Source organism: Sapajus apella, unplaced genomic scaffold (genome assembly GCF_009761245.1).
Source record: "Sapajus apella isolate SASKATOON/1434 unplaced genomic scaffold, GSC_monkey_1.0 scaffold35, whole genome shotgun sequence".
Classification (NCBI taxonomy): domain Eukaryota; kingdom Metazoa; phylum Chordata; class Mammalia; order Primates; family Cebidae; genus Sapajus; species Sapajus apella.
This window is the reverse complement of record NW_022436975.1, coordinates 6,157,109-6,229,197: the sequence shown is the minus strand read 5'-3', so window position 1 is coordinate 6,229,197 and position 72,089 is coordinate 6,157,109. Positions and strand designations below refer to the sequence as shown.

General features: G+C 40.1%; 2 protein-coding genes across 7 annotated transcripts in view; both read left to right on the top strand.

The window, feature by feature from the left end:
* LYPLA1 (lysophospholipase 1) overlaps nucleotides 1-1,530 on the top strand; it is a 29,752-nt gene extending 28,222 nt beyond the window's left edge. For 3 of the 4 annotated variants that reach the window (XR_004274406.1, XR_004274407.1, XR_004274408.1), the window contains 2 exons: nucleotides 1-105; nucleotides 810-1,530. The exon at nucleotides 1-105 is cut by the window's left edge and continues 499 nt beyond it. The gene's annotated coding sequence lies outside the window, so the exon portion shown is untranslated. Of the gene's footprint in view, nucleotides 197-809 lie in introns of those variants that run through there. The other variant, XM_032296092.1, reaches the window with a different exon arrangement.
* Nucleotides 1,531-15,975: 14,445 nt separating this feature from the next.
* Nucleotides 15,976-67,522, top strand: TCEA1 (transcription elongation factor A1). Of its 3 annotated transcripts, none has more exons than XM_032296089.1 (10): nucleotides 15,976-16,423; nucleotides 27,905-27,967; nucleotides 39,443-39,548; nucleotides 44,832-44,919; nucleotides 50,432-50,577; nucleotides 51,824-51,880; nucleotides 53,192-53,346; nucleotides 58,313-58,459; nucleotides 65,083-65,154; nucleotides 67,190-67,522. In XM_032296089.1, exons 1-10 carry the CDS (start codon nucleotides 16,361-16,363, stop codon nucleotides 67,196-67,198), a joined length of 906 nt encoding a protein of 301 aa, XP_032151980.1. In that variant the 5' UTR covers nucleotides 15,976-16,360; the 3' UTR covers nucleotides 67,199-67,522. The 3 variants fall into 3 exon arrangements, with proteins under 3 accessions (XP_032151980.1, XP_032151981.1, XP_032151982.1); XM_032296091.1 differs by lacking the exon at nucleotides 15,976-16,423 and adding an exon at nucleotides 16,567-16,964; XM_032296090.1 differs by lacking the exon at nucleotides 27,905-27,967 and having other exon boundaries at nucleotides 16,031-16,423.
* The last annotated feature ends 4,567 nt before the right edge of the window (nucleotides 67,523-72,089 follow it).

Genomic DNA, 72,089 nt, shown 5'->3' with positions numbered 1-72,089 from the left:
TTTATATATGTATTCATATATACATCATGATTGTAATACATAAGAATGAGGTGGTATTATGTTATTCCTAATAATAGGGATAATGCTGTTCATTGTCAAGAAAGAGTAAATTGTTCTCTTCAATAAATGGCCCTTTTATTTTGGGACCAGGTTTTTCTTTTCCCTGATATTATTTCTATTTAATATTCTTTACTCTTCAGAAAAAAAAAATTCATTCTTTCTTTATTATCCTTCATAGCAGACCAAATACAGCCTCTCTGCCATAGACAGCTACTGTCAATACATACTGTAATTTGACATTTTGAGTCACAGATATAAGGTATTTAAAATCTATTTATGCTTTATAGAGAAACCAGACATTAAAACTTCATGCACTACTTATTTCAAATTATTATACCTTATCCAAATTTATACCTATTTAGTTATTAGGATCTTCAACCCAGGTAACAGGAATAATTCTGTGGATTTATTTTTCTGTAAACAACTGAAAGAATTAGATCATATTCTAGTATGTTCTGAAATTTTTTTTTGAGACGGAATCTTGCTCTGTAACCCAGGCTTGAGTGCAGTGGCATGATCTCGGCTCACTGCAACTTCTGCCTCCCCCGTCTTGGTTCAAGCAATTCTCCTGCCTCAGCCTCCCAACCAGCTGAGATTACAGGCATGCACCACCATGCCCAGCTAATTTTTGTATTTTTAGTAGAGATGGGGTTTCACCATGTTGGCCAGGCTGGTCTTGAACTCCTGACCTCGTGATCTGCCCAAGAACCTTGGCTTCCCAACTTGCTGGGATTACAGATGTGAGCCAGCGCACCTGGCTATGTTCTGAAATATGTTTAAGACTGATCTTGAAAACTAATTTCTAAGATGATTTCATCTCCTCATAGCATAGAGTTTACTTTATACACATGTTTGAAACCAACTGCTGTAGAAGATGAGGAGTCTATTGTAATTTTGCTTTATTTTCATCTGCCAGTGGGCTTATTTGAAATTTTCACTTTAGTCAAATTATTTTTTGTCCAAACATAAAAATAGCAATCATTTTAAATTGTCAAAATTTCCAGATTACTGGTAAAAAGTATTTGAAAACAAACTTAATGAGTAATAAAGGCTAGTCAGAGCCCTATGCATAAAGTGTAGTTACCAGATTAATATGTAGCAAAAATGTATGCTTGATATTTCTGAACTCTGTTAATTTTTCTGCTGTATCCCAGCTGACCAAAACAATGTTAAGAATGCATCTTTATAAATGGGTGCTAATCAATAATGGAAATAATTTAGTAATGGACTATATAGGATGTTAATAATGAAGCCATATGTTTATGTCTGGATTTAAACATTTTAAACAATCATTTACTATGTCATTTTTCTTTACCTTGAAGAACATAAACGGTTGTTTCAATTCTAAATATCAGCAAGATTTTATTTATGGCAAGAAATATTTTGTTGAATTGTTGTGCTGTAACATGGGAAAATGTAAATGTTTTTCATGGTTTCTATCAATGTGAAATAAAATTTAATTCTGACTTTTCTCTGACTTTTTTGAGTATTTTAACATTTGGAATGTTAACATTTGGAATATATGTATCTGATGAAAAGGAGTAAAATAACAATGTCCTTAAAATATATATTTATTCAGAGAGAGAAATTTTGATGATGGTATGGTTGGCTTAGAATGGAACCAGGCATAAGAAATAATCTCATGTTATTGTTTTAATCAGCTAAAAAAAAAAAATCCCCAAATTTGGTTTTCAGTGTTTCTACCTATTTAAGAAGTTTCTTTTGGTGTTTATCTTTTATAACCTTTTTTTTTTTTTGAGATGGAGTCCTGCCCTGTTGCCCTGGCTGGAGTACAGTGGCGCAATCTCAGCTCACTGCAACTTCTGCCTCCTGGGTTCAAGTGATTCTGCCTCAGCCTCCTGAGTAGCTGGGATTACAGGAGCCCACCACCAAACCTGGTTAATTTTTCTTTTTTAGATGAAGTTTTGCTCTTGTTGCCCAGGCTGGTGTGCAATGGTGCAATCTTGGCTCACCGCAACCTCCACCTCCCAGGTTCAAGCGAGTCTCCTCCCTCAGCCTCCTGAGAAGCTGGAATTATAGGCACGCACCACCATGCCTGGCTAATTTTGTATTTTTAGTAGAGATGGGGTTTCTCCATGTTAATCAGGCTGGTCTTGAACTCCTAACCTCAGGTGATCTGCCCACCTCAGCCTCCCAAAGTACTGGGATTACAGCCATGAGCCACTGCGCCCGGCCTAATTTTTCTATTTTTAGTAGATACGGGGTTTCACCATGTTGGCCAGGCTGGTCTCGAACTCCTGACCTCAGGTGATCCACCCGCTTTAGCCTCCCAAAGTGCTGGGATTATAGGCGTGAGCCACTGCATCTGCTCTGTCTTTTTCTTTAATGTAGGAGTCACTGGGATTATAAAATTAGTGTCGATAATCAGTTATCCAATTAGTTTTTCTCCTTATTTCAACATTGACTTCTGACTTTTCCAAATAAGAAATCCCTCTGATCTGTTAAGCAGTCCTTACTTTCTGGTTTTGGATACTTAGTGACCACCTCCCTTTTCTGTGAGGCAGCTTGTTCTATTTTTGGGTAATCCTCATGGCAAGAAAAGTCTGTACTAAATATGTTGTTTCTAACTTCAACTTGTTTTATAAAAGGTTTATCTTTCACATCAGCACTTTATTTCATATGATAATCTTTAATGCATGCTTCTTTTAAAAGTAAGTTTGTTCGCTATTAAATATGGTCAGAGTTTGGTACTGTTATGATCTAATTACCAATGGGAAACAATAGTTGTACGTATATGTAAATAGTTGGGAAATTTGCCTACTATTGCAGCCACTCTTATTTAATATATGTTGGGCACTGTACTAAGCATTTTATATCCTTTAAGCATATAGTCCTCTGATCAACTTTATCTTGATTTTACAGAAGAAACTCTAGATAGAGAAACTACTTAGGATTCCAGAGCTATTAATGTGCGAGAGCCAGGATTCAAATTCATGTGCCTAACTCCATGGTCTTTACCACCTTGCTCTGTGCCCCAGTGGGGTAATTTAAATGCTATGCAACACACAAATGATGTGTATTTTATATAATGCAGGACATGTGGAAACGCTGAGTCTACCTATGATAATAATAAGTTCACCAGCCTGGCGCAGTGGCTCATGCCTATAATCCCAGCACTTTGAAAGGCCAAGTTGGGCAGATCATGAGATCAGGAGTTCAAGACCAGCCTGACCAATATGGTGAAACCCCGACTCTACCAAAAACACAAAAATGAGCCGGGTGTGGTGGCACATGCCTGTAATACTAGCTACTCGGGAAGCTGAGGCAGGAGAAGCACTTGTATCTGGGAGGCAAAGGTTGCAGTGGCAACTGTGTAACCTCTGCCTCCGGAGCAACAGAGTGAGACTCCATCTCAAAAAAATAATAATAAGTAAAATCAGCTCACCATAAAGTACATTCTCCAGTGGCCAGAGAGAACTAAAAGGAAACTCAAAACCCACATGGCACAGTTAACTTTGGGGCTTAAGATTAGATAAGGTGTGTAAATAATTCACCCTTATTTATTTTATCTTAAAATATTTTTGTAGAGATGGGGTCTTGCTATGTTGCCCAGGCTGGTCTCAAACTCCTGGGCACAAGCAGTCTTACCACTTCAGCTTCCCAAAGTGCTGGAATTGCAGATGTGAGCCAACACGCCCAGCCAAGCCAGGATCCTTTTAAGGGCTATGCATGTAGGTGTACTGGAAAAATAAAAAACCTGCACCCCCACCCCCAGCATAGGGAAGTGAAGGGAAAATTGTCTGTTTTGGTCTGGGCTCTCCATTGGGAGAGACGGAACGGAATCATCCCTTGAAATTTTTTGACCAGGAGTTTTTGTTCATGTGCATTTTGATTTTCAAGGTATATACCATTTATGTGGTCTGTCAACACATGAAGTTATATATTAACATCAGGAATCTCCCTGGACTGGCTTTACTCTTAGGCACCTGTGCCTAATACTTTATGAGGAGTGACATTCTGAAAATTTAAATTCTGAGGTTGCATTTTTTTTTTTTTTTTTTTTTTGAGATGGAGTCTCGCTCTGTCACCCAGGCTGGAGTGCAGTGGTGCAATCTCAGCTCACTGCAACCTCTGCCTCCCAGGTTCAAGCAGTTCTGCCTCAGCCTCCTGAGTAGCTGGGACTACAGGTGAATGCCGCTATGCCCGGCTAATTTTTTTTTTTTTTTTTTTTTTTGGTAGAGACGGGGGTTTCACAGTGTTGCCCAGGCTGGTCCCAAACCCCTGAGCTCAGGCAATCTGCCCGCCTCGGCCTCCCAAAGAGCTGGGATTACAGGCATGAGCCACTGCCCCTGGCCGAGGTTACATAAAATTAGCCTTGTCAAAAAATGAGCTCAGAGCCCCCACATTTCAAATCATAAGAGAAAATGGTTTACCTACAACTGAATACCAGGTGACCCAAAAGTTAAAAGGAAGGCTGGGCACGGTGGCTCACACCTGTAATACCAGCATTTTGGAAGGCCGAGGTGAGTGGATCACTTGAGGCCAGGAGTTTGAGACCAGCCTGGTCAACATGCTGAAACGTCATCTCTACTAAAAATGCAAAAATTAGTTGGGCGTGGTGACATACACCTATAATCCCAGCTACTCAGGAGGCTGAGGCAGGAGAATCACTTGAACCTGGGAGGCAGAGGTTGTGGTGAGCAGAATAACTGTAAAATGTAGATTTGAGGCTAGGCGCAGTGGCTCACGCCTGTAATCCCAGCACTTTGGGAGGCTGAGTTGGGCAGATCACGAGATCAGGAGTTAAAGACCAGCCTGGGCCAATATGTTGAAACCCTGTCTCTACTAAAAATACAAAAATTAGCTGGGTGTGGTGGCATGTGCCTGTAGTCCCAGCTACTCAGGAGGCTGAGGCAGGAAAATTGCTTGAACCCGGGAGGTGGAAGGGTTGCAGTGAGCCGAGATCTCACCACTGACTCCAGCCCAGGTGACATCGAGGCTGTCTCAAAAATAAAATTAAAGTGCAGATTTGAAAAAAGGTTCAAAGGCTGGACGTGGTGGCTCACACCTGTAATCCCAGTGCTTTTGGAGGCTGAGGCAGGTGGATCACCTGAGGTCAGGAGTTTGAGACCAGCCTGGCCAACATGGTGAAACCTCGTTTCTACTAAAAATACCAAAAATTAGCCAGGTGTAGGGGCAGGCCTCTGTCATCCCAGATACTCAGTAGGCTGAGATAGGAGAATCGCTTGAACCCGGGAGGCAAAAGTTACAGTGAGTCGAGATCGCATCATTACACTCTAGCCTGGGCAACAAGAGCAAAACTCTGTCTCAAATAAAGAAAAGAAAAAGGAAAGAAAGAAAGCCTTCAAATAAAAAAATTCAACTGGGAGTGATGGTGCTTGCCTGTAATCCCAGCTATTCCAGAGGCTGAGCTGGAAGGATCCCTTGAGCCCAGGAGTTCGAGGCTGCATTGAACTATTACCACGCCATTGCACTCCAGCCTGGGCAACATCCACAGGCACCTGTCCACATCTCTGGACAAGTGTTAGTTGTGACAGTACAATGTTTGATACAACCAAATGTGAATGAAGGTGGACCAGCTAAGTAAACAATTGAACATCTACGCAATGGAAAGTGAGGCAGCTATTTAAAAGGAGGCCGGGCACGGTGGCTCAAGCCTGTAATCCCAGCACTTTGGGATGCCGAGGCGGGCGGATCACAAGGTCAAGAGATCAAGACCATCCTGGCCAACATGGTGAAACCCCGTCTCTACTAAAAATAAAATACAAAAATTAGCTGGGCGTGGTGGCACGCGCCTGTAGTCCCAGCTACTCGGGAGGCTGAGGCAGGAGAAATGCTTGAACCCGGGAAGCGGAAGTTGCAGTGAGCCGAGATTGTGCCACTACACTCCAGCCTGGCACCTGGCGACAGAGTGAGACTCTGTCTCAAAAAAAATAAGGTGCACTGTATTCATTAGGAAGGGATTTGGGGTACATTATCAGATGAAAAAAATGTAAAAAACTGAAAGGTGGAGGAAATAAGACCACATACCTGATATGGCTAGAATTTGCATTTAAAAAAAAAAACACTAGGCCGGGCGCGGTGGCTCAAGCCTGTAATCCCAGCACTTTGGAAGGCCGAGGCAGGTGGATCACGAGGTCAAGAGATCGAGACCATCCTGGTCAACATGGTAAAACCCCGTCTCTACTAAAAATACAAAACATTAGCTGGGCGTGGTGGCGCGTGCCTGTAATCTCAGCTACTCAGGAGGTTGAGGCAAGAGAATTGCCTGAACCCAGGAGGTGGAGGTTGCGGTGAGCCAAGATCGCGCCATTGGACTCCAGCCTGGGTAACAAGAGTGAAACTCTGTCTCAAACAAACAAACAAACAAACAAAAAACACTAGAAGGATATTGAAGAGTAGTAAAAGTAGTCATATCTATAGAGCATGAATGGGGAAGAAATGAGGTGAATAAGGATAGGAGTTAGAGGAATCCTGCCTTTGGGATACACTGTTTATTTTAACATAGTTATAAAAATCTGAATACATAACAAACTTTACCATATTAACCATTTTTACGTGTACACTTCAGTATCATTAAGTACATTCACACTGTGCAACCGTCGCCACCATTCTCAAGAATTTCATCTTTCCAAACTGAAACCCTGTACTCAGTCTTTAGATTCTGAATTGCATTAACCTGTGACCTATAAAAATGAATGGCCAGGTGTGGTGGCTCATGCCTTTAATCCCAGCACTTTGGGAGGCCAAGGCGGGCAAATCACCTGAGGTCAGGAGTTCGAAACCAGCCTGGTCAACATGGCGAAACCCTGTCTCTTAAAAAAAAAAAAAAAATGAGATGGGTATGGTGGCATGCGTCTGTAATCTCAGCTACTTGGGAGGCTGGGGCAGGAGAATCACATGAACCTGGGAGGCAGAGGTTGCAGTGAGCCAAGATAGCACCACTGCACTTTAGCCTGGGTGACCGAATGAGACTCTGTCTCAAATAAAAAAAAAAAAAAAAAAAAAAAATCAGTGGATGAGTTAAACTATTAGAGACAACAGATTTGAAAGGTAGTTCTGAGGAATTGACTCAGAAGGAAGACCAGGAAGCAGAAGGGAGGGTAAGAGACTACAAAAACAAAGTAAAAAGGTCCAATACAGGATTTAATAGAAGTTGCAGAAGGAGAGAACAGAATGGAGAGAACTATAAAATGACTGACATTTTTCCAGACTTCAGGAAAGGTAAGAAACCCCAAATTCAGGAAGTAAAAAAATAAGTTACTAACAGGCTAAGTGAAATCTCCACTGAGACACATCATGGTGGAAAGCAAAACAGAACATCATAGAAAAAGAACTTTTGTTTTCTTTAGAGATGGGGGTCTTGCTCTGTTGCCCAGGCTAGAGTGCAATGGTGTGATCATAGCTCACCATAGTCTTGAATTTTGGGGGCTCAAGGAATCCTCCCACCTCAGCCTTCCAAGTAGCTGGGACTACAGGCATGCACTACATTCCCAGCTCATTTTTTAATTTTTATAGAGACATGGTTGGGGGGGGAAGGGAGGGTCTCACTATGTTGCCCAGGCTGTTCTTGAACTCCTGGCTCTGGCTTCAAACCATCCTCCTGTCTTGGCCTCCTAAAACCCTGGTCTTAGAGGCATGAGCCACCACTCCTGGCCAGAAAAAGATCTTAATAGCAACCAGAGAAAAGGAAATTACTTAAACTGTCACATTTTTTTAGAAAATGGCAAAAACTTCAATTACTTTAGCACCAACCTAATATAAAAGTGGAGATGTCAATGTGGAATTTTCTGACTGAAGGCAAAAGAAAACCATTTTTAAATAGTTCATAGGAAAATGACTATTGGCAGAACTTTTTAAAGATGTTTGTTCTATCAGAAGAAAAGTGAATGGGAGGAAAGGAAAGATTCAGAGAATTGGGAACAAAGAGTGATAATCATCTGGGTAACTAAACAAGCACTGATGATGCGTAAAACTAATAATGCTAATTTGGGGACTAAAATACTAGATAAAAATAAAACACATGCAAAAATCAAGTGCATTTTGTATACTAGCAGTGAGCACATGGAAATAAAAATTTTGAAGACCATTTTCTCTTGCTAAAAAATAGTACTTTAGGGCCAGGTGTGGTGGCTCATGCCTGTAATCACAGCACTGTAGAGGCCGAGATGGGCGGATCACCTGAGGTCAGGAGTTTGAGACCAGCCTGGCCAACATGGTGAAACCCCGTCTGCTAAAAGTACAAAAATTAGGGCTGGGTGCAGCGGCTCACACCTGTAATCTCAGCACTTTGGGAGGCCGAGACGGGCAGATCACCTGAGGTTGAGAGTTCAGGACCAACCTGACCAACATGGAGAAACCCCATCTCTACTAAAAATACAAAATAAGCCAGGCGTGGTGGCACATGCCTGTAATCCCAGCTACTCGGGAGGCTCAGGCAAGAAAATCCCTTGAATCCAGGAGGCAGAGGTTGCAGTGGGCTGAGATTGTGCCATTGTACTCCAGCCTGGGCAACAAGAGCAAAACTCCATCTCAAAAAAATAAATAAATAAAAATCACAATAAAATATCACTACATATTAGAATATATAAAATAAGAGGCAGTGTCAATGCCAAATGCTGGTGAAGATGCAGAGAAATGGAATCTTTCATCCTTGCTGGTGGGAATGTAAAATGGTACGGCCACTTTGAAAAAACGCGGCAATTTATTTAAAATCTGACATACACTAATATAACCATGCAATTGCACTCTTGAGTATTTATTCTAGAGAAACAAAAATGTGTCCACAGAAAAACCTGTACAGGATTATTTGTAACAATTTTATTCATCATAGCCAAAAACTAGAAACAAGCAAAAGGTCCTATGGCTGAAGAATGGTTAAACAAACTGGTGCATCGATACTACGGAATAGTACTTAGGAATAAACAAGAAGGATGTACATAATGATTTGGATGATCTCAAGGGCATTATTATGTTTTTTTCCTTCTTTTTTTTTTTTTTTTTAAGAGATGCGGTCTCACTCTGTCGTCCAGGCTGGAGCGAGCACAGTGGCATGGTCATAGCCCAATGAAGCCTCGAACTCCTGGGCTCAAGTGATCCTCCCACCTCATCTTTCAGAGTAGCTGGGCCTGCCACGTGCCTGGCTAATTTTTTTCTTTTTTTGAGACAATCCTGCTCTGTTGCCAGGCTACAGTGCAGTGGCAACCTCCACCTCCCAGGTTCAAGTGATTCTCCTGCCTCAGCCTTCTGAGGAGCTGTGACTACAGGCGTGCACCACCACATCCAGCTAACTTTTATATTTTTAGTAGAGATGTGGTTCCACCATGTTGGCCAGGATGGTCTTGATCTCTTGACCTCATGATCCACCTGCCTTGGCCTCCCAAGCTGCTGGGATTACAGGCATAAGCCACCACGGCCGGCCATGCCTGGCTAATTTTTAAATTATTTTGTGTAGCCGGGCGCGGTGGCTCACACCTGTAATCCCAGCACTAAAACTAAATGTTCACAGTGTAAGGCTAACTAACAAAATGAACATAAATAGAAGTAAATTCCAAAGTAGTGGGGATAGGGATGAAATTTTTAAGGCTCCATTAAAAAAAAAGGTGAAAAAGAAGAAATAAAGCATATAAAACATAGAAGGAGACACTTCATACTATGAGACATACAAATCCAAAATTAACAGTGATTTCCACTGATGGACTATATTTGTCAGTAAATGACAGAAGTCAGGCTGAACAAAAGAAAGATATAAAGCTACACACACACACATTTTGGTTTTTGAGACAGGGTCTTGCTTTGTTACCAGCCTGGAGTGTAGTGATGTGATCACAGCTCACTGCTGCCTTGAACTGGGCCGAAGCCATCCTCCCACCTCAGCCTCCCAAGTGCTGAGATTACAGGTGTGAGCCACTACACCTGGCCAAAAGCTGTATTTTCATTACAAGCAATATCAAACACATAAGGGCACAGAAAGTTGAAAAGGGATGGGAAATTATAACAAGCAAATACTACCCAAAGTAAGCTGGCTTAGCTATATTTTTAAGAGGTAAAATAGACTTTAAGGCAACAAACATATGTCCACACAAAAACTTGTATATGAATGTTCATGGAAGCTTATTTATAGGAGCCACAATGCAGAAATCACCCAGATATCCATAATCAACAAGTGGATAAATAAGACGTGGCATAACAATAAAATAATATTCAGTAACAAAAAAGAATGCTGGCTGGGTGCAGTGGCTCACACCTGAAATCCCAGCATTTTGGGAGGCTTTGAGGCAGATGGATCACCTGAGGTCAGGAGTTCGAGACCAGCCAGGCCAACATGGTGAAACCCTGTCTGCACTAATAATCCAAAAATTAGCCAGGCGTGGTGGTGCATGCATGCCTGTAATCCCAGCTATTTGGGAAGCTGAGGCAGGAGAATCACTTGAACCCGGGAGGTGGAGGTTGCAGTGAGCTGAGATTGCACCATTGCACCCCAGCCTGGGCGACAAGAGTGAAACTGACTTCAAAATAAAATAAAATAAAAAAGCTACAAGATGTATGAACGATAAACCTAATTTTATCTAAATAAAGCTGTTAAAAAAAAACCTTTAATGCCTGGTAGGAATGCTTTGTGTCATTTTTACTTATGCTTAATTATCCCTCCCAGTCATGGTGATGCTCTTGAAAATAGCAGTTCACATTCCTGTGGATTCCACATATTGGAGGAACCAAAGTCAATCTTGTTTCCAAAAAATTGTGGTTGTCTCTCAGGTGGCTTCTTGAAGGACTTATACAAAGACTGCCTTTATTTGCTCTAACTCAGAACTCTCTCAGGGTGAAGAAGTAGCTCACAACTCTCTGAGGGTGGAGAAGTGACCAGCACAGAGGGTGTTGGACAAAAATATTTAAAGGCAAATGAACCAGTCACTACCACTTAGGGCAAATGATATACAGATATTGATCGACTTACGACCTATGCAACTTACGACCATTCGACTTTACGACCACAATCGCTAGCCACAACTGCTCCGCGTCTGGCAGCGCAAACGTTGCCCAGCTGGGCGGACGACAGTGCGGACCAGCTTCCGGCAGCACTACCATCTCCGCGTGCACCATTTCAACTGTTATCCCAGACTCGGTACAGCAATTTGTGTTTTGTGTCTTGGATATTTCTCATCAAACCCCTCCCAATAAACTTCTTATACATTTCGAAGCAATGGACCCAAACATCGAACGATTTGCAAGGATTGAATGGATGACGCACGATGTGTTTCGTCTGTATCGTGAAATTTATGAAGAAAAAAAACATACAATTCAGAGAAAGCTCACCATGTTTATGAAAAAACCAACTCCGGTAACCCCAACTGCTGCCTCAGATGACGACATCAACGATCCGCAGCCAAGCACCAGCGGCCAATCAAACGTTTCGTACGTTTATATATTTTGATATGTTTTGCAATTGAGAAAATGTTTCCTATGGTATTTTTTACACCTGTATTTTGTATTTTTGTATGCACCTGTATTTTGTAATTTTGTATGTTTTACAAATATTAAACCAGTTGTACTGGTAATGCAGTGTTTTACTTAAACCTGATGAATGTAAAAATAAGAAACAAAATGGTGTAGAGATGATACAAATGGCATAAAATGAACAAAGAAAATTATGATATATAACAATAATGAAAGAAAATTATGATAAAATATGACTTAAAGATTTTTATAACATCATTTCACAGTACTGTACATATAGCCTACTCAACTTACGACCAAATCATGTTACGACCAGTCTGTCGGAACCAATTGTGGTCGTAAGTCGAGCACTAGCTGTATAAGTTGGAGCAAACAATAGACACAGCAAAAAGCCTGGGAGGAAAGGCTCAAGAGGGAGATGTTTTGGGGAAATAAAAGTTTTCAAATGCTTTCACAGGTTTCTGGAAATCCAGACCATGTATATTAACAGTTCAGGATGCAGGTTCAGAAAAGTGGCTGAGTGCTTGGTCATGGTGGCTCACATCTGTAATCCCAGTATTTTGGGAGGCTCAGGTGGGTGGACCACTTGAGGTCAGGAGTTTAAGACCAGCTTGACCAACGTGGTGAAAACCTGTCTCTACTAAAAATACAAAAATTAGCTGAGCATGGTGGTGGGTGCCTGTAATCCCAGCTACTTGGGAGGCTGAGGCAGGAGAACTGCTTGAACCCAGGAAGTGGAGTTTGCAGTGAACTGAGATTGCACTCCAGTCTGGGAGACAAGAGTGAAACTTTGCCTCAAAGGAAAAGAAAAAAAGGGCCGGGCATGGTGGCTGATGCCTGTAATCCCAGCACTTTGGGAGGGCGAGGCAGGTGGATCACCTGAGGCTGGGAATTTGGGAGTTTGAGACCAGCCTGACCAACATGGAGAAACCCTGTCTCTACTAAAAATACAAAATTAGCCAGACATGGTGGCTCAAGCCTGTAATCCCAGCTACTCCGGAGGCTGAGGCAGGAGAATTGATAATCACTTGAAACCAGGAGGCAGAGGTTGCGGAGAGCCAAGATAGCGCCATTGCACTCCAGCCTGGGCAACAAGAATGAAACTCCATCTCAAAAAAAAAAAAAAAAAATTGGGAGGTTGAGGTGGGTGGATCACGAGGTCAGGAGATTGATACCAACCTGGCCAACACCGTGAAACCCCATCTCTACTAAAAATACAAAAATTAGCTGGGTTTGGTGGCAGGTGCCTATAATCCCAGCCACTCCGGAGGCTGAGGCGAGAGATTCACTTGAACCCGGGAGGTGGAGGTTGCAGTGAGCTGAGATTGTGCCACTGCATTCCAGCCTGCCGACAGAGCAAGGCACCATCTCAAGAAAGAAAAAAGAAAGAAAAAGACATCTGAGAAATTCCTAAGCTCTCATCTCTGGCTGAGCTTGAAGTCCTGGGCCAGCAGGACATGAAGGTGAAGGCAGAATTGGAAACTGACCAGTTGAATATTACAGGTGTGCCCAACACAAAGAGCCCAACTGCAAAGACTAGGAGATTTTTTTTTCTTGCTCCAGGTGTTTAAGAAAATGAAATATCTGTCAAAACATTAGGTGGACACTAAGCTAACAATACAGATACTTTAGTGACTACACATGACAGAGTTTAGAAATGTCATTAAACATATAAACTAAAAAACTCACACAACTGTAACAACAAGCAGAAACAATTCTGATTTTCAGAGTTACATTATAATCTTCAAAATGTCCATTTCTCACCAAAATTATGAGACATACAAAGAAACAAAGCCTGGCTTGTTCCCAGGGAGAAAAAAAGAAATGAACAGAAACGCTGTCCTTGAAGAAGCTCAGATATAGGACTTACTATTCAGCTGTCTTAAATATACCTCAAAAAGCTAAAGGAAACCATAGAGAAAAAAGTTAAAGCAGGTGGACAATATCTCAATAACCAGAGAACATCAATCAATCAATAAAAATTATAAAAAGGAACCACATAGATATCTAGAACTGAAGATAATAATTAAAATTAAAAATTCACTAGAGTTCAACAGCAGGTTTGACGAGGCAGAAGAATCAGCAGACTTAAAGACAGTACAATTGATATTATCTAGTCTGAGGAATAGGAAAAAATAAGAAAATAAAAATGAACATAGCTTAAGAAACCTGTAGGTTTCTTAGCGTAGCAACATACATGTAATGGAATTCCTAGAAGACAAAAAAAGAGGAGCAAAAAGAGTATTTGAAGAAATAATGGCCAAACCCCAAATTTAGCTGGGTGCAGTGGTTCATGCCTGTAATGCTAGCAATGAAAGGCTGAGGCAGGAGGATCCCTTGAGGCCAAGAGTTTGAGACCAGCCTGGGCTGTATATTGATTGAGACGCCATCTAACACAGTTGGGATGTTTTCCTCTCCAAATCTCATGTTGAAATGTGATTCCCAATGTTGCTTGTAGGGTCTTACGGGAGGTGTTCGAGTCATGAATAATGGCTTCATTCCCTCTTCACAGTAATGAGTGAATTCTGGCTCTATTCGTTCATGCAAGAGCTAGTTGTTTAGAGTCTGGCCCTTCCTGCTCTGCTTGTTCCCTCTCTTACCATGTAACATGTCAACTCCCCTTCCTTCTGCCATGGATAAAAGCTTCCTGAGGGCCTCATGATGCTGGCACCATGTTTTTTGTTTGTTTGTTTGTTTTTTGAGACAGGGTCTTGCTGTCGCCCAGGCTGGAATGCAGTGACATGATCTCAGCTCACTGCAGCCTCTGTCTCTTCCTACCTGAGCCTCCCCAGTAGCTGGGGCTACAGGTGCTCACCACAATGCCTAATTTTTGCGTTTTCTGTAGAGATGGGGTTTCCCCATGTTGTCCAGGCTGGTCTTGAACTCCTGAGCTCAAGGTATCTGCCTGCCTCAGTTTCCCAAAGTGCTGGGATTACAGATATGAGCCACCATGCCTACTCACCATGCTGTATGTATAGTCTGCAGAACCATGAGCCAAATAAGCTTTTTTTTTTTTTTTTTTTTTTTTGTGAGACGGAGTTTCCCTCATGTTACACAGGCTGGAGTGCAATGGCGCGATCTCGGCTCACCGCAACCTCCGCCTCCTGGGTTCAGGCAATTCTCCTGCCTCAACCTCCTGAGTAGCCGGGATTACAGGCACGTGCCACCATGCCCAGCTGATTTTTTGTATTTTTAGTAGAGACGGGGTTTCACCATGTTGACCAGGATGGTCTCGATCTCTTGACCTCGTGATCCACCCGCCTCGGCCTCCCAAAGTGCTGGGATTACAGGCGTGAGCCACCGCGCCCGGCCCCAAATAAGCTTTTTTTCTTCTCTCTCTCCCTTTTTTTTTTTCTTTGAAATATTGTCTTGCTGTGCCACCAGGCTGGAGGCCAGTGGTTTGAGCTTGGCTCACTGCAACCTTTGCCTCCCAGGTTCAAGGGATTCTTCTGCCTCAGCCTCCCAAGTAGCTGGGACTACAGACGTGAGCCACCATGCCTGGCTAATTTTTTTTTGTATTTTTAGAAGAAATTAGATTTCACCATTTTAGCCATGCTGGTCTTGAACTCTGGACCTCAGGTGATCCGTCCGCCTCAGCCTCCCAAAGCGCTGGGATTACAGCCGTGAGCTACTGCGCCCGGCCATGCCCAGCTAATTTTTTGTATTTTTAGTAGAGACGGGGTTTTACCATGTTGACCAGGATGGTCTCGATCTCTTGACCTCGTGATCCACCCGCCTCGGCCTCCCAAAGTGCTGGGATTACAGGCGTGAGCCACCGCGCCCGGCGGCTTTTTTCTTTATAAATAATTACCCACCCTCAGGCTGGTACAGTGGCTTACACCAGTAATCCCAGCACTTTGGGAGCCTGAGGTAAGCAGATCACTTGAGGTCGGGAGTTGGAGACTAGCCTGGCCAACGAGATGAAACCCTGCCCTACTAAAAATACAAACATTAAGGCCGCGCCAAGTGGCTCACGCCTGTAATCCCAGCACTTTGGGAGGCCGAGTCAGGCGGACCACCTGAGGTCAGAAGTTCGAGAGCAGCCTAACATAGTGAAACCCCGTTTTGTATTTTCTACTAAAAATACAAAAATTAGCTGTGCGTGGTGGCGCCCGCCTGTTAGTCCCAGCTACTCGGGAGGCTGAGGTAGGAGAATCGCTTGAATCCGGGAGGCGGAGGCTGCAGGGAGCCGAGATCGCGTCACTGCACCAGCCTGGCGGCAGAGCGAGACTCCGTCTCAAAACAAAAAGAAAAACAAAACAAAACAAAGGAGCGTTTAGAACGACGAACTCCGTAACTTAATTTAGGGGACGCGGGTTCCGTTTTTCACCGTAGCCGTCCTCTATGGAGAAACTGCTTGGCTTCCCGCAGACTTTGTTTAACACCTGCCAAAGTTCCACGCTCGGAATCTGCCTCCGTTTCAAGCTACTTAGGCCTCCGCAGCTTCTAAATCTCCCTGCTGTCCGGCGACAGCAAGGGGACGAAACCCCGCCCCGTGTGGAGGCGGGGCCGGACGTGAACGCCCTGCCAAACCGGGCGCCTCCCACAACCCTCTAGCCGGAAGCGGCGCCTGCCCTGACGCCCGCCTGGCGGGAACCTGGGCTCGCCCCATCCCAGGGATCCGCAGTCAATTGGTAGCGCCTGCACGTCGCGCGCGGAGTTCGATTGGCGTTGCCTGGGGAGGAGGAACCGCCGCCGCCGCCGCCGCCGCGGGCTTCGTTTGTGAGGAAGGGCCTAGGCCCGAGCTTGCCGTGGTGGGGCTTGCCGCGCGCCGGGGCTCGCCTCCTGCCGTGTCCTGCGCTCCAGCTTCGCCCACTTCTCCTTGCCAGCGGGCTGGGCGCGGAGAAGACCTGCCGGAACCATGGAGGACGAGGTGGTCCGCTTTGCCAAGAAGATGGACAAGATGGTGCAGAAGAAGAACGCGGTGAGCGCGGCGGTCGGCGCGGGCCGGGAGGGAGGCCGGGCCGAGGCCGGGTCCCAAGGGGGATCCCCTCTCCCTCTCCCTCTCCTCCCCCTGCAGCCTCCCTTCGGGGAGCCGTGCCCGGCGCCCCCGCGTCCCCGCGTCCCCAGGAGAGTGTCCGGGCCCGGGGCGCCGGGTCCCGCGGCCACCGGCGTTAGGACCCGATCGCTCTTGTATTTCCAGTCCCTCCTCCCTCGTGCCGCGTAGTAAACCTGATCGATTTAAGGATTAGGGCACATTCTCCGTTGATTTTAAACTTTCGTAGTAGTAAAACCTCGGCAGTTTAGCTTAAGAATTGAAGCGTAGAAAGTCCTCAGAATTTGAAAGAATGCACTCTTCAGCGATCCGAGGCCAGCATCTAGAATGAGCATCAAATAGAGGCTTGTGATCAGTTTTAGGCATCAGTCTGGTGACATGTAAAACTCCTGGATCTCGTTTTTGAAGAGGGCTAAGCATCCGTCTGGTTATCTCAACTACGCTACATGTTTGCTGAACGATTAAAAAGGTAAAATGTGCCAGTCTCTTGGCAAGCTGCTAAACGTTTTATAAAAAGTGGGTCTTGTCCTGTCGTAATGTGCAGAAGAGTTATGACCAAAGCACGCACACTCACCGGAGTGCTGGTAGAGAGATTTGCACAAATTATATTGTAGGGTGCTTTCTGAGTGGTTTGCAGTTAATGCTGGGGGCATTTTCTTGTTATTGATGCATGTTTATGTGAGCATGTCCTTTTGTGGTTTGTAAGAAGTCATACGACCGGTTTCTACAGTTTGTCCATTTGTGTGGCACTTCTCAGTCCACCTGGCTTCAGACTCATCTGTTCTCAGCTAAACTTCTATAATTGTTTTCACCTAAATTTGTCCCACCACGCTCGGCACATTTTACCGTCAATATACCTGAAATAATTTTCTTCCATCTATGAAATAAATTCCATGTCAAACTAATGTGAAGAGAAAAGGAGTGCTCTCATTTGTACTGCACTTTGGAGTTAAATAGCATCCGTGCAAAATTCTTTTGTGACTCACACAGAGCTGTGAGTACATAAAGGGTATCCATTTTACAGGTTAAGACACTGAGAGAGATTAAATACTACTACTCAAATTAGGTACTGTGTATTTGGAATAAGCCAGGACCCAGGTTTTCTTCTGGACAGCATGGTTTCCACATGACAGCTAGATCAGGAATTAGTGTTAGCAGTAAGTACGAAAGACTTTTAGCAACCTCTGTTCCCTTTTTTCCTTTAACAGGAAATACTGGGCATTCTCCAGTATTTCATTTCATACCCTTTACTCTGTCTTTGAAATTTTGGCCTTTTAAGTATGTCCGGCCCAGAGCGGTGGCTTACGCCTGGCATCCCAACACTTTGGGAGGCCGAGGTGAGTGGATCACGAGGTCAGGAGTTCGAGACCAGCCTGACTAACGTGGCAAAACTGTCTCTACTAAAAATACAAAACAAACAAACAAACAAAAACTTAGCCAGGTGTGATGGCGGGCGCCTGTAATCCCAGCTACTCAGGAGGCTGACGCAGGAGAATCCTAGAACCTGGAAGGTGGAGGTTGGGTGAGTGGAGATGACGCGACGGCACTCCAGTCTGGGCAACGGAGCGAGACTCCGTCCTCCACTCCACCCCCCGCCAAAAAAATAAAATCTCCTGTTCGTTTTCTGTTATAGATATTACCAGTGCCATGCCCCCCCCCCATTGATATGCCCCTTCATTCCCCACTTCAAATTCTTATTTGATCAGTTATGTGGTTATTGGAACATTTCCGTTACTTTGTTTAAACCGGAAAATTTTTCTCTGTGCCTGGAGATCCCCAGACTTGCACAGCAGAAGCTCCCAGGGAAAAAAGCCATTTGTTGGGTAATTTTCTCTCCAACTTAGGCTGTAATATGTATCGTTTAATCATCTAATGCATTAGGTGTTTGCTTGATTTTCCTTCTTTCCTTTTAATAGGTGTTTCTTAAAACACCTTAGTGGACAAGTGTGGAGAAGATAAGTTCATATTTACCTGCAGTTCTCAAATTGTCAACGGATGTTCAGATCTTTTGTAATGAGCCTGCAAGAAAATGAGAATAAACCCCACAGATAATCCTCAAATCTAAATTTTCTTCTCAAATCTAAGTTTTCAGATAATTCAAAACTTTACCAATATGAAAACTTGCCTCCCAAAAAGAAAAGTAAAACTGACTGGCTTTTACCTCCCCCCGCCCCCCATCATTTTCCCTGCCTGTCCTCTGGAAATTCAAACAGGCTGATGAAATACAGAGAAAGAGAAATGGTCAGAATGACACTCCTCTTTCCCCAAATACAACCACAGATGTTTTTTTAAGTGTTCAATAATTCAACAGAAAGTGTTTTAGGGGTTGTAGAATTATGGTATATTTGCTTCTCTTTTTTTCTGTGGTTTTCAGGTTTTTCTCTCAACTTTTTAAAATATTTTATATTATGAAAAAGTTAACTTGGTTTTTTTTTTTTGTTTGTTTGTTTGTTTTTTCCTGGAGACAAAGTCTCGTTCTGTTACCGAGGCTGGAGTGCAGTGGCACAGTTTTGGTTCAGTGCAACCTCTACCTCCCGGGTTCAAGCAATTCTGTTGCCTCAGCCTTCCTAGTAGCTGGGACTACAAGTGTGTGCCACCATGCCTGGATAATTTTTGTAATTTTAGTAGAGATGGGGTTTCAGCATATTGGCCAGGCTGGTCTCAAACTCCTGACCTCAGGTGATCTGCCTGTCCTGGCCTTCCAGAGTGCTGGGATTACAGATGTGAGCCACCACACTCAGCCTGAAAAAGTTAATTTTGAAGAGTAATAGTTGTCATCAGAATTGACAAATTTAAGTGCTAATGTGGGTATCATTTAAAAAATATTTTAACATGCTGCTGCTTTACCTGGCTCATTTCGTTTTAATAAAACCATAGCTGTCACACTTAACGAAAATAAAAACAGCTGCCATTTATTGAGCCATTACTCTGAGGCAGTTATTTCTGCTAAATACTTACCCACCTTATCCCATTTATTCCTCAGACAACTTTGTAAGATGAATATTATCCTCATTCTGAAAATGAGGATCCCAAGTATTTAGAAAAGTTAACTGAATTGTCTTAAGCCAGATAGCTAGTAAGTGGCCAAGATGAAGATGTGAATCTAAATCTGTTTTGCTCCAAAGCTAGCACTGCTCTGTTAAGCTACAGTGTCTCTCTAGAAGACCCTTGGTCTGTTTTTGAACCATGCATGGATACAGTTAAGTGAATATAAAATCAAGAAGTAAGGGTATGAACTTGCTGTTTTGGGGCAGGTGAGTTTCCCTAAATACCTAGATCAACATCCTGACCCTAGTTCTACCCAGGATGTTGTCCCACATGTGTACTTGATCTCAAGCAGTCTTCTCAGCAGTTTTACAAGTGCACATGACCAAGCCACAATGAACCACAGAAAGTAGTTTGAAATTTTTAGGTATCACCTGTTTTCTGCTTAAGCTTTTTTCTTGTTGCTTTGATTTGATATCGGTAACTAAGTCTGACTCCTAATGTGGGTTTAAATCCTGGTTTTTCTGAACTTTAGCTTTGTGATTTTAGGCAAGTTTTTTGTCAACCCTAAAATGTTCTTCGTCATGGTAAATTGGAGATACATAGTAAAAATTAAGTGAATATAAAATGCTTCTCCTGTAGGATTGTAGACCTAAAGTATGTACTAAGGCCCAAAAAACAATCTGAGGCTGCCTTTCTTTGTAAAGGATTCATGTAGCTTATAGGAGGAGTGAGGCAAGAACATAAAGTTTTGAAGTTTATGGAGAGATTTTGTAGGTAGTGTTGAGGTTTATTTATTTCATTGAAGGCCCAAGTTTGGGTGAAATTAAATTGCAGGGAGAGAAATTGAAATTAGATGTTAGAATTTCCTAGGAGCTGGGATACCTGAAATATTTACATTTATAAGTACCTGGGTTAAAACAACAACTGCGACAAAACTTTCATATCTATATCAGAGTTAGATTAATTGGCATAGCTGTGCAATTTTTAATAACAGCTTTATTGAGAAATGCAGTGAAGTTCACTCTCATAGTTGACTCTTGAACAATTCAGGGGTTATGGTTCTTACCCCATCCCCTCTCCCTACCCACATGCAGTCGAGTAGTATAACTTTTGCAGTAGTATAACTCTTGTAGTCATGTAGTCAGTATGAGTCAGCATGAACCAGCAGTATAACTCATGCTGTCAAGAGTATAACTTTGACTCCTAAAACACAGCCTACTGTTGAACAGAAGCCTTACTAATGATAACTTAAACCGTAGATTAACACATTTTATATATGTATTATACATTTTTTTTTTTTTTTTTTTTTTTTTTTTTTTTTTTCTAATTTTTTTTCCCAGGCTGGAATGCAGTAGTACTATGGCTCAGCTCACTAGAGTCTTGACCACCTGGACTCTGGTGATCTTCCCACCTCAGCCTCCCGAGTAGCCAGGATTATAGGCATGTGCCACCACACCTGGCTAATAAACTTTTTTGTACTTTTTATTTTTTTGAGACAGTCTTGCTGTGTCACTCAGGCTGGAGTGTGGTGGCATGATCTGGTCACTATAACCTCCACTTCCTGGGTTCAAGCAGTTCTCCCACCTCAGCCTCCCAAGTAGCTGGGACTACGGTGCGTGCCACCACCACACCCAACTAATTTTCTATTTTTAGTAGAGATGGGGTTTTGCCATTTTTCCCAGGCTGGTCTCTGCATCCTGACCTCAAGTGATCCACCTGCCTTAGCCTCCCAAAGTGCTGGGATTACAGACATGAGCCACTGCACTCAGCTTTTTTTTTGTATTTTTTGGAGAGATGGGGTTTCACCATATTGCCCAGGCCATTCTAGAACTCGTGGACTCAAGTGATCTGCCTGCTTTGGCCTCCCAAAGTATTGAGATTACAGACGCTCAGCCTGGGTGACAGAGTGAGACAATGTCTCAAAAAAAAGAAAATTATAAAGGAGAGAAAATATGTTTACTGTTCATTAAGTGGAAATGGATCATCATAAAGGACTTCATCCTTCTTGCCTTCACATTGAATAAGCTGAGGAGAAAGGAAGAGTTGGTTTTGCCATCTAGGGTGGCAGAAGTGGAAGAAAATTCTCATGTTAAGTGGATCTGTACAGTTTAAACCCATGCTATTTGAGGGTCAGCTGTTAAGTGGGTTTTTATTGTATTTACAGGTTTATGCAACTGTTACTACTGTATAATTTTAGAACATTTTCATCACTCCATAAAGAAACTCTGTACCTATTAAGCAGTCGCTTCCCATTCAGCCCTCATGTGCCCCCCACCAATTTCTCAAACTCCTCTGACAACCACTAATATATATGCTTTCTGTCTCTGTGTGTTTGCTGAATCTAGAAAGTTTCTGTCCGTGAAATTATACAGTATGTGATCTTTTGTAACTGGTCTTTTTTTGCTTAATATAGTCTTTTTTTTTTTTTTTAATTTTTACGGAGTCTCGTCTTGCTCTGTTGCCCAGGCTGCAGTGCAGTGGTGCAATCTTCCGCTCACTGCAACCTCCACCTCCTGGGTTCAAGCAATTCTCCTGTCTCAGCCTACCGAGTAGCCGGACTACAGGTGCAAGCCAACGTGCCCAGCTAATTTTTATATTTTTAGTAGAGATGGGGTTTCACCATACTGGTCAGGCTGATCTTAAACTCCTGACCTCAGGTGATCTACCCACCTGGGCCTCCCAAAGTGCTGAGGTTACAGGTGTGAGCCACCGCACCTGTCTTTTAAAGGTCAGTTTGTGTTATATTATGCACCAGTATTTTATTACTTTTTAATTGCTGGAAAGTACTCCACTGTACTGCAATTTGTGTGTGTGTGTTTTTTTTTTTTTTGAGATGGAGTCTCACTCTGTCGCCCAGGCTGGAGTACAGTGGTGCCCTCTGGGCTCACTGCAACCTCTGCCTCCTGGGTTCAAGTGATTCTCCTGCTTCTCGGCCTCCCAAATACCTGGGATTGCAGGGGCCTGCCACCACATCTGTCTAATTTTTGTATTTTTAGTAGAGATGGGATTTTGTTGGTCTAGAACTCCCGACCTCAGGTGATCTGCCTGCCTTGGCCTCCCAAAGTGTTGGGATTACAGGCGTGAACCACTGCACCTGGCCACAATTTGTTAATTCATTTATCATTTGGTGGACATTTGGGCTGTTTCAGCTTTTTGGCTGTTGTGAATAATATTGCAAAAAATATTCCTGTAACAGTGTTTGTGTAGACATATGTTTTCATTTCTTTTGGGTGTATACCTAGGAGTATAATTACTGGGTCACGTAGTAACTACGTTTAACCTTTCAGGAGCTACCAGACCTTTCCAGTGTGGCTGTACGATTTTACATGCCCACCAGCAGTGTGTGAAGATTCCAGTTTCACCTCATTTTCATCAATATTACTTGTCTTGATTATAGTCTTCCTGATGGGTGTAAAGTGGTATCTCATTGTGGGTTTGATTTGCATATCCCTTATGATAATAATATTGAGCATCTTTTCATTGCTTTGTGGCCATTTGCATATCTTCTTTGGAGGAACAAATGTCTGTTCCAGTCCGTTGCCCATTTTTTTAAAAAAAGACTCAGGGTCTGGCTATGTTGCCCAGGCTGGAGTACAGTGGCTTTGCCCATTTTTAAATTGGGTTGTCTTTTTATTCTTGAGTTGGAAGAGTCCTTTATATTCTGAATACTAGATCCTTATTAGATATGCAGATACTGTCTCCCATTCTGTGGGCTGTCTGTCTACTCTTGGTTGTGGCTTTGAAGTATAAAAGCTTCTGATTTTGATGAATATGAATTTATGTATTTTTTTTTTTGTGCTTTTAGTTTAGTTGTAACTGCAAATTTGAGATGACATAGTAATATTCTAAGTCCTAGCTTTATAGTGATGTTACCAAGCTATAACTCAAATATCTCTAATTCATTGTTTACTTTAAAAAAATAGATAACGGGCCAGGCACAGTGGCTCACATCTGTAACCCCAGCACTTTGGGAGGCGAGGCAGGTGGATCACAAAGACAGGAGATCAAGACCATCCTGGCCCACATGGTGAAACTGCGTCTCTACTGAAAATCAAAAAAATTAGCTGGTGTGGCGTCACCCGCCTATAGTCTCAGCTACTCAGGAGGCTGAGGCAGGGGAATTGCTTGAACCCTTGAACCTGGAAGGCAGAGGTTGCAGTGAGCCAAGATTGCGCCACTGTACTAGCTTGGCAACAGAGCAAGACTCCATCTCAAAAAAAAAAAAAAAAAAAAAACAGACTAACCTGGCTAACAGTCAAACCTTGTCTCTCCTGAAGATACAAAAATTAGCCGGGAATGGTGGTGGGCGCCTGTAGTCCCAGCTACTTGGGAGGCTGAGGCAGGAGAATAGCTTGAACCCAGGAGGCGTAGGTTGCAGTGAGCCCAGTGCGTGCCACTGCACTCCAGCCTGGGTGGCACAGTGAGACTATGTCTCAAAAAATAGGTAACATCTTAATTTTTTACCTTGAAATCTTATAATAATGCCTGTGAAGAAGGCATTATTATAGAAGAAGTAACTATGTTTTACTTGATTGAGCTTAAATATGCTCACTGAAAATGCTGGCTTATGGCTCTTGGAGATTATTGTTATGGTAGAAATAAGGAAGTATTTGTATATTATTGTACTCCTCATCTACCGTCCTATGTGTCAGACCTCTATTTTAATACTTCATCTGTGTAATGTTGCCTCATTTGGCTATTGTAATTACCCATCAAGGTTGATGTATTATGCTCGCCTACATATAAAGAAGCTGAAGCTTGAAAAGGACCAATAACATTACCAAGATCTTATAGTTCTAGGAAATGGCAGAGCATGGATTTGAATCTAGATCTGTCATATATGTATATCGTATTCTTGACCCTAAATCACCTATTACTCCCTCTTTTTTACATCTCCTTGAGAGGGATGTTTGTATCCTACATGGTCTTGGGTATACTGAACACGTAGTACAAGTTTGAATATCATGGCTTATAAAAACACATTTTTTCTGTTAACAGATAGGAGCACCAACAATGTGATAAAATAGTGTGATAGCTGTAGTTTATCTTTCAGCCAGTAATGTGAACTACATTTGGCTCTGGGAATTAAAGAAGAGTCTTTCTTTCTCTTGCATCATCTATAGGAGATGCTGCAGTCTCATAGACTTGGACATGTATTCTTTTTCTTTTTTTTTTTAAATAGCGGTGAGATCTCATTCTGTTACCCAGGCTGGTCTCGAACCCCTGGGCTCAAGTGATCTTCCTGCCTTAGGCCTCCCAGAGTGCTGGGATTACAGGTTGAGCTGTTGTGCCTGGCCAAGACTTGACATTTAGAGACAGGTGATGCTTGGAGAAGGCTAAAGTACAGCTTCTTGTTTGGTAATAGTAGTCACTGAGTTCACAAAGGAGCACTGCCACTGCTGGGGAAAGGGCAGTGGGATAAGGGTCAGGTGACTAGTTCATGTCCTTACTACCCATCAGTATGACCTTGAGCAAATCACTTTCCTTTTCCGGGTTTAAGTGTAACTAAGGGTTTGAAATAGATCATCAAATATTTCTGTTTCTTTTAAAATTCCTTGATATCAGAAAGGTGTCTGTCTTGGTCACTGCTGTATCCCCAACACGGTAGAGCTTGGTACATCTGAAACTACTGAAGTAGATCTCACCTTTTTTAGTTAGTAATCATAGCACCTTGTGCAAGTTTCTTGACACATTTCCTCATTTGTAAAATGGACTTAATAGATTACCTGATTCTATAGGGTTTATAGTGAAGGTGAAATTAAATATATGTGAAGTATTTAATAGTGCCAAGCACATAGTAACACTCAAAGTTTGTTGTCACTGAATTAATATGTGATTACCTATTTTGTGTTTAACTCATTCAGAGCATCATAGTTACTTCTTTTTCTTAGTTTTTGGGTTTTTTTGAGACAGAGTTTTGCGCTGTCACCCAGGCTGGAGTACAGTGGCACAATCTCGGCTCACTGCAACCTCTGCCTCCCAGGTTCAAGTGATTCTCCCGCCTCAGCCTCCTGAGTAGCTGGGATTACAGGCGCCTGCCACCACACCCAGCTAATTTTTGTGTCTTTAGTAGAGATGGGGCTTCACCATGTTAGTCAGGCTGGTCTCAAACTCCTGACCTAAGGTTGATCTGCCTGCTTTTGCCTCCAAAATGCAGGGATTACAGGTGTGAGCCACTGCACTTGGCCCATAGTTATTATTAAAGACCCTTCAGCGAAGTATTTATTTGAATTGGCTGGAACACAGTGCAATTTTCAGAAAGGTCATAGTTTTATTCCTTGAGTGTTATTTTTAGCTTTTTCTTCCAACCATGACCTTACCAGAGAGCGAGTAGAAAGGGAAAGAAACAAAATTAATGCAAATATATTACATCTACTTGGAAAACAGTTGACACCGTATGTTATATTGATGATATGTTAGAAGAATGAACTTAATGCTTAGGAGACCATTCTTTTTTAAGGAACTTTTAGAAGTATGATTCTTTATCGTTAATTGATTCTTGGTCAGAAGTGGATCAGAAAGCCTGGAGATGTGGGTCAAAGAAAATGTCAATGATAGAATACAGGCCCACAGTCTGTTTTTTTTGTTGTTGTTGTTTTTAAAATTTTATTTTAGAAATGGAGTCTCACTCTGTCCACACAGGCTAGACTGCAGTGAGTGGCATGATCATGGCTCATGTAACCTCAAGCTTCTGGGTGCGAGCAGTCCTCCCGCCTCATCCTCCCAAGTAGCTAGGACTACAGGCATTATGCCCAGCTAATTTTTTATTTTTATTTTTTGTAAGGAGGAGGTCATGCTGTGTTGCCCAGACTACTGCAGTTTGTTAATTCAAATTATTAGGGTCTGATACATTTGGTAATTCCAAATTTTTCAGATTTTATGAAGATAATTTAGTACATATATCATAGATTATGTAATACCCCCAGAAGGATTTGGGCACTTCAGGAACCAGGCATTAACATTTCTCTAGTCGTAATGTTCACATTACATGGCATAAATAGAACGCAAATAGCATTACACGTGTAGAGATTAGGTTTAGCTGCCAAATGAGTTTTTAAACCTATCAGAAATCTAGAAATCTTTTGCTTTTCAAAGGTTTTTGGTCTGGGAATATGCAGATAAGGGATTGAAGACTTCATTTATTCACAAAAATGTCATGCCTATAGAAATTCTTGTTTAATAATACATTTTAAGTCACTGTTAGTTTCCTTTTCCAACAACTTTAATGTTTTACTGTTTCTAGATGACTCTAAATAGGAAGAATTTACAGAATTTTAAGATCAGGAGAGATCTTTAAACAACAAATAATTCAAACAGTTTATAATAACCTGTCATGATTTCTGTTGAACTTAAATTTTTATTTATGAGGCATTGGGTTAAATTAAAATGATGTAACTCTTTGTTACCAGAATAAAAGCTAATAGTTTTATTCTCGAAGGCCACGCCTAATGTCCGTCACCTTTAAATGAAAAATTACGTGACTAGAACCCTTTACTTGATTTTATATTTAAGAAATAAAGTGATACTTTGAGAGTCTTCGCTTGCTTTTTCCTTTGGTGTGTTCAGTGAGGAATATGCGCTGGTTTTTTCTGGTTTTTGAGATATCTTGTGTTTCACTGATTTGTAGGGTGCCTGTTTTTCTTTTTTTTTTTTGAGAAGGAGTCTTAACTTTCTCGCCAGGCTGGAGTGCAATGGCGGGATCTTGGCTCACTGCAACCTCCACCTCCCGGATTCAAGCGATTCTCTTGCCTCAACCATAACTATCCTGCTTTCTAAAGTGTTAAAGTATGAAAACAGGAACCCTAGGCCAGGCGCAGTGGCTCATGCCTGTAATTCCAGTACTTTGGGAGGCTGAGGCAGGCAAATCACGAGGTCAGGAGATTGAGACCATCTAGGCCAACATAGTCAAACCCCATCTCTACTAAAAATACAAAAATTAGCCAGGTGTGGTGGTGAGTGCCTGTTATCCCAGGTATTCAAGAGGCTGAGCAGGAGAATCACTTGAACCTGGGAGGTGGAGGTCGCAGTGAGCCAAGATTGTGCCACTGCACTCCAGCCTGGGTGACAGAGTGAGACTCTTTCTCAAAAAATAAAAAAGTCATAATAAAACACTATATCATAGTTAAATCATTTTTTCTTTATTAATGATATATAAAGAAGTGATTTATCCAGATATAGTATATGAAGTAAATATTAGACTAAATGCAATAGAATGTGAACGTATTTGATTAGATGAAATATGACAGATTAAATTAATATTAAAGTAGAATATTTGGCTACAAGCTATAGGTGGTGCTGTTGCTCCTTATCTGATTTTATTCCTCTTTAGATGCTTTCTGTGATTATCCCGTGAACCTTATTTCTGGCTAGTCCCTGTTTTACCATCTTGGGAATTCAATATGAAATTGTTTTATTTTATAGGCTGGAGCACTGGATTTGCTAAAGGAGCTTAAGAATATTCCTATGACCCTGGAATTACTGCAGGTATGTGCTTTTATGCATCACAGTTTTATAATAGGTAGTTGTCATAAAATACTGAAACATCTTCGGTCCCAATAAGTTTTTGTACTGTCTTGATAATGGTGTAAACCATTATTAACTGCTATTTTTTTTTTTTTTACACATGGCAATATAAATCAGTAATCTACTAAGTTGCCATTATAGAGCAATGTCGCCCTTCTTAAGAAGAATAAAATCTGAATCTCTAAAGTTGGCGGTAGCAGTGAAATCTCACTGTGAGAGGAAGTTTGATTCTTGGCTCTAATTTGGTCTCCTAAGATTTCCCTTTCTTGATCTATTATTGATAGCTGCTGCCAGCATGAATCTAGCTTCAGGATAAGGACAGCAATGTGTCACTCCTCTCCCTTTTTTTTTTTTTTTAAGGACCAGTCAAGCATGTACACAGTTGATGTCTGGTAGACATTACAAAGATTCATTAATGAAGTCCTATTCTTTATTGATAATATTTGTACATGTTTATTGGGTTATCTGTGATATTTGGTTTCATGCATAGAATGTGTAATGATGAAATCAGGGTATTTAGGGTATTCCTCACCTTCAGTATTTACCATTTCTGTGTGTTGGAGCATTTCAAGCCCTCCCTTCTAGCTATTTTGAAATATATAATACCTTCTTAACTTTAGTGAACCTTCTCTGCTGTGGAATGTTAGAATTTATTCCTTCTATTAACTGTATGTTTGTACCTATGAACAAACCTCTCTTCATTCCCTTGCCTTACTTATGCACCCTTCCCAGTCTCCAGTATCCATCAGTCTGCTTTCTATCTTTGAGAGGTCTGCTGTTTTAGCTCTCACATAGTAGTGAGAACCTGTGGTATTTGTCTTTCTGTGCCTGCCTTATTTCACTTAACATAACTCCGGTTCCATCCGTGTTACTGCAAATACATGATTTCATTCTTTTTTATGACTGATAGTATTTCATTGTGTGTATACACCACATTTTCTTCATCCATTCGTCCCTTGATGGACACTTAGGTTGATTCCATATCTTGGCTATTGTGAATAGTGCTGCAGTAAACATGGGAGTGCAGATATCCCTTTGTTAAACTGATTTCTTTTTTTTTGAGACGGAGTTTCACTCATGTTACCCAGGCTGGAGTGCAATGGCGCGATCTCGGCTCACCGCAACCTCCGCCTCCTGGGTTCAGGCAATTCTCCTGCCTCAGCTTCCTGAGTAGCTGGGATTATAGGCATGCACCACCATGCCTAGCTAATTTTTTGTATTTTTGATAGAGACGGGGTTTCACCATGTTGACCAGGATGGTCTCTATCTCTTGACATCGTGATCCACCCGCCTCGGCCTCCCAAAGTGCTGGGATTACAGGCTTGAGCCACCGCGCCCGGCTAAACTGATTTCTTTTGGATAAATATTTAGTAGTGGTATTGCTGGATCATATGTACTTTAATTTTTAGTTCTTGAAAAATTTCTGTACTGTTTTATATAATGGCTATGCTAATTTACATTCCCATTAACAGCGTATGAGTTCCTTTTTTTCTGTGTCTTCACCAGCACCTGTTATTTTTTTTGTCTTTTCAATAATAGCCATTCTGGGCTCGGCTCAGTGGCTCACTCCTGTAATCCTAGCACTTTGGGAGGCTGAGGTGGGCAGATCACCTTAGGCCAGGAGTTCAAGACCAGCCTGGCCAACATAGCGAAACCCCATCTCTACTAAAAATACAAGAATTAGCCGGGTGCGGTGGTGCACACCTGTAGTCCCAGCTACTCAGGATGCTGAGGCAGGAGAATCAGTTGAACCCAGGAAGCGGAGGTTACAGTGAGCTGAGATTGCACCACTGCACTCCAGCCCAGGCCAGACAGAACGAGATTCTGTCAAAAAAAAAAAATAATAATAATAATAATGGGGTGGGGAGTTGGGAAGAGATAGCATGAGGAGAAATGCCAGATATAGGTGATGGGGAGGAAGGCAGCAAATCACACTGCCATGTGTGTACCTATGCAACAATCTTGCATGTTCTTCACATGTACCCCAAAACCTAAAATGCAATAAAAAAAAAAACTGTATAAAAAAAATAGCCATTCTGATGAGTAAGATGGTGTCTCATGGTGGTTTTGATTTGCCTTTCTTCAATGATTAGTGATGTTGAACATTTTTTCATATACCTGTTGGCTGTTTGGATGTCTTCTTTTGAGAAATATCTATTCATGTTCTTTGCTCACTTTTTTTTTTTTTTTTTTTTTTTGAGACAAGGTCTCTCTCTGTGGCCCAGGTTGGAGTGCAGTGGCATGATCATGGCTGACTGCAGCTTTTACCTCCTGGGCTCAAGTGATTCTTACACCTCAGCACCCACACCATACCCCCTACCCCTCAAGTAACTGGGGAGTAAAGGAGCATGCTGTCACGCTTGGCTAATTTTTAGTTGGGGTTCTGCCTATGTTGCCCAGGCTGGTCTTGAACTCCTGGGCTCAAGCAGTCCTCCAGCCTTGGCCTCCCAAAGTGCTGGGATTGCAGGCGTGAGCCACTACAGCCAGCGTTTTGCCCACTTTTTAATGGGATTACTTGTTATTTTTGGTTGTTGTTCTTGAATTGTTTGACTTCCTTGTGTATTGCTGATATCAGTCCCTTGTCACATGAATAGTCTGCAAATATTTTCTCCTATTCAGCAGATTGTCTCTTTACTCTGTTGTTTCCTTTGTTGTGCAGAGCTTTTTTTTTTTTCTCCTGAGACACAGTTTCACTCTGTGGCCCAGGCTAGAGTGCAGTGGTGCAACCTGCGACCTCCGCCTCCCGGGTTAAGTGAATCTCTCGCCTCAGCCTCCGGAGTAGCTGGGATTACAAGCACCTGCCACCATGCCTGGCTAATTTTTGTATTTTTAGTAGAGAAGAGATTGTGTCTCAGTATGTTGGCCAGGCTGGTCTCAAACTCCTGACCTCAGGTGATCCGCCCGCCTCGGCCTCCCATAATACTGAGATTACAGGCATAAGTGAAGTCTTATTTTAATGTTCCATGAAGACTGAAACATAAAAATAAAACTTGACAAAAGTCAAAGTGTTAAAAATGAAGCAATATAGCCAATAACATGAATATGGTTATTTTCTGCTTGACATTTTTTATTATCCACAAGTACTTTCTTGGATATTTCTATTGTATTATGTCAGAATTTAGAGAAAGATGGCAGGGGTATGTGAACATGATTCAGAAAAAAAGTCAGGTTTATTTTCATTAATGGCTAACTGAAATTGAACATTTCTTTCAGTTGTGAAAACACTAAACCACAGTTGTATTACCAGTATTTATGACTGAAACTAAAATAATTCACAAATGTTTTAACTTCAGTTTACTTACATTGTAAAAGTATTGAAATTGTTCATTATTATTGTTGCTGTTATACCTTATGCTACGTCTTACTTAATGTTTTAATAAGGGAGGGTTAGGCACAGTGATTCACGCCTATAATCCCAGCACTTTGGGAGGCCAAGGCTGGTGGATTGCTTGAGCCCAGCACTTCAAGACCAGCCTGGGCAACACAGCAAAACTCTGTCTTGATAAAAAAGAAAAACAGGCCGGGTTGCAGTGGCTCATGCCTATAATCCCAGCACTTTGGGAGACTGAGGCGGGCAGATCACTTGAGGTCTGGAGTTTGAGACCAGCCTGATCAACATGGAGAAACCCTGTCTAAAATTAGCCAGGTGTGGTGGCATGTGCTTGTAATCCCAGCTACTCAAGAGGCTGAGGCAGGAGAATCACTTGAATCTGAGAGGCAGAGGTTGCAGTGAGCCGAGATCGTGCCATTGCACTCTAGCCTGGGCAACGAGAGCAAAACTCCGTCTCAAAAAAAAGAAAACAGAGGTCAGGTGCAGTGGCTCATGCCTGTAATCCTACCACTTTAGGAGGTTGAGGCAGGCGTATCACGAGGTCAGGAATTTGAGATCAGCCTGGCCAACATGGTGAAACCCCATCTCTACTAAAGATACAAAAGATTAGCTGGGTGTGGTGGTGCACACCCTACAACTTGGGAGACTGAGGCAAGAGAATTGCTTGAACCCAGGAGACGGAGGTTGCAGTAAGCCAAAATCACACCATTACACTCCCTCCTGGGCGAAAGGGTGAAACTCTGTCTCAAAAAAAAAAAGAGAAAAGAAAAACACAAAAATAAGGGAGCATATACATTACTATCTTACATTTTAAAATATTTTGTAATTTATATTATATAATTAGGTTTTTTTTTTGCAATCCTATGTATTTTATTTAATCAATTTTTAATGCATTCTGAGAAGGGATCCATAAGCTTCACCAGACTGCCAAAGGGATCCATGGTGCAAAAAAAGGGTAAGAACTCCTCTAGGCCGCCCACATGGGGAAACCCCAGTCAACATGGTGAAACCCCGTCTCTACTAAACCCCATCTCTACTGAAAATACAAAAACATTAGCCAGACGTGGTGGCACATGCCTGTAATCTCAGCTACTCAGGAGGCTCAGGCAAGAGAATTGCTTGAACCCAGGAGGCAGAGGTTGCAGTGAGCCGAGATTGTGCCACTGTACCTCAGCCTGGGCGACAGAGCGAGAGTCTGTATTGAGAAAAAAAAGAACTCCTCCTCCTCTATCTGTAGACCCCAGAAAGAGAAGGGAGAGAAAGGAAGTAAGTTATGAAGCCTGCCTTCTCAATTCAGGTTCCAGTCCAATGATCAGCAACTTCTCTTGCAAATCAGCTCTAAGAATAAACTTTCTTTTGAGATAGGCCCTTACCAAGGCATAACTTTATCCTCACAGACCTATGTGGGGAAATCCATGTCAGAAACAACATAGTAATCCTAATATTTATTTAACAGGTATGTGTAGAGTTAGAGAGTATGGAGGTTGGATAGGATTAATATTTATGACTCTAATTTTTTCCTGTGCTTCCTTCTTTGAACCACCTATGTATTTATTTAACAAACATTTGAGTTTTTACTATGGATAAGAATAAGATAAGGCCTTTCCCCCCTCATAGAGTTTAAATTCTAGTAGAGGAAAACTGACATATAAACAAATATATAGTTAACCAAAGAAAAGTCCATATATAGTGTTCATTTGGGGGAAAGAAGGAGGATAGGAAGAAGCACAAAGTTTACTTGTCAATGTTAAGTACATAATCTGGGAGGTGCAGAATGCCTTTATATAGGTGATAAAGCTGAAACCACATCTCAAAAGATGACTAGGTTCTCCCTCAGCAGATAGACAGGGAAAGGTATTTCAGCAGAGGAAACAGTATGTGGAAGCAGTGAGGCATTTAGAACTGAAAATAAAGGAGAGCTAGTCGCATACAGGGTTAAAGACATAGGAAGAGCTAGTTGCATACAGAGTTAAAGACATAGGTGGTATGGCATGCAGGGCTTCATATGTGATGCTGAGAGCATTACTACTGAAAGGTGTTAGGCAGGAGAGGATGTGACCAGATTTGCACATGGGAGGAAATGGGAGGCTAGAGCCTGAAAGACCTGTTGATGAATGAAGTCATTCAGGTGAGGAGTGATGAGGGCTTAAACTAAAATAATAGCAATAGAAATAGAGAGAAGGGGAATTTGCTAATGAAAGACAGCCTGTAAGGTTTGGTAGTTGATTGGATGGAGGTGAAGGAGTGGAGGAATTTAGGATGACTGAGATTTTTGCCATGGTGACTAGGAAGATGGTGCTATTTAATAATATAAGAATATTCAAAAAGGTGGTATGAAGATCAGCTTGGGATGAGAAGGACATAAAAATAGAGGGATGAAGAGATAAAGAATAATTTGGATACACTGGGTTTTGAGATGCCTATGAAACAAATATATACAGGTATCTGGTAGGTAGTTGAGTATGTCTGCTCTAGCAGTGCTGTCAAGTACAACTTTGCAGTGAGGGAAATGTTTTTGATGTGAGTGTTGATGATACAGTAGTGTGTTACTGCATGAGGCTATTGAGCACTTGAAATATGACTAAGGAACAGAATTTTAAATTTCATTTAATTTTAACAAATTTTAAATAGCCATAAATGTAAACAGCTCTAGAGTACAGGAGAAAGGATAGGTTTAGGAAATATTTGGGAAGTAATAGGATAGAGGTGGGTTAGATCTAGAAAAAAGGGAAAACAGAATTGGGATATAACAGACTGGTTAAATCAGATGAGATTGGAAGAGTCCATTAGAGCTTACAATTAGGAGTGCGGGAAACTGAGCAGAGTAGAAGGTGGGTATGGGTTGAAGGTGGGGAAGTAAACAGGAAGACAAATATTTGAGCTAGTAATAGATTGGTCTAGTTTTGTAAGTTTTTATATATAGCAAATTAATTTATTCAATAATTATTAAGTACCTGCTGTGTGCTAGATATTATTGTACATGCCTAATAGAGTGGCAAACAAGACAAAGTCCCTGCCCTCTTGAACTTATTAAAAGGATACTAAACATAGTTTTATGTTTCTTTTTTTTTTTTTTTTTTTTTTTTTTGGGACAGAGTTTCGCTCTTGTTACCCAGGCTGGAATGCAATGGCGCGATCCCAGCTCACTACAACCTCCGCCTCCTGGGTTCAGGCAATTCTCCTGCCTCAGCCTCCTGAGTAGCTGGGATTATAGGCACGTGTCACCATGCCCAGCTGATTTTTTGTATTTTTAATAGAGACGGGGTTTCACCATGTTGACCAGGATGGTCTCTATCTCTTGACATCGTGATCCACCCGCCTCGGCCTCCCAAAGTGCTGGGATTACAGGCTTGAGCCACCGCGCCCGACCCGTTTTATGTTTCTTTTTTTAAAAACAGTATTTTTGAGATATAATTCACATACCATACAATTCATTCATTTAAAGTGTATTATTCATTGTTTTTTAATATATTCTGCTACTGTCACCACAGTTAACTTTAGAACATTTTCATCATCCCAAAAAGCAATGGCATACCCTTTAGCAGTCATTCTCCATTTGCCCTAACTGCTTCCTCCTTCCAGCCTAGGCAACCATGAATCTTTCTGTCTCTATAGATGATTTGCGTGTTCTGGAGTTTTCATATAAATGGAGTCATACAGTATGTGTGTGATCTTTGATGTCTGGTTTCTGTCACTTAATGTTTTCAGGGCTCATCCGTGTTGCCGTTTGTGTCAGAATTTTCAGTCCTTTTTATGGCTGAGTAATATTCAGTTGCATGGATATTCCACATGTTGTTGATCCATTTGTCAGTTGATGGATAGTTGGGCTTAGACTTTTTTGGCTGTTATACATCACAGTGCTATGCATGTTTATGTACAAGTTTGTGTGAGCATATGTTTTTGTTGTTCTTGTGTAGATACCTAGGAGTGGTATTGCTGGTTTATATGGTAACTCCGTGTTTAACATTTTGATGACCTGCCAGACTCTTTTCCCAAACCACGGTACCATTTTCTATCCCCAGTAGTAGTAAATGAGGGGTCCAGTTTCTCTGCATCCTTGCAAACACTTGAACACTTGTTGCTGTTTGTCTTTGATTATAACCATTCTAGTGGGTATAGTGGTATTTCATTGTAGTTTTAATTTCTTTTTTTTTTTTTTTTTTTTTGAGACAGAGTCTCACTCTGTCACCCACACTGGAGTGCAGTGGCGCTATCTCGGCTCACTGCAGCCTCTGCCTCCTGGGTTCAAGAGAGTCTCCTGCTTTACCCTTCTGAGTAGCTAGGACTACAGGCACGTACCTCCACATCCAGCTAATTTTTTTGTATTTTTAAAAGAGACGGGGTTTCACTATGTTAGCCAGGATGGTCTCGATCTCCTGACCACGTGATCCTCCTGCTTTGGCCTCCAAAAGTGCTGGGATTACAGGCCCGAGCCACTGTGCCCGGCCTGTAGCTTTAATTTCTATTTCCATAATGTCTAAGGATGTTGAACATCTTTTCATGTGCTTGTTGGTTATTTTTATATCTTATTTGGAGAAATGTCTATCCGCATCCTTTGCCCATTTTTAAAGTGGGTTGCCCATTTTTTACTGAGTTGTAATAATTCTTTATATATTCCAGATACAAGTCCCTTATCAGATACAGAGTTTGCAAATATTGTCTCTTTTCCTGTGAATTATCTTTTTACTTTCTTGATGAAGTTATTTGAAGCACAATGTTTTAAATTTTGATGTAACCTATTTTTCTTTGATTGCTTGTGCCTTTGGTGTCATATTTAAGAAACTATTGCCTAATCCAAGGTCATGAAGCTTTACTCCTGCTCATATCGAGTTAATTTCTGTGTGTGGTGTAAGGAAGAGGTTCAGCTTTATTCTTTTTTTTCGCTCTGTCACCCAGGCTGGAGTGCAGTGGTGTGATCTCAGCTCACTGCAACCTCCACCTCCTAGGTTCAAGTTATTCTCATGCCTCAGCCTCCCGAGTAGCTGGGATTACAGGCATGCACCACTGTGCTGGCTAATTTTTGTATTTTTAGTAGAAATTGCATTTCACCATGTTGGCCAGGCTGGTCTCAAACTCCTGACCTCAGGTCATCCACCCATCTTGGCCTCCCAAAGTGCTGGGACCACAGGCATGAGCCACCATGCCTGGCAGTTCTATTCTTTTACATGTGGATATCTAGTTGTTCCAGCACCATTTGTTGAAAGGGTATTCTTTACTTCAGTGAATTGCGTTGATATCCTTATCTAAAATCAGTTGATGAAAAATGTTGGAGTTTATTTCTGGAGTCTTAAATTTATCCCATTGATCAGCATGCCCATCCTGTTGCCAGTACTGTGCTATCTTGGTTACTGTAGGGAATTGTGAGTGTTCCAACTTTGTTCTTCTTTTTCAAGATGGTTTTTGCTATTTTGGGTCATATACATTTCTGTATGGACTTCAGGGTAAGCTTGTCGATTTCTGCACTAAAGGCAGATGGGATTCTGATAGACATTGCATTGAGTCAGTAGTTCAATTTGATTAGTATTGCAATCTTAACATTTAAGTCTTCCAGTCTATCAACATGGGATTTTAAAATTTTGTTTAGGTCATCTTTAATTTCTTTCAACAATGTTTTATAGTAGCTGTGTGTTTCTTTATCTTGTCTTTTATATATGTGCGTGTTGTGTTTTTAATGTATGTTTTACATATGTGTTTTATAGTAGCTATATAGTAGCTATGTGTTTTTTACCTTAAGATTTAGTGGCTACCTTCAGATCATCTTGGCAAAAACTCATGAGTGGTCACGAAGGAGACTTTTCTTCTGGAGCACACCAAATCTGCTTGTTTCCTGTGATGTTAACAGTGTCTCTTGATCTCAGTACTCATTCCTTTCTGCTTTACCATCAGTGTGCAGCTGACCCCTAAGGCTGCTTAATGTATTCTCCACCTTTCCAAGGTAATGTCTTTCTTTCTGTATACCTGATGTTCTGTAGAAATCATGGGCAAAGACACATGTTTTATCTGCTAGAGTTTCACAATGTATAGTTTGTCTTGAAAGCTTTCATTAGTCCTGCAGTCAAGAAAACAGTTTTCATCCAACAATTCCTAAGGTCACTTGCGAACAGAGTATTTTCTAATAACCTGCCTAATACATCCTGTATGTCATAGCATACCAATTTTAGGAAAAATCCCTAGGGAATTCTTAGTGGCAACTCTAGACTTATCCAAGTAAATAGCTTCATAATCTTTTCCCCTGTCAACTTTTTTTTTTTTTTTTCCATAGTACCCCCAAAGGAAAAAAAAACTTATTTCAAATCTTTGTTTTTCATTCTACCTCGGCAGCCTCATTTCTTATTATTTTGACTTGACAGTCTCTTTCTTAGATAAGCATGTTTATTACAAATAGCTATATTCTTATTATGGGTTTTATTTGCAGCCAAGTGGGATAATCATTGACTTTTTAGTAATCAAAACATCCTCTGAAAATTAAAAAGTAGTCACCCAGCAGTACACAATTTATTCGTTATCTCCTTATACCTTTGCTCTCCTACAAGCCCCTACTAAAATGCCAATTTTTTTTTTTTTTGCAAATTTGTGTCAGTTCTAAGCTTCAGAACTACACTGTCTTCCTAGAAAACTAGCCTTGTTAACCCCAAATTGTTTGGGGCTTTAAAATTGTGGAGTCCCTTTGTCTTTCTGCTGTTCAATCTTACCTGCCTTGCTCAGCTTTCTAAGAGATACAGGACACTCCAGTCAACCACATATTCTAAATTCTTGAACATAACTTAGATCCTGAGTCTGTCTCTTTGTTGAGAGGATTGAATAATTTAGAAGGAAACCTTAAGTACCCAAGTATTTTTCTGCCATAAAGCTTATAGCAAGGGTTCTCTTCTTTTTTTCACAACTAAGAATTCCTTTCGTTATTTTTTCTTCCACAAATCATATATTTGAAAGATTGTCTGCTAACACCTGAACTTACTAATTTACTACAGTATTTTTTATTTATCATCCATACTTATGCTATCATAACTTTTGTGTTCTTTGAGCACTGTTTGAAATCAGTGATGTGCTAGAAAGACCATGGACTTTGGCAGTGGACAAACCTGGACTAAAATCCCAGCTTTTGGCTGGGCCAGCTACTCACACCTGTAATCCCAGCACTTTGGGAGGCCGAGGTGGGTGGATCATCTGAAGTCTAGAGTTCGAGATCAGCCCGGCCAACGTGGTGCAACCCTGTCTCTACTAAAAATACAAAAATTAGGCAGGCAAGGTGATCTGTGCCTGTAATCCCAACTACTTGGGAGGCTGAGGCAGGAGAATCACTTGAACTCGGGAGCACAGGTTGCAGTGAGCCAAAATTGTGCTACTACTGCATTCCAGCCTGACCTACAGAGTGAGACTCCATGTCAAAAAAAAAAAATCCCAGCTTTGCCGGTTAGTAGTGGTATGATGCTAGGTACATTATTTATTGGTACTTCTAATCTCTTCATCTTTAAAAATAGGGATAATCTCAACTTTGAAGGGTCGTTAGAAAGATTGATGAATGTGGATGCTCTAAGTATAATTCTAGGCATGTAGAATCATCGCAGGTTAAATTCTACCTATATTTAGTGAAGTCCATTTTAATGTCTGTGATTATATTCTGATTCCCAGCAAAAATAAAAAATAAAAAAATAAAGCCTTTTAAAACTCCATAGGTGGTAGTTTTTGTTTGGATATCTTCATAATTTGCAACTGGTGCTCTATGAAGTAATCCATATAGAATGTATAGAAACAAAGCAATACATATATTAGTCATGATTACTTCAGCCTGACTTATATATTTTATCCTCATTTATCTTCACTTCTCCTTTGTGGAAAAACTAACTTCAATTTTCTGGTTAACCAGACTTATTACAGTAGGGAATTTTATGTTTCTAGATCTTGGTGATAAGAACATTTATGAGTCTAGTGTTTCATCTGAAGATATATGTATCTTAAGAATATAGTTTGCTATTATAAGGATCCAAATAATTGAAGTTTTAAAATTCTAAAATGGAAACAGGAATCTGGGAAAGAAAATGTGGGTGAAATACTAATTTGTTTAAAATAAAGTTAGTATAAATAATTTTTTTATTGCCTTGCAGTCCACAAGAATCGGAATGTCAGTGAATGCTATTCGCAAGCAGAGTACAGATGAAGAAGTTACATCTTTGGCAAAGTCTCTCATCAAATCCTGGAAAAAGTTATTAGGTATCATTGATCATTCCTTATATATATTTATGATGATGTGATTTATTCAGATGGTTAGTGGTTAACATTTTACAGTTAGGTAATGCTTACATTTTTTTCTTTAAATCTAGATATACTGAAATCAGTGCCTCGTAATAAAGGTGAGGGGGTTTAATATGACCTTTAAGGTTTTTTTTTTTGTTTGTTTTTTGTTTTTTTGCCTTTTAGACTAGTCAGATTTGGTTTTCTTAACTAACTCTGACACAACTGGATAAACTCTTTAGGTAAGAAGAATTTTCTCTTAAAGGAAAGGTTGTGCATACCTTTTGAAATGGTTTTTGAAATTTTTGACTTGCAGAAAACTTGCAAGGATAGTAAAAAGAATGCTGTATTCTTTGTCAAGATCATTACTTTTTAATATTTGCTGTATTTGTTTTTCTTAACAGCTTGAAAGTAGGTTGTTTTTCACCATTTTCTGAACCATTTGTTTTCCTGAACCATGTGAAAGTAGGTTGGCTATATCATGCTCTTTTACCCTTTAAATACTTGTGTGTATTTCCTGACTACACGCTTTTTTTTTTTTTTTATGGAATCATAGTATTAAAAATTTAGGAAATTTAACATTGGTATAGTGCGTCATAGTTTACGTTCAGGTTTGTCAATTGTCCTAGTAATGATTTTATATATATATATATATATATATATTTTTTTTTATCACCAGGAAAATATCCAGTTCAGGATCACACAGCTAGTTTTCTAATTTGAAATCATTCTTAAGCCTTTCTTTATCTTTTATGAAATTGACATTTTGAAGAATACTGGCACCCCTTCCCCTTTGTTTTTCCCCTGAGGCAGAAATGTTCCTTTCTCATTTGAAGACCAACCTGTTTACTTGGGTTCATGATTTTACTTTTTCTTTGTTTTTGGTCTGTGATCTTTCACTATCAGTTATCCGCTCTCTAGGAAATGTACTCTGTCCTTGTCCATAGGGTCCTAGCCCAACAAATATGAATTCCCTCCCCCTAAATCTTATTTTGGGGCTGTCAGTTTTTTATTGATATATTTCCTAAAAGTCAAATTTGGAAGTAAAGAAAATTAGAGGCAATTTTGTCCTTCACGTGAATTGTACAAACCCAATAAAAAAAAATTGTTGTCGTGGGCCATGCTTTAAAATTTTATGTGTATTTGTGTATATATCTTGCCCTTCCCCCTCATTCCTTGCCCCCTGCCTCAAGTAAGGCTAAAAGAAACAACTTCATTTCCTATAGAAGAAAGTATGTGTGCTTCCTGAATATGTGGAGTTTAACTTTTTAATTTGACATAACAAGTGGCTCACAGAAAATTACCAAAAAAAAAAAAAAAAGTACAGAAAGATCTCATGTACCCTTTATCTAGCTTCCTCCTATGGTAGTATTACATAACTCTCATATACAGAATCTCAACCAGGAAATTGACATTAATACAATCTACAGACCCTACTCAGATTTCATCAGTTTTTACAGGTGCTAGTGTATGTGTCGGGTGTGTGTGTGGTGGTGGGGCATGTAGCCTTCTGAGCAGTTTTATCCTGTGTATACATTCATGTAATCACCACTAATGTGTATTTTTAAATATTTACTTTCATGCAAATCAATTTTTTTTTTTTTTTTTTTTTTTTTTGAGATGAAGTCTTGCTCTTGTTGTCCAGGCTGGAGTGCAGTAGTATGATCTCTGCTCACTGCAAACTCTGCCTCCCAGGTTCAAGTGATTATCTTGCCTCAGCCTCTCGAGTAGCTGGGATTACAGGCACCTGCCACCACACCCAGCTGATTTTTGTATTTTTAGTAGAGACGGGGTTTCACCGTGTTGGCCAGGCTGGTCTCGAACTCTTGATGTCAGGTTACCCCTCCACCTTGGCTTCCCAAAGTGCTGGGATTACAGGCGTGAGCTACTGTGCCCAGCCTGCAAATCAGATTTTTATCTAATTGATAATGGGCTTAAAAAAATAGAACTTGCATAAGTTAAGCAGTATGCAGAAAATTACCAGATGTAACGAATGCAAAGTAGAATTGGATTTTGGTTTAAAAGTAAAATAGGATATATTTAAGGCAGAACTTCTCCACATTTTTAAGTTGGATCCTTGAAGCAAGTTTATTTCTCTATCCACCACCTTCCCCACCACTTTTTTTGTTTTGTGTAGAGATTGGGGTCTTGCTATGTTGCCTAGGTTAATCCTCTAACTCCTGGGTTCAAGCATTCCTCCACTTCAGACTCCTGAGTAGCTGGAACTGCAGACCTCCACCACTGCCCTCCTTCGTTATTTATTTATTTATTTATTTATTTATTATTTATTTATTTATTTATTTGAGACGAGGTCTCATTATGTTTTCCAGGCTGGTCTCGGACTCTGGCTCAAGCAATCCGCCTGCCTCGGCCTCCCAGAGTGTTAGGATTACAGGTGTGAGCCATCACGTTTGGCCCCTCCTTTGTTTTTAATAGCATATTCTGTAATTGAGATGTACCTGCTTTTTTTTCCTTGTGATTAGATCGTGTTGTACATCCGAAGTTGGAATACTATGTAAGCATGTTACATCCTTCTCAAGGTATCATATCCAGAGTCATTGATGATAATTTTGAGAATCTAGTCAAAGCTACACTGTATAGTGTATTGTTTTTTCTCTTGTAGCTAATAGCCATTCTGTGGGAGACACTTTTAAGATCCTGAAACTGGTCGGGCGTGGTGGCTCACATATGTAATCCCAGCACTTTGGGAGGCCAAGGCAGGCGGATCACGAGGTCAAGAGATCAAGACCATCCTGGCCAACATGGTGAAACCCCATCTCTACTAAAAATACAAAAATTAGCTGGGTGTGGTGGCGTGCGCCTGTAATCCCAGTTACTTGGGAGGCTGAGGCAGGAGAATTGCTTGAACCTGGGAGGCAGAGGTTGCAGTGAGCTGAGAATGTGCCACTGCACTCCAGCCTGACAATAGAGAGAGTCTCAGTCTCAAACAAAAAAAAAAAAAAAAAAAAAGTTTTTAAAAATTAAAATAAAAATATCCTGAAACTGTCTTATACCTTATCAGACCTTCCCCCTCCCCTCCCAATTTAGGATCCATCGATTTTTGCTCACACTAATCTTTGTAGTGGTAGAGTGGTCATTGCAAAATTGTGATTTTTCTGACTTCTCTGCTTCAATATTTATAAAATCATCATTCTGTTATAAGAGCAACCTTCTTTTTACCCCTTAGCTATTTATCTGTTAGCATAGACTCGCAGATTATTTTTCTGTACAATGGATTATAATCCATTACTGTTAAATTTAGTTTGCATAAATTTTGTCCCTACTATAAATTTACTTATGCTGTATGTGTACTTATTTACCTTACTTTTTTAATGAAAATATTTTGTTTTTCCATCATAACTCATTTTTATTGGTTTCAGAATAATTTATTCAGGTGACTATACCATATTTTAGTTGGTCACTTGCCTGTTGTTAGATTTATTATTGTTTTTTACTTAATGGCTGTTGTAACTAATGTCTTGATGGACATCTTTCTGCCTAAAGCTTTTTCTTCACATTGTTAGCTAGATTTCCACATTAACTACTACTGCTACCAGGGAGCACATTTTTGAATACTTAAGATATGCCAAGCACTGACCTGTATCAGTGCATTTAATCCTCAAAAGCAATCCAATGCAGTAGATGCTGTTATAATCCCCATTTTATGATGAAGAGTCTGAGGCACTGAGCGCTTCAGTGCCTTGTGCACAGTTGAGTCGGTGGTGAATAGCCGGCTGGGACTTGACTGCAGGCAGTTGGAGTCCAGAGCTGGAGCACTTCTTTCCCTGATGCCTGGGCCGCGTTGCCCACAGCACCATATCGGCTAGTAGGGACGCTTTTAAGGCTGTTCGTGCCTCTTACTGCTCTGCTTTCCAGAAGGATTGCACTAATTTATTGTGCCAGAGCAGTGTGTAAGAGCAGTTCTACTGCCCCTTTGGCAGCATTGGATCCTTGCTGATCATATTTCGTTGTTCTAGCAGTTTTCCCTTTTAAATGCATTCCACCCTATCACTTATGGACCATTTCTAGTCCTTGCCATGTGTCATTATTAATCTTTGTTTTCAGTGTTACAGTGCTATAGCATCTTTGGGATTTGAGGCCTTCAAGGTAAATTACTGAGAAGAACAAGGACAGTAAAATTATGTGAAAACAAAAGTGTATGTACATGTTTTATCAGAGGGCTTGAATTGTATTTTAGGTTTGACAAACTTCAACTTTACAAGATGAGTTCTATAGTTGTGATTTGAACCATTCTCTTATCAGTGATTCTCATCCAGATAACTATATATTCAAGTTGTCTAAGGAACTTCAAAAAATAAAGATGCTTGCGCCTCACTGCCAGAGATTCAAATGGAAAACTATTTCATTGACTCAACCTATTTTATGTGTATTATTGCATAATGCCTAATTGCTTACCTCTTTAAGTCTTAAAGCTTGTGCACTCTGTATTACTTTAGAGATCATTTAAGATAGAGAAGGTGCTCGGTAGGTCTTACTATCCTGAGGTATTTTCTATGAAAGTGTTTTTTGTTTGCCATCCCAGAAATATTTATTTATATTTTGGATACCACCTTAAATTTTCTAACTTTATGAAAAAGTATTAAAACAATATTGCTGTAAATGCTTTATGCTTTTATTTTTATTTTATTTTACTTTATTTTGAGACAGGGTCTGGCTCCATCGCCCAGGCTGGCGTGCAGTGGCACAATCTTGGCTCACTGAAACTTCCCCCTCCTGGGCAAAAGCCATTCTCCCACCTCAGCCTCCTGAATAGCTGGGACTACAGGTGTGCACCACCACGCCTGGCTAATTTTTGTATTTTTTGTAGAGACAGCATTTTGTCATGTTGCCCAGGCTGGTCTCAAACTCATGAGCCCAAGTGATCCACCTGCCTCAGCCTCCCAAAGCACAGGCCAGTACAGGTGTGAGCCAGTGTACCGGCCTGTGCTTTTATTTTTAAAGTAACTGCAGATATTTTCATATTCTTCCTATCTCTGCATTCCGTATATTTTCTAGCCTTTAGGGTCCCCTGGCATATGAATTTGTAGTTCCCACCAAATGAGGAAATTTATTTGGGAGTGTTGACTGAACTTGCATTGTGAAAAATAGTACATATGCTAATAGCTTACACAAACTTCATCTGCTTGTGGGAAAATTAGGATTTTTGTTCATGTTGTTGTGCAAATAGCCTGCTAACATACAGTATTTTAGTTGTTTTTATTTTACAAATGCTAGCAACTTAAGAGATTTCATAATTTTCAGATGGTCCATCAACTGAAAAAGACCTTGATGAAAAGAAAAAAGAACCTGCAATTACATCGCAGAACAGCCCCGAAGCAAGAGAAGAAAGGTACTTCACAGTATAGACATATTTTTATTGCAAGTCATAGTTTTACCTCCTCCATCAATTCCCCCATAATCTTACGTTCCCCTATTTACACTCCTTTTTTTGTTTTCTCATCAAATGGAAGTAGTAAATATATGTAGCCAAGTATTCTATGTTTTTTTTTTTTTTTTTTTTTTTTTTCAGATTTCTTGAAAATTTGAGAGGTAGAAGACACTGAATAAATAAGTTATTTATATTGTACTCAACAAGTTTAATTGAATGGGATTACTGGGTTAGGCACTGAGAATTGATAATGGAGGTAGTGATTAGGGATTCAAATGGTTACTTCCTCCGTTTACCACATTTCGTTTTTAGATTTATTTTGGCTCTTGATCTCTCATTCTCCTTTACATGCTTTTTTAATTCCTTTCAAATTTAATGATTTGTGTCCAGGCGGTGGTTCACGCCTGTAATCCTAGCATTTTGGGAAGCTGAGGTGGGCGGATCACTTGAGGTTAGGGGTTTGAGACCAGCCTGGTGAAACCCTTTCTCTAAAAAAAAAAAAAAAAAAAGCCAGGCATGGTGGTTTGTAGTCTCAGCTACTCAGGAGACTGAGATAGGAGAATTGCTAGGACCCGGGAGGCAGAGGTTGCAATGAGCCAAGATCACACCACTGCATTCCAGCCTGAGCAATGGAGTGAGACCTGGTTTTGAAGGAAAAAAAAAAAGTAGTTTGTCATAAGAACTTAAATGAAGAGTTCAGATTGTCCCTCACCTCCTGTGAAGCCTTTGCATTTGTTTTTTTCTATTACATATTATGAGCTATGCAGTATTGAACATGTTGCCATAATAGGGTACACATAGTTGTTAAATACAAATTGTTCCTCTGTTCTTGGGAATCTGGCAGGTTAACAGTCAACATTGATTTAAAGCAATGGTTCTCAAAAGTGTGGTCCCTGGTAGAGGAGGGACACTGACAGCTTGTTAGAAATACAGATTCTGAGGCCTTGTCCTATAACTACTGAATCAGGAATTCTGGTGTGGAGGGGCCCAGAAATCTGTTTTTTAATAAGCTTTTCAGGTGATTCAGTGCACTCAAGTTATAGAACCCATGTTTTAGAGCAGCAACTTCCAAACTCTGTTCTGTCCCTGAACTTTTGGCTGCTGTGTAAACCACTTAGAGATGTAGAGGTATCTACAGGCTGGCCCAGTCTGGAGTGCAGTGGCACGATCTTGGCTTACTATAACCTCCACCTCCTGGGTTCAAGCAATTCTCCGTCAGCCTTCCAAGTAGCTGGGATGACAGGTGCCCACCATGCCTGGCTAATTTTTGTGTTTCTAGTGAAGATGGGGTTTTGCCATGTTGGCCAGGCTGATCTTGAACTCCTGACCTCAGGGGATCAGGCCTTCTCAGTGTCCCAAAGTGCTTGAATTATAGGCGTGAGCCACTGTGCCTGGCCTACCTTTTTTTTGTTTATTTTTCATTTTTGAGACGGAGTCTTACTGTGTCGCCCAGGCTGGAGGGCAGTGGTATGATCTTTGCTCATTGCAACCTCCACCTTCCAAGTTCAAATGATTCTCCTGCCTCAGCCTCCTGAGTAGCTGGGATTACAGGTGCATGCCACCATATGTGACTAATTTTTGTATTTTTAGTAGAGACAGGGATTCACCATGTTGGCCAGGCTGGTCTTGAATTCCCAACCACAGGTGATCCACTTGCCTCAGCCTCCTAAAGTGCTGGGATTATAGGTGTAAGCCACTGAGCCCGGATCGTGTTGAGGTATTTAGGGCATTAAGGCTACTACCGATTTTAACTTTGTTTCTCAGTATTTTCCCAAAGTTGATAATGTACTCCTCATGTTAATGTTAATATCTCATACACTGTTAATGTTTGTATTTGTATTAACTATATTAAATATATGTATTAAACATATATTAACTGTATTACTATATTAAAAGAGGTAAGTCAAAGGTGAGATTAAACAACAATTGTTAATAAAATTTATGCATTTTTTTCCTAACCTGTCATATCTGTTTAGTTTCCTTAAATCTGGAATAGCTCCTCAGTCTCTCGCTGTCTTTGTTTTTATTTTTTTGAGATGGAGTCTCGCTCTGTCACCCAGGCTAGAGTGCAGTGGTGCAGTCTTGGCTCACTGCAACCTCTGCCTCCCAGGCTCAGGTGATTCTCCTGTCTCAGCCTCCTAAGTAGCTAGGATTAGAGGTGTGCATCACCACACCCAGCTAATTTTTGTACTTTTAGTAGAGATGGGGTTTCGTCATGTTGCCCAGGCTGGTCTCAAACTCTTGACCTCAAGTGATCTGCCAACCTTGGCCTCTTAAAGTGCTGGGATTACCAGCATGAGCCACTGCGCCCAGCCTCTCATTGTCTTTTATCAATTTTACATGCTTGACATTTAGGTCTACAGCCTGTCTGCAAAAGCAAATTACTATGTATGAAGTCTGTTAAAGTAACTAGTTGGTATCTATTTACACACACCACACCACGCCACACCACACATACATGCACACACACATGCACACACACACAGAAAAGAGGATTGGAGAAATGGATCTGAGGAGTCATGTAGAGAAAGATATAAGGTTAAATCTAAGTTGCTTGCAGCTAAGCAGGATTTTATATTTTGGGTGCAGGAGTTTAAGGAGAAAGTAATGTGTTTAAATGCTTAAAGTAGGGATCAGAATGTAGGAAGTGGGACCAACAATAGTGAAACTAGTGAGCAAAAGTTTCCCTCAGTTCATTTGGGCAGTTTCCCTTGGTTCTTGTGTAGCGTTTGGCTGCAGACACAGAGAAGCAAAAGCATTTAATCAAAGTGTTTAAAAAGTGGGTGTTTGGCTGGGTGTGGTGGCTCACACCTATAATCTCAGCACTTTTTGGAGGCCAAGGTGGGGAGATCACTTGAGCCTAGGAGTTTGAGACCAGCCCAGACAACATAGGGAGACCCTGTCTCTACAAATAATAATAATAAAAATTAGGTGTGATGGCACATGCCTGTGGTCCCAGCTGAGACGCTGAGGCAGGAGAATCACCTGAGCTTGGGAGGTCAAGGCTGCAGTGAGCCATGATTGTTGCCCTGCACTTCAGCCTGGGTGACAGAGTGAGATTCTGTCTCAAAAAAAAAAAAAAGTGGGTTTTGGGGCCTGGCATGGTGGCTTGTGCACTTTAGGAGGCCAAGGCGGGATTATCATTTGAGGTCAGGAGTTCGAAACCAGCCTGGACAACATAGAGAGACCCCAAATTTTTTTTTTTTTTTTTTCAAGGCAGAGCCTTGCTCTTTTACCCAGGCTGGAGTGCAGTGGCATAGTCAAGGTTCTCTGACTGCAACCTCAACCTGTCAGAGTCAAGTGAGCCTCCCACTTCAGCCTCCCAAGTAGGTAGGACCACACAGGTGCATGCCACCATGCTTGGCTAATTTTTAAAACTTTTTTTGTACACCCTGTGTCACTCTATGTTGTCCAGGCTGCTCTTGAACTCCTGGGATTATAGGCATGAGCCAGCTTGCCTAGCCAAAAAATATTTTTAAAATTAGCTGGGCATGGTGGCGTGCACCTGTAGTCCTAGTTACTCAGGAGGCTGAGGCAGGAGGATTGCTTGAGCCCAGGAGCTCAAAGCTGCATGAGCTATCATGGCACCACTGCACAGCATTCTTGCTCTGTTCACCACTGTGAAGAGTCTTGCTCAGTTGCTCAGGCTGGAGTCTTAAAAAAAAAGAAAAAGAAATGGGTTTTTAAACATTGGTTTGCTCATTTATTTATCACTGACAGACATTATGCCACATAATGAAAATACAAAGAAAAGTCCTAGTTTTTGCTCTTAAGAAACTCAGTCTGATAGAGACAAAGTGTATGAAAAGTCATCATACACAAACCTGTGTGAATCAATATTTTGGGAATACAGGGAGAAATCAGAGAAGGCTTTAAAAAGGAAGTGACTAAACTTAGAAGGTACTAATGACGATCTTACCCACAGTGACCTGTTTGTGAAGTCTAACAGTGGTTATGTTTTAGAGAGAAGGCAAGGGGATATGTTCTTGCAGTATTGCAGCAAGTCGCATCTGTGGATGGTGGATGATTTAATCAACCTTTGGAAAGGGTTATGGCAGCTATCCTCAATGAAATAAAGCTTAATTGAAACCAGGAAGATTATGTTGGAAAGAACCCATTTTAGAGATAATCCAACATAAGAAGCTATTCAGAAGCAATTGAAAGGATTAGGTTGACTGGAAAATTATAAAACTGCTCAAATGTTCATATTGAGGTGATGTTTCTGGGGAGAAACACACTATTTTGCAGCCTCACGACTCATCTGTACACATGATATTTGTCTCACTGGGGACCTCACTGTCTAAGTGGAACGAGGTTTTCCTTTTTCCTTTTTTGAGTTGGAGTCTCACTATGTCACCCAGGCTGGAGTATAGTGGTGCAATCTTGGCTCACTGAAACCTCCGCCTCCTGGGTTCAAGTGATTCTCCTGGCTCAACCTTCCAAGTAGCTGGAATTATAGGTGCATGCCACCACGCTCAGCTAATTTTTGTATTTTTAGTAGAGATGGGGTTTCACCATTTTGCCCGGGCTGGATTCAAACTCCACTGGTCTTAACTGATCCGCAGGTCTCGGCCTCCCAAAGTGCTGGGATTACAGGTATGAATCACCATGCCCAGCGAAACAGGGTTTTTCAAGCATTCTCTCTCTCTCTTTCTCTCTCTCTCTCTCTCTCTCTCTGTCTGTCTGTCATGTCCCTCCCTCCCTTTCTCTCTCCCTCCCTCTCTCTCTCTCCCCTTCTTTCTCTTCCTCCCTCCCTCTCTCTGAGCTTGCTGTCTCTAGTTTTAGTTGAAAGCTGTCCTTCTCTTGTCTCATCCCTTCATCCCTCTTCTCATACCAAGATCATTGCTTTTCATTTATTGTACTGAACTGTAATGGGTATTTTCTCTATTAAAAATATCGCTTAATATTGGCCAAGCGTGGTGACTCATGCCTGTAATCCTAGCACTTTGGGAGGTCATGGCAGGCAGATCACGAGGTCAGGAGTTGGAGACCAGCCTGGCCAACATGGTGAAACCCCGTCTCTACTAAAAATAAAAAAATTAGCCAGGCGTGGTGGAGAGCGCCTGTAATTCCAGCTACTCGGGAGGCTGAGGCAAATCTATCGCATGAACCTGGGAGGTGGAGGTTGTAGTGAGCCAAGACCTGTGCCATTGCACTCTAGCCTGGGTGACAGAGCAAGACTCTTGTCTCAGAAAAAGAAAAAAATTGCTTAATATTTAAAAGGAGAATCAAGATAACATGTTTAGTTGGGTTTTTAAAAAGACATGAGCCTAGTCTCTTTACTAAATTGTAAAATTTTTAACTTCTGTTTAATCTGTATGCAGATAATGTATTTTCCCTCACATAAAGGCCACTGAGATACTGTGTCATTTTTGAAGGCCCTATGATAGTAAGTTTGCATGATGGTAATATTGTTACTTTGAGAGGATTGTTTTTGATTTCTTTTTGGGGTGTTTCTGTGTGCGTATTTCAGTACCTCCAGTGGCAATGTAAGCAACAGAAAGGATGAGAGAAATGCCCGAGATACTTACGTTTCATCCTTTCCTCGGGCACCCAGCACTTCTGATTCTGTGCGGTTGAAGTGTAGGGAGATGCTTGCGGCAGCTCTTCGAACAGGAGGTAAGTCCAGTGCATGTTGTTTTATTTCTCAGCCCTTTGGTCATCACCACCAACCGCTGCCATATTGCTGTTTGATGAGTGTCACCCTGTGCATAGCCACCCAGTGCTGCTTAGCTCAGGGAGAAGTTGTTGCTGATAGTGATCTGTTAAGTGGGAGAGGAGGAGGAATACTGGGGCATTTGCTTGTTACAGTGTAATTGCAAGAAATAGATTCCCTCTAATACATGGATGTTTTCCCTGATTTCATAGTAATGTACACTTTTTTCTCACAAATCTTTTGTTTCCCCACAATTTAATCAGCAAACTATGTACCCTGATCTTATATTGAGAATTAACAATACTGAATTATTAAATAAATAGTATGACATATAGTTTTGTATTAATAATTCCATTTTCTACTTTAAAAAGGGAGGGGGCTTGATTTATTTGTGGGAGCTTAATTTGATTTGAAAGGATCCAGTCTTAACAAGTAATGTTTTGGCTTTAAAGTTTTATATACAGGAATATTTGTCATCTTATACAAATTCATCCGTTTTCTTTTTTCTTATTCTGGACCATAGCTAGTTTGACCTGTTTTTTTTTTTCCTTACTCTGCCCTTTCTACTTTGATTTCCTTACTGTCTCTCTCTCCCCTCAAATACACACACACACACACACACACGTATATACATACACACACATATACATATATATGTATGTATATGTATAGAATATGTATGTATATATATTCTCCTAGTTTATTTCCTTCTATCCTTTTGAATATTTGTATAGGAGTGTGTATATGTGATTGGCAGATTAAATGGATGGTTTCTTTGCATTGAAGCCTGAGTAGCAGGAGACAAGACAGTTCTTTCTGTAACTTTCTCTACCCTCTACTGGAGCAGCCAGAATTTATGGAGTTATGAAAGAGGAGTTGCCTGCTAGATCAGTTACTTCCCGTGCCTGAGGGATCAGAAGTCATCAGTGCAGGAGCACTGTGGGTATCAGGTGAATCCCAGAAAAGGAAGTCTAGTGGACAGTGAAGAGACCAGATTCTTTTTTTTTCTTTCTTTCTTTCTTTTTTTTTTTCTTTTACAGCACAGGACATGGTTTAGAAGAGACCAGATTCTAATGAAGCTAAACTGACTGGCTTCTTTATGTCAGGCAAATGGGGTTGAAGAAACAGAAATGCAATTTAATTACCTGGTATTAGAATTTTCTTTTAATCTGTTATAATAACTTGACAATTCTTTATGCCTGTTTTTAGATGACTACATTGCAATTGGAGCTGATGAGGAAGAATTAGGATCTCAAATTGAAGAAGATATCCTTTTTGTATATACTCGTAATTGTTTTAAGTAATTTCCTAGCTTAATTACAATTTTTCCTGCTGGTATAGAATTCAGTCTTATTCTTCAGTTTCTATCTTGAATGTTTTGTTTTCTTGGAAAGGAGTGGAACATCTTTACCCTTTTATTTGTCTTGTTTTTTCTTTTTGTTATTTAAAAGTAAAGTACAGTATTGATGGTATTTAAATTTTTTCTGCCTTGTATATAGAGAATGTAATGTCTGAATTTAAGTTGTGCAGAAGGTCATGGAAAGCACACACACATGTAAATGTGAAGACTTCTCAGGACCTCAGTTCACACAGTCACTTGAGCTCATTATCCCAGAGGAAGCGTGTTCATACTGAGCACTAGGAAAGGGCTCCAGGAGAGGGGGACTGTGTGTGGGTAGGGGCCTGGAACATCTAGGCAGCTGTGTAACGTGGGACTGTCCTGGTTGAGGAAATTCCTGGTTGTTAGGAAGGGAGCTCCAGGGTTCAGCTTTGGCAGTGGCCTCTTCTGCAGATGAAAAGAGCCTGCTAGGTAGCTCCTGCTGAGCTAGGGGAGGAGATGAATCCCCACAACCATGCTGAACAGTCTCTTCTCAGAGACCCTATGGGAACTGCGTGACCAGAGAGACTTTCAGGTTCCTTAGTAGAATTCAGATTTGAACAAGTAAAGTTTGAATAAGTTCAAGCTCCTTTTAAAACACATGCTTTCTAACGTTGAGTACTTGAGTTACTTTTTGAAATGCTGTTGACTTGCATGGTGCTGGCACTAAACCTTTAGGAAATAAAACATGACTAGTCTGGGCGTAGTGGCTCGTGTCTGTAATCCCAGCACTTTGGGAGGCCAAGACGGGCGAGTCACCGAGGTTAGGAGTTGGAGACCAGCCTGGCCAACATGGTAAAAACCTGTCTTTACTAAAAATACAAAAATTAGCCAGGCATGGTGGCACACCTGTAATCCCAGGCTGAGGCAGGAGAATTGCTTGAATCCAGGAGGTGGAGGTTGCAGTGAGCTGAGACTGCGCCGCTGCACTCCAGCCTAGGTGACAGAGCGAGAGTCTCTTCCCCTCCCTGCCCCACCCAAAAAAAACAACTAGTTTATAGTGGAAAAGTAATATTGCTATTATTTGCCCATTTCAGTTCAAGGAATTAGATGTAGTACCTTGTTTTTAACATAGTCTAAATTGGAAACAGTTGTTGTGAACTGCTTAGAAATTTCAGGAATTCTTATTTTGGCAGAATGAGGGCAGGAAGTGATCTTATTTTTTATAATTTTACCTTTTTTCCTTAATGGCTTCGTACCTATATATCAAGAAATAAGGAATACAGACATGAAATACAAAAATAGAGTACGAAGTAGGATATCAAATCTTAAAGATGCAAAGAATCCAAATTTAAGGAAAAATGTTCTCTGTGGGAATATTCCTCCTGACTTATTTGCTAGAATGACAGCAGAGGTGAGTATGCATGACTCTGAGGTTTCTGTAATGTGATTCCATGTTGTGAAGTGTAAAGCGTATTATCATCATAGAGTACTATATAAATACTGCATATGTAATAAATAGCCATTAGTTATTCTGATATATACTAGACAAATACTTAAGGTAATTGTATTTTTTATCATCAATACTTTGAGCAAACAAAGCTGTTTCCATGCTTTTAGGGAAAATTATTACATTAAATTATTGTCCAAAAATGAGAGTGTTTTACTTTTTATGAATTCTTGTAGAACCAGAGAGTTGAATCTGTAATTGCAAGTACGCTTTGTGAGTGCCAATCCTTTTTCATGGTTAAACACTATAAAATTGGTCCCATCTTACTGATTATTTCTTTCGTTTTTGCTCTTGTTGCCCATGCTGGGGTGCAATGGCTGTCTCAGCTTACTACAACCTCTGCCTCCCAGGTTCAAGTGATTCTTCTTATAGGGAATTATGGAAAAAAATGAAATTCATAGCTTGCTGTTTATAGACATGGTTGTTCATAGATAATAGCTATGTTGTATCTATAATTTCACTGTTTTAGTAAACATTCAAGAGGGTGAATTTTTCTTCTGTATACAAACATACCTCAGAGATACTGCAAGTTTGGATTGGGCTACTGCAATAAAGTGAATATTGCAATAAAGTGAGTCACACGAATTTTTTGACTTTTCAGTATATATAAAAGTTATGCTTATACTATAATCTACTAAATGCAATAGCATTATATCTAAGAAAACAGTGTATACCTTATACCTTGCTAACCAATGTACACCTTGCCAAAAATTGCTAATGATCATCTGAGCCTTCAGCAAGTCATGCTATTTCTGCTGGAAAAGGGAATTGCCTGTATGTTGACAGCTGCTGACTGATTATAGCGTAGTGGTTATTGAAGGTAGAGGTAGCTGTGATAATTTTGTAAAATAAGACAACAGTGAAGTTTGCTGTATTGATGGAGCAAATACTCATGAAATACTTCTTTGTAGCTTTTGATGCTGTTTAATAGCATTTGTCCATAGTAGATGTTCTTTCAGAATTGGAGTCAGTGCTATCAAATGCCACTGCTGCTTTTTCAACTAAGTTGATGTAATATTCTAAATCCTTTGTTGTACTTTCAACAATGTATCTTCACCAGAAATAGGTTCCAACTCAAGAAATCACTTTTTGCTCATCCACAAGAGCTGTTTAGCTTTTATTATAAGATTGAAGCAACTCAGTCACATCTTCAGGTTCTACTTCTAATTTTTCTTCTCATGATTTTTTCACCACATCTGCAGTTACTTTCTTTTTTGGGGTAGGGGTGAGTGGGGGATGGAGTTTCGGTGTTGTCACCCAGGCTGGAATGCAATGGTGTGATCTTGGCTCACGGCAACCTCCGCCTCCCGGGTTCAAGCAATTCTCCTGCCTCAGTCTCCCGAGTAGCTAGGATTACAGGCGCCTGCTACTACACCCAGCTAATGTTTGTATTTTTAGTAGAGACGGGGTTTCACCATGTTGGCCAGGTTGGTCTCGAAATCCTGACCTCAGGTGATCCATCCGCCTTGGCTTTCCAAAGTGTTGGGATTACAGGCATGAGCCACCGTGCCCCTCTGTGGTTACTTACTCCAGTGAAGTCAAACCCCTCAAAGTCATCCACGATAATTGGAGTCAACTTCTTTCAAACTCTTCTAAGTGTTGATATTTTTACCTCTTCCCAATGAATCACTAATGTTCCTAATGGCATCTAGGATGGTAATCCTTTCCAAAAGCTTTTCAGTTTACTTTACCTAGATCTATCTGAGGAATTACTTTTTCTTGGGGAGCTACAGCCTTGCAAAATGTATTTCTGAAATAATAAAACTTGAAAGTCAGCTTAGCATGGTGGCTTATGCCTATAATCTGAGCAGTTTGGGAGGTCAAAATGGGCAGATTGCTTGAGGCCAGGAGTTGGAGACCAGCCTGGGCAACATGGTGAATTCCCATTTCTCCAAAAAAAAAAAAAAAATTAGCTGGGCATGGGGGCATGTTCCTGTAATCCCAGCTACTCAGGAGGCTGAGGTGGGAGGATCAATTGAGAGGTGGAGGTTTCAGTGAGCTGAGATTGCGCCTCCAATGTGGGCAGCAGAGTGAAACCCTGTCTCAAAAAAAGTCAAAATTACTCCTTGATCCATGAACTGCAGAATGAATGTTGTTGTTAGCAGGCATGAAAATAACATTAATGTCCTTATGTATCTCCATCAGAGCTATTGGATGACTAGGTATATTGATGATTAGGTGCATTGTCAATGAGTAGGAATATTTTCAAAGAAGTCTTTTTTCTGAGCAGTAGGCTTATAATATTCAGTAAATCATGCTTTAAATAGATGTGCTGTCATCCAGGCTTTGTTGTTTCATTTATAGAACACAGAGTAGATGTAGCATAACTCTTAAGGGCCCTAAGATTTTCAAAATGGTAAATGAGCATTGGCTTCCATCTGAAGTCACCAGATGCCTTAACCCCTAACAAGAGAGTCCTGAGGCTTTGAAGCCAGGCATTGACTTCTTCTCTCTAGCTATGAAAGTTCTAGATGTCACCCTCTTCCAATTTACATCAACATTGACAACCTGTTGTTTAGAATAGCTACCTTCATCAGTGACCTTAGCTAGGTCTTCTGGATAACTTGCTGCAGCTTCTCCATCAGCACTTGCTACTTCACCTAGCATTTTATACTGTGTTGTGTTCTTTCCTTACACCTCACGAACCTGCATCCTGTATCCTCTAACTTTTCTTCTGCAGCTTCCTCATCTCTCGCAACATTGAAGAGTTAAGGCCTTGTTCTGGATTAGGCTTTGGCTTAAGGGAATGTTGTGGCTGGTTTGATCTTCGTTCTGGCCACTAAAACGTTTTCATTTCAGTAGCAAGGCTATTTTGATCATTATTCATGTGTTCACTGGAGTAGCACTTTAACTGGTAGAAGAGACCTACCTTCTGGCTTATCCCAGCTTTCCACATGCTTTCCTTTTTAAACTTAGTCATTTCTAGGTTTTGATTTAAAGTGAGAGACATGTTGACTCTTCCTTGTCCTTGAATATTTAGAGGCCATTCCAGAGTTATTAATTGGCCTAATTTCAGTATTGTGATGTCTCAGGGAGTAGAGAGGCCCAAAGAGAAATAGAGAAACAGGGAAAGAATGGGGTAGTCAGAACACACACATTTGTCAAGTTTACCATCCTGTATGGTCACAGTTAGTGGTGCCGCCAAAACAATGATAGTAACGTGAGAAATTACTGATCACAGATCACCTAACAGATATAATAATAGTGAAAATGCTTGAAATATTGTGAGAATTACCAAAATGTGACACAGAGACGTGAAATGAGCGCATGCTGTTGGAAAAATAATGCCAATCGATTTGCTCAACACAGTGTTGCTGCATACCTTCAATTTTATAAAAAAAAAAAAAATGCAGTGTCTGCAAAGTACAATAAAATGAAGCATAATAGCGCAGAGTAAGATAAAGAAAAGTATGACTGTAGCTAGTAAAAACTGGCACGAGAAGATGACCCTGGCATATTCTGTGCATTTCTTGCCTCAAAACTGGAATCGGACATTCCTCCAGAGATTCCTGACTTCTTTTGAGGGTGGGGTGGAGGCAGTGGTATTAGAGGCTGTAGTCTGGATACTAGAGGTACTCATTGCTGTAGGTTTACATTGTTCATAGTATAATCACCTGACAGCTTCTTCTTGTCACTGCACAGACAGAACCAATTCACTGAGATTACCCTTTGCGGTTGAGAAAGTTTTATTAACTCAAGGCTGGTCATGCAGGAGATGAAGTTATTACTCAAATCAGTTACCCTGAAGACTTGGAGATTAGAGTTTTTCAAGGATAGTTTGGTGGTGACTATTCCTAGGTGACTAGGGAATGGGTTGTGCTGATTGGTTGGGGATATAATCCCAAGGATATGGGAACTGGTCCTTCTGTACCTCTGGGTGACGGGCCTGAGTTCTAGAGGGCTCAGTCTGAAAAAACATCTCAAAAAAAACAATCTGAGGTTCTACAATAATAATGTTACCTATAGGAGCAATTAGGGAAGTCACATACCTTGTGCCCTCTGGCCACATGACTCCTGAGCAGTGAGGGATTATAGAAACTATGTGTATATTTTAGCAGAGTTCAGGCCCTTCCCATAATCCTAATCTGGCCTTTCGTTAGTCTTGCAAAGGTGATCTCAGGCTCTGAACGAGGAGGGATCGGTTTTAGGGAAGGACTGTTATCATCCTTGTATCAAAGTTAAACTATAAACTAAATTTCTCCCATGGTTAGCTTGGCCTGGGCCCAGGAATGGGAAGATAGCCAGCCTGTGACACTAGAAGCAAGATGGAGTCAGCCATGTTAGATTTCGCTCACTGTCATAATCTTTGCAAAGATGGTTTCATTAGACTTTAAATAATACTTAAATCTAATTTTCACATACAAACTTTTAAGGCTCTGAAAAAATTTTAAGGCCGGGTGTGGTGGCTCATGCCTGTAATCCCAGCACTTTGGGAGGCTGAGACGGGCAGGTCATGGGGTCAGGAGATGAGACCATCCTAACACGGTGAAACCCCATCTCTACTAAAAATACAAAAAACTAGCTGAACATGGTGGTGCATGCCTGTAGTCTCAGCTACTTGGGAGGCTGAGGCAGCAGAATCACTTGAAACTGGGAGGCAGAGATTTCAGTGACCCAGGATCTCACCACTGCATTGCAGCCTGGCGACAGAGCGAGACTCCGTCTCAAAAAAAAAAAAAAAAGTAAAAGAAAAAAGAAAAAATTTTAAAAGAAATTAAACTCTTAAAAGGCCTGTGAAGAAAAATCTTAATGCTTTTAAAACTTTAAAAGGTTGATATGTGTTTTATTATTAGGCTAAATGAACATAAAAGCATTCAGGATATATATAGAAGGTGTCTATAACTGAGTGGTATTGCCCCCTCCCTAATAGGAAATGGCTAGTGATGAGCTGAAAGAGATGCGGAAAAACTTGACCAAAGAAGCCATCAGAGAGCATCAGATGGCCAAGACTGGTGGGACCCAGACTGACTTGTTCACATGTGGCAAATGTAAAAAGAAGAATTGCACTTACACACAGGTTTGTGATTGTTTATAGATTCTTACTTTATATTAAGAATGCTTGCCATTCCTGTTTTAAAATAAATAGCAAAGATAATTACCAGCATGATAGTCCCTCACTTATCCATGGAGGGATATGTTCTAAGACCCTGAGTGGATGCCTGAAACTATAGATAGCACCTAACCCTATGTATACCATGTTTTTCCTATATGTACATACTGATAAGTTTTATTTATAAATTAGGCATAGGAAGAGATTCACAACAATAACTGTTAATCAAATTGAACAGTTATAACAAGTTACTGTTATGTGAGTAATGTGAATGTAGTTTCTGTCTCTCACAACAATATTTTGCACTGCACTCACCCCTGTTCATGTGATGAGATGAAGCAAAATGAATGATGTCATCATTGTGACTAAGTGTTAGGCTGCTGTTGACCTTCTGATGATCCATCAGAAGGAGGCTCATCTGCTTCGGGTGGTCCTGCCTCATCGAGCCCTGATGATATGGATGACTAATGGGTAGGTAGCATATACAGTGATGCACACTGGACAAAGGGGTGATCTATATCCCAAGTGGGACAGGGTAGGATAGTACAGACTCTCCTCATGCTACTCAGAACAACATGCAGTTTAAAACCGATGAGTTGTTTATTTCTGGAATTTTTTCACTTAATATTTTTGGACCACTGGTAACTGAAACCATGGAAAGAGAGCCTGTGGATAACTGGGGACTAATTCAAGAGGAGATCAGATTTCTTTCTTAAGTGTAAGAATGATTTCTTTAAAAAAAAATTTTTTTTTGGTGGGGATGGGGTCTTGCTGTGTTGTCCAGGCTGATCCCAATTTCCAGACTCAAATGGTCCTCTCACCTCAGCCTCCCAAAGTACTGGGAGTACCAGCATGAGCCTCTGTGCCTGGCCAGAATGCTTTCTTAATACTGATTCTAGTTAACTAAAAATAAGTTGATATATTTATACTCTCATGGAAATAATTACTATGAAAGCTAGGTCAAATACAACTTATAAAATATAAGAATGAATAAAATGACCATGTTCTTTTAACAGTTTATAAATAGTTGTATTGGTTACTAGGTAAATTGGCCAGAATCCTTTTTATTTTGCCAGACCATATACTTTAAGGAAAGTTCTTCACTCTCCCTCACATGGTTTATGGGTACTTTCAGCTTAACTGGCTTCTGGAAAATTTGTTCCTTTTTGTAATACTGATAACTTACATTCATGTATGATATTCTTCAACAGCTGAAAAGCATGTTATAGTTATTTTGGTTGCATGTGCATGTGTGAAAATTGTTTTTATGACTGGCTTAATTTCATTTGCCAAATAAGTTTTTGTGCTATATCATCTGCTATAAACTAAATTATCTCCTTAAGGGACAACTTACTATGTTTCAGACAGTAGATTTGGGAAACTGAATTTTCTCAATGATAGAAAATTAAGCAAAAATAGCATCACTAAACTAAAGGAGGCTTTACTTTAAAATTTTCTTGGTAGTTATGTTTGCAGTTAAAAATTCAAAAGGTACAAAAGGTTGTAAGTAGAAAGTTCTCTTCCCACTTTTGCCTGTGGCCACCTCGTTCTCCCTCCCTGGAAGTAAAGCAAGGTTACCAGTTTGTTGTGGAACTTCCTAGGTATTTTACATGTATACATGCAAATATTTTTGTTTTCCTTTTTCTAAACACATATGGTAGAATGTTATATGAGTTTCTGCCTCGTTTCTACTTTTTATAGGCATGTAATCTCCATTTTCAGATATACTTCATTTAGCCAATCTGAAGTCTTTTACCTTTTTGAAATCTCATTTAGTCACAGTTGGGTATTTCCTGTTTCATTTTGTAGCAGTTTTACTACTGATTGGTACTAAAATGCATCAACATTGATAAAAGTGGTTTGGCAAAATTCTGAGTTTGAATTGCTCTTTTTTTTTTTGAGACAGAGTCTCACTCTGTTGCCCAGGATGGAGTGCAATGGCCCGATTTCGGCTCACTGCAACCTCCGCCTCCCGTGTTCAAATGATTCTCCTGCCTAAGCCACCCCGGTAGCTGGGATTACGGGTGCCTTCTACCACGCCCATCTAATTTTTGTATTTTTAGTGCAGATGGGATTTCACCATGTTGGCCAGGTTGGTCTTGAACTCCTCACGTCGTGATCCACCTGCCTTGGCCTCCCAAAGTGCTGGGATTACAGGCATGAGCCACCATGCCTTACCAAATTACTCTGTTTTATTTTAGCCAGGTAGAAATATCTTAGCAATAAAAATTGTACCCTAAAAATGCCATATAGAAAATATTAAGTATAAATAGAAAGTTATTTAAAAGCTAAAGTATCTTTAAAATGTACAAAGTAGAAGTGATATATAATCAAATTACAAATAGCTAAGACAAAAAGTCATAAATATCAAGTTTGTTTCTTTTAGCAGAAATAACCCAGCCTAAAGTTGAAGCCAGTATGATTTTCTTAGAATCGCAAAGTGTTCTCTTCAGATAGAAAATTCTCAAAGTTCCGCCAGGCGCGGTGAGCACCTGTAATCCCAGGACTTTGTGAGGCCGAGATGGGTGGATCACGAGGTCAGGAGATCGAGACCATCCTGGCTAACATGGTGAAACTCCGTCTCCACTAAAAGCACAAAAAAATTAGCTGGGCATGGTGGCAGGTGCCTATAGTCCCAGCTACTTGGGAGGCTGAGGCAGGAGAATTACTTGAACCCAGGAGGCAGAGGTTGCAGTAAGCCAAGATCGCACGCCACTGCACTCCAGCCTGGGTGACAGAGTGAGACTTAGTCTCCAAAAAAAAGAAAAAAAGAAAACTCTCAAAGTTCTTATGGAAATAACAGATGTAAAAGAAGTAAGTGTTTAACTCTTGGTTACTATGTACCCCAGAGGGGATTAAAATTTTTCCCACAGAGCAAAAGCTTCCTCATGTCTACTTTTGGGGCTCTAGATATCAGAATTAAGTATATGTAAAGTATAGCAGGAGGTTTCAAACCATTTTTATCTCAAGGCCTTAACTAAGCAGAATACTGCTGTTCTGAGGATGGTGCTGCTTTGTCTTCCTTTGGGCCTTTGAGTAGGAAGTCATGTTAATAGTTTACTGGTGTCATGAAGCTTTGATCTTGGAAGTGGTGATAAACTGGGATTTTATCATCTCACACTGCATTTCAATATACCGTATTTAAAATTCAGCATTGTTAGTATTTAGGTTCCTGCCACAACTTAAACTGAAGAATAACATTTAACTTTAATAATGCTTTGTCATCTTCATTTAGAGAAATAACCTTTCTGGTTTTGAGGCCTTTGGTTCTGGCAATTTTCTTCAGTTTAGAACTTCAGAAATTTATAAAGTTTTTAAAAACCATGTTAGCTTTTTTTCTCTTTCTCTTTTTTTTTTTTTTTTTTTGAGACAGTCTCGCTCTGTCACTAGGCTCTAGTGCAATGGCGCAATCTTGGCTCCCTGCAACCTCTGCCTCCTGGGTTTAAGGAATTCTTCTGCCTCAGCCTCCTGAGTAGCTGGGACTATAGCTGTGCGCCACCATACCTAGCTAATGTTATATTTTTAGTAGAGATGGGATTTCACCATGTTGGTCACGATGGTTTTGATCTCTTGACCTCGTGATCCGCCCGCCTCAGCCTTCCAAAGTGCTGAGATTGCAGGCATGAGACACCATGCCCATGCCCGGCCAGCTTTTTTTCTTCCTGGGTTCTCTTTTTAAGTTAAAAAAAAGTAGTTGTGGTAGAATATGTATGACCTCAAATTTCCCATCTTAACCAGTAATTTTTAAGTGAACTGTTCAGTAGTAGAGCATTCACAGTGCTTTGTATCCAGTCTCCAGAACGCTTTTCCTCTTGCAGAACTGAAACTCTTTACCCCTTAAACAATAACTCCCCACTCCTCCTCTGCCCAGCCCAACAACCACCATTCTGCTTTCTATCTCTCAGAATTTGACTATGCCAAATACTTTGCATTAGTAGAATCATAGAATGTTTGTCTTACTGTGACTGGCGCCTGTTTCACTTAGCATAATGTCTGCAAGGTTTATCTGTGTTGTAGCATGTGTCAGACTTTCCCTCCTTTTTACGGCTGAATAATATTCCATTGTATGTTCATACCACTTTTTATATATTCATTCATCTGTTGATGGACACTTGGGTTGCTTCTATTTTTTGGCTATTGTGAATAAGCTGCTGTGAACTTGTGTGTACAGATACCTCTTTGAGACTCTACCTCCTTTCTTTTGGTTGTGTACCCAGCAGTGGAATTGCAGTAGTAACTGCCTATAGGAAATTAGGAAAATACAGAAAAACATGAGTAATAAATTTAAGTCATTAAGCTGCCTTCCAAAGAGAACAGTTATCAGTATTTTGTTATCTGCAATATTTTGTGATTTTTTTCTATGTATAGTTGGAATTAAATACTGTTAAAACTATTTTACACTCTTCTTTTAACTTAGGTATCATAATGTAAGCATTTTTTTTCTTTTTCCAGAGAATAGTCTATTTGAGTTGCATGACATAAATCAGTGCTATACAAAAATAATAAAAATATTTTGCTCTTTTATTTACAAATTAATTTCATAAACTATACGTAATATGATAAACAGAAGTTCTTTACTTCCATCCTTTATGGCTAGAAAAATAAATTATTTTAATAGCTGTTTAAATCTGCCTCCTGTTTTCAGAGAAATTAATGTATTATGGTTTTTTTTTTTTTTTTTTTTTTTTTTTCAAATTATCCCTAACCTTTAAACAAACTTAAGAGTAGATACTGCTGCTATTTTTACATGGAATTGTAAACAGCCTTGTTAAAAAGTGAGAGTAGGCCAGACTTTGTAGCTCACACCTGTAATCCCAACACTCTGGTAGGCTAAGGCAGGCAGATCACCTGAGGTCAGGAATTTAAGACCAGACTGGCCAATGTGATGAAACCCCCATCTCTACTACAAATACAAAAAATTAGCTGGGCATGTTGGTACATACCTGTAATCCCAGCTACTTGGGAGGCGGAGGCAGGAGAATTACTTGAACCCAGGAAGTGGAGGTTGCAGTGAGCCAAAATTGCATCATTGCACTCCAGCCTGGGCAACAGGAATGAAACTTCATTCCAAAAACAAAACAATACAAAAAAAAAAAAAAGCTAGAGTAACTTTCCACTAGTTAAAATTGAACTTCATAAAACATAAACATTTTATAAACCCTACAATTTGGGTAATTTGATTTAATTATGACTAATCTGTAGGAATATACAATACAGATTTGTCAGTCATCCACAATTAAGAACATCTATGAATAAAAACTTTATTTATGTTCAGAATAAGATTTTATTCATATTCTTGAAAGGTAGCTTTGTTCCCAGTAAATCTCTCTCCTACTATTTCTGTATATTTTAGGAGATGTTTTCAATTCAAAAAGAAGTAACATCTAGTTATTTGACTTTTTGTTTTGTTCTTGCTTGAAACTGCTCTGTTTTGGTCTTTTCTTTTTTTTTTTTTTTGAGACAGAGTCTCCCTCTGTTGCCCAGGCTGATGTGCGGTGGTGTGATCTCGGCTCACCACAACCTCTGCCTCCTGGGTTCAAGTGATTCTCCTGCCTCGGCATCCCGAGTAGCTGAGATTACAGGTGCCCCCAGGGCCTGGCTAATTTTTCTTATTTTTTTTAGTAGAGATGGGGGTTTCAACATGTTGGCTAGGATGGTCTTGAACCCCCAACCTCAAGTGATCCATCCACCATGGCCTCCCAAAATGCTGGGATTACAGATGTGAGCCACCATGCCTGGCCAGTTTTGGCTTTTTGATTCTTTTCTGGCATTTCTCAAAATCTCAGGTCCTTTGCAGCCTGCCTAACTGTTAGTCACGGAGTGTTTTTTGTTTGGTGCCATTTTTAACTTTTAATCTTGCTGAGCAAATGCTTGAAGGAACCAAATACATCTGGAGTTCTCTCCCTCTTAATTGTTTAAAACCAACAGCAGACAAACAAGAAAACCTTTGTAAGCATTCTTCTGGCTGTGTAGTATTTCATCAGGTGGATATACTCTTACTTTATGTTATTTCCCTGTTGGATATTTGTTTTTAGTGTTGTGCTGTTACAAAATTATACGCTTCAAACATTCTTTGTATTTTTGCGTTTTTAATTACCATCCTAGAAATAGTTTAGATACCAAGTTTCTAGGTTACAAAGAATGCTGCCTAACTTTTAGAAAGGTTGTGGCAGTTATGTTTTTTTACGTCTTGTTATTTTGTAAGAGAAAATTGACATATGTTTAAATTTATTCATTTCTGTGCTTCTTACTGATGAAATTGTTTTTGAAATCCAAATAACTTACTGATGAATTTTAAAAATATTTATTAGCTGTTTGTAAGAAGTATAAGGTATGACTTTAGAAGATTTCCCCACTTATCTGGGATATATTAAACAGGAAAGACAAAGAAGGACTTAGGAAAGTGATGTTTGGAAATGTGCTCTGTTGACATTATTTAGCTTATTTGAACTTGTTTCAGACTTTTATTCATTTTATTGTGGCACCATCATATTTATTAAATATTCTGTATCTTTATGTATAACATTCTTATTTGGGTGGGGTTTTTTTACAGTACTGGAAAAAGTATATTTAATTTAATTTTCCTGCAGGTGCAAACCCGTAGTGCTGATGAACCAATGACAACATTTGTTGTCTGTAATGAATGTGGAAATCGATGGAAGGTATGTACCCTGTCGGATTCATATTATACTCACTTATAATAGAATGATTTCTTCTGGTCTTTTCCTAGGTCCATCTAGATATCTAAATATATACAGATATGCTCACACTATCCAGTACTCTTGTAGTCCCTACTTGTAATGGAATATGCTATTTTGTATCCTACTAGAAATAAAGGCTATTAACTTGACTTTACTATCTTTATTTGTTTTGGTGCAGGAAAGAGGGAGTGAATCTTAACTGTTCAATTATTATATCACTGTCCTATATATCCTATATTCATTACGTTGTTATGACTCTTTTACTTCCAGAAAATCTGTGCGTGTTTAATTACCAGTTTTAGTAGATTTTGATTTTGGAAGAAAAATTTTTCCACTTATTGAAATCAAACCCAATGATTTTAGTGTTTATTTTAGAAATTACAGATGAGCACTGACATGGTTTGGTAGGCTTTTCACTAAAGCCTTCATATTGCCTGTGTGCTCTTGAAATTAGTCCCACACAGGCAAGTTTATATTATTTAAATGATTCATTCTTGAGTGATTCTGTGAACCAAAAGAGTAAAATTTAAATTTGGAAGCAGAAATACACATCAGTATTAAAAACATTTTAATTATTATTGTAGATGTGAATGATAAGGATGGTGAGGTTCAGAGGCTTACATGGTAGGAATGTAGTCTTTGGAATCATACAGACTGATTTTGAACTCCCTTGCCACTTCCCATTACTGAGCTATATTGTTCTTACATATTAAATGTGAATAGTACCTTTCATTTCCAATTGTGAAGAGTAGAGATAATATATTTAGTGTGCCTGATAATTGTTGGTGTTCTAAAAATGCTGGCTATTTTTATTAGTTTTTCTGAAGTATGTACAAAATTCTTTTGTTTTTCATTTATACTTACATAGACTTTTCAGTTTAATGCTTTTTGAAGTATTCCCTTAGCTTAGAGCATTTTCTGAAAATCAGAAGTTAACTAGAAGCTATGAAGTGAACTAGAAGCCATTTGGGCCAGAGTCCCAAACCATATTGAGGATATCTATTTGGCTTCTTCAACAACTCCACTTTAAGGGATTGGGGCCAGTACCTATTTTATTCATTCTTTTTTTTTTTGCATTAGAGTCTCACTCTGTTGCCCAGGCTGGAGTACAGTGGCGCTATCTCCGCTCACTGCTGCCTTTGCCTCCCAGGTTCTAGCAATTCTTCCTCAGCCTGCCAAGTAGCTGGGATTGCAGGCACGTGCCACCACACCCAGCTAATTTTTGTATTTTTATTAGAGACAGGGTTTCGCCATGTTGGCCAGGCTGGTCTCGAACTCCTCACCTCAGGTGATCTACCTACCTCGGCCTCCCAAAGTGCTAGGATTACAGGCTTGAGCCACTGTGCCCGGCCCAGTACCCATTTTATTACATAAAAAGAATTAGTTCTGAGCTGGAAAGATTTACTGCTATTGAAAGTGTCTTCATGGCTTGAAACAGTATTTCCTCCTCTTCTGAGGTTGCAGAAGCTGTCCTTGGTCTAGGAGGACATTCACCTTCTTTTTCAATCCTGTTGAGCAAATTTGGCCTATTCTCTTGGATTTGTTTTGCATGATGGATCATTTTTGTTTTGGTGATGAGATGTGCAGTGCAGTTTGTTTTGAATACATTCGGTTTGTGACACAAGTTTTGACATAGTACTTAATTGAATTTAAGAAAGCTCAGTTTAGGATAGAAAGCTGATGCCTAGGGTGTGGCATATTTTAACAATTCAAATTTGGAATGGTTATTTTTTTTTACCTTTAAAACATTATAAAGAGGTATTTAATAAAAATGCTAAAATTGTTTTATATAAGTTCTTTAGTTACATGTTCCTAGTAGTTCTAAGTGGGGAAAGTTAGACACTTAAGATAGGTGATTTTCATGTGTGAAAAAATACCACACGTTTTTAAAAATGCATCTATTTTAAAAGCAATATCAGATGTATGCTGTATTAAATGCGTAATGTACATTATTGGTATTTAAAGGTCTCACAAAATGTTTTTTCTTTTTTGACAGTTCTGTTGAGTTGGAAGAATTGGCAAAATGCCTGGACCATTAAGAAAACAGATTTTGTAATTAGCTTTAAACTAGGCCAAGCAACTAGTTTTCCTGCAAATCAGATTTTTAAAGTAACATACATCCCTTGGGTTAGACTTTGGTTTTGACCTAACATTTCTTCCTTAAATGCCTTCTTAGTTTCAGATCTGTAAGGAAACTATGTAATAATTGTATGGTATCTGTTTCAAAACATTTTTTCCATGTTTATAAGTAACTTGATATTAAACTTTTATCAGTTAAACTTCTGGCAATATTTTTTCTTTTTCTTTTCTTTTCTTTTCTTTTCTTTTTTTTTTTTTTTTTTTAAGATAAAGTTTTGCTCCTATTGCCCAGGCTGGAGTGCAATGGCACGATCTTGGCTCACTGCAACCTCTGCCTCCCAGGTTCAAGCGATTCTCCTGCCTCAGTCTCCTGAGTAGCTGGGATTACAGGCATGTGCCACCAAGCCCAGCTAATTTTTGTATTTTTAGTAGAAATGGGGTTTCTCCATGTTGGTCACACTGGTCTCGAACTCTTGACCTCAGGTGATCCACCTGCCTTGGCCTCCCAAAGTGTTGGGATTATAGGCATGAGCCACCCCATCCAGCCAATGTTTTTTCTTTCTTAAAGGAAAATATACCTTAACTTTTCTTTTTTTACAGTGTGAAACATACACAGTAGAAATTCTGTTATTAATACATAAATGAAAATACATTTTCTTCCATATTGGCATGTAGCTACAAATATTAAAGGAGGAGAAAAGTTAATATAATTTTAGGTTTACCAAATATGGTGTGTATTCAAATAATACTTGACCAGCTTATCTAAAGTGTATATAATATTTGAGCTAGCTTATGAATTTGATTTTAATTATTATGTTCGCAAGCTTTGAATATTAGATATTATTTTACATTGTAACTAACCCTCATCATTTCTTGTAACTTCTTGTACATGTATATTACTTGTTCTTAATAGATTTTACTTTTGGGAACAAGGCTTTGTTGACATCAGTTTGGTTTTGCAGTTAATTTACCTGTTTGACTTTATAATGTGTTTTAGTTTTGCAGAAGAATACTGTTGTAGTTTAGCAGGCTTTTCATAAATCCCCTCACAGGTAAAGATGAAAATTTCCCACTATTTTTTTCCCCTTGTAGGAAGACATACTGGAAAGAATATGTTTAGCATCTTAGTATAGTGTAGCTGTTGTAAACAGTTCATGATTAGATTTTCATTCGGAAATCTATACTGACCAAGGATTAATCTTAAGGTTTGTGTAAATCATTAAATCTGTGGTCTTTTCATGTGGAGATTGATAGAAAATATTTTTGTCTTAAGTCTTATTTGCTGACTTTTTCTGTCAATGAGTGAGATTGTTGAACAAACTGAATATATGGGCTATCGCAAGTAGCTTTACAGTACAGATCTTACAATTAAGTTTTTCTTTTTGTTAAAGTGTGCACCATTTTTTCTGTTTGGAGTAAGACAAACATTGTTTTCACATAGGTTCCTTAGGGCACTATGGAACTTGCTCTAGCACACTTTAAAGGCCACAGTTGCAAAGTCCACATTTTATGCTGAATCATTCTGTCAGACAACCGTAGAAAGACCTCCGTACATGCTTTGCACTCTCCTTTGCTCCCTTTTTCCAGTTTCTTATTTTGTTGTAATACAGAAAGCAGCATTTTTAAATGTCCATGTTAAGAATTGTGCCACCAGTACCAACCCACTTCTATGTTGTCAGTTCATAGTTGAAGATTTTGTTTTATCATTTCAAAACTAAAGTACATTTTTGAAAGAATGAGTTTCAGAATAAAATAATCTCACTTTTAAATTAAGTGATCCATTTTAAAATTTGTAATTCAATAAAGTTTTTTTTGTTGTTAAACATATATTGTGTCATTTTATTTAGACATTGAAGCTTGCTTTATCTTTTGTTTAACTACACATTCCCTCTCCCCTCAACTACTGAGGTATTTCTAAATTACAGTTTTAATTAAGTGAAGCCTGGGCTTCAGTAAAAACTAGTAGTCAGCAGTACTACAGACTTTCTTGTCTTTTCCTGGTCCTCTGGTGATGGATGGAGTGGCAGGTTCTGAGTAAATTTGTGAGCACATCCCATGTGTATACTTAATTTAATGTGAGAGACCAAATTGTGAGTCTTGCTATTGGAAAATACTAGACTTTATTTTTTTTTTTTGAGACAGTGTCTTGCTCTGTCTCCCAGACTAGAGAGCAATGGCTCAATCTCAGCTCACAGTAACCTCTACCTCACAGGTTCAAGCAATTCTCCTGTCTCAGCCTCCCAAGTAGCTGGGATTATAGGCGCCTGCCACCATGCCCTGCTAATTTTTGTATTTTTTTAGTAGAGACAGGGTTTCACCATGTTGGTCAGACTGGTCTCCAACTCCTGACCTCAGGTGATCCACCACGCCTGGCCCAATACTAGACATTTATAAAGTAACTGGAAGTAAATATTAAGGGTAGTATTTTATGACATTTACTTTCAGGGCAAAGTAACTGTGTTAAATGAACAAAGGAATTAGACAAATACAGATAATGAAGAACCATCCTATGAAAACAGAAAATAACAATCTTGGTTTTCTAACTTACTTACCCGAGTGATGATGAGCATTGGTTTGTAAATTTTACTAAGCTGTGGCAAAAATTCAGAAATATTTATACTCCCCCAGACATCTAAACCTATATATATGTCTTACAAATGGCAGATATTTTAAGTATTAACAAAAATAGCAAAAGAAATAACAGGCTATGCTTTGAATTTTTATAGCTACGTAGTGGTTGTCCTTATGGGTCAAATTGTAATTTGTGGATCTGAATGGACTTTATTTCTCTCTCTCTCTTTTTTTTTTTTTTTTTTTTTTTTGAGACAGAGTCTCACTCATTTGCCCTCACTGGAGTGCAGTGGCACAATCTCTGCTCGCTGCAACCTCCGCCTTCTGTGCTCAAGTGATCTCCCACCTCAGCTTCCCAAGTAGCTGGATTATAGGTGCATGCCAACACACCCAGCATTTTGGTATTTTTAGTAGAGATGGGCCATGTTGCTCAGGTTGGTCTCGAACTCCTGAACTCATGCAGTTCGCCTGCCTCGGCCTTCCAAAGTGCTGGGATTACAGACTTGAGCTACCATGCTCAACCATATTTCTCAAAATAAAAACTACAGTTATAGAGTTGTGATTTAAAGAGTTTTAATCAATAGTTGTTCCCAGGCTGGGCTTGGTGGCTCACACCTGTAATCCCAGCACTTTGGGAGGCTGAGGCAGGAGGATTGCTTCAGCCCAGGAGTTCAAGATCAGTCTGGGCAACAAAATAAGACCCTGTTTCTATAAAAAATTGGCTGGTGGTGCATAGCTGTGGTCTCAGCTATTCAGGAGGCTGAGGCAGGAGAATCCTTTGAGCTCAGAAGATTGAGGCTGCAGTGAGCTGTGTTTACACCATTGTACAACACCCTGAGGAACAGAATGAGACCCTACCTCAAGGAAAAAAAGCCAGAGCAGTGAGGTGGCTCATACCTGTAATTCCAGCACTTTGGGAGGCCAATAATGCAAGAGGTTTGCTTGAGCTCAGGAGTTTGAAACCAGCCTGGGCAACATAGCGAGACCTTGTCTCTATATAAAATTTTTAAAAAACAAAAAATTGTTTTCTATATCCACTTTATTTAGTTGTAGAAAATTAGCCATTCAAAATGAATTGTGTATCCCACTGGGAAACACGATGGGGATAATCACTGAATTACTAGCGAAAGCCACATATGAGGCCAGGCATTGTGGCTCATGCCTGTAATCCTAACACTTTGGGAAGCTGAGGTGGGTGGATCACCTGAGGTCAGGAGTTTGAGACCAGCCTAACTAATATAGTGAAACCTCGTCTCTACTAAAAATACAAAATTAGCTGGGCATGGTGGCACATGCCTATAATCTCAGCTACTTGGGAGGCTGAGGGAGGAGAATGGCTTGAACCTAGGAGGCGGAAGTTGAGGTGAGCTCAATTGTGCCACTGCATTCCAGCCTGGGCAACAAGAGCAAAACTCTGTCTTTAAAAAAAAAACCCACATATGAAAAAGGACCATCCTTAAGAATGCTACTTCATGGGAAATAGGACAGAGTTACTGACAAATTCCTAGGACGTAATGGAAACATTATGTTGAACAATGTTTAAGTAAATTGAAGTCAGTAAAAAGTAATAGTGAAGTAGAGTGGAAAAAACAGCTCATAATCATGGCTATATTCAATAACCAGCAGCTATAACTTAGTAGAGGTGGAGTTGGTAAGTTCTTGTGGGAAATGTGTTCGCTGCTGTATCTTTAGCATCCAGAAGAATGCCTGTCACATAGTAGGTGCTCATGAAATAGTTTTTCTTGGATATGTCTTTGTCAATGTGTTACATGTTGTCCTTGGCTCTTCAGGAGCTAAGATATAAAGAAAGAATGTTCCATGGGTTGAGGACCAGCAGAGGTAGAATGGATAGTTACTGGTTGGTCATGTTTTAGACTCCAACTTTAAAATAAGGAATGTAAGGAGTTAGAGTCTTTGGAGATCCCTTTTGGTGCTTCTGCAAAGTGATGCAACAGTTTCAGTGTGCTCCTGTACTTGTTTGTCCAGCTGGGGGATGGAAAATGAAAGCACGGGGAGCTATCTCAGATGACTTACCTTGTTCTGATTCCTCTCCCTGGATGCTATATAAAGATAGCTCATTATTTTTCCCCTTAATGGCCGTGACTTCAAAAAGACATTTCATATGTGATATCCCATACAGTCTGGTTAAATTAGTCCAAGTGTTTTTATAGTTGGATGACTGAACTACTTTGAAATATACGTTACTTGTAATGCCAATGTGAAAGTGTAGCAGGTATTTAAAAAGC

Coding starts and splice junctions, on each gene's coding strand:
- TCEA1 (XM_032296089.1), top strand. CDS start 16,361: ATGGAGGACGAGGTGGTCCGCTTTGCCAAGAAGATGGACAAGATGGTG. Junction 50,578..51,823: donor GGCAGCTCTTCGAACAGGAG/GTAAGTCCAGTG, acceptor GCCTGTTTTTAG/ATGACTACATTGCAATTGGA. Junction 53,347..58,312: donor TTGCTAGAATGACAGCAGAG/GTGAGTATGCAT, acceptor CCTCCCTAATAG/GAAATGGCTAGTGATGAGCT.